The 70893-nt window shown below is 49.4% G+C and overlaps 3 protein-coding genes across 16 annotated transcripts in view; 1 reads left to right on the top strand and 2 right to left on the bottom strand.

Annotated features, from left to right (window-relative positions):
• Positions 1–11509: 11509 nt before the first annotated feature.
• MYOG (myogenin) lies at positions 11510–13647 on the top strand (the record flags this gene model as incomplete). The annotated part of the gene is made up of 3 exons (XM_082832607.1): positions 11510–12055; positions 12831–12912; positions 13526–13647. 3 exons carry the CDS (start codon positions 11510–11512, stop codon positions 13645–13647), a joined length of 750 nt encoding a protein of 249 aa, XP_082688733.1.
• A 7817-nt stretch (positions 13648–21464) lies between these two features.
• Positions 21465–55735, bottom strand: PPFIA4 (PTPRF interacting protein alpha 4; the record flags this gene model as incomplete). Of its 11 annotated transcripts, none has more annotated exons than XM_082834761.1 (29): positions 21465–21514; positions 22118–22295; positions 25800–25868; positions 28362–28537; positions 29289–29386; positions 32861–33036; positions 34764–34790; positions 35391–35453; positions 36143–36343; positions 36876–36957; positions 37445–37538; positions 39446–39612; positions 39910–40043; positions 40261–40296; positions 40755–40995; positions 42557–42765; positions 44322–44430; positions 46527–46618; positions 47307–47369; positions 47735–47866; positions 48163–48243; positions 50341–50475; positions 50745–50891; positions 51191–51382; positions 51958–52047; positions 52279–52353; positions 52653–52817; positions 53213–53314; positions 55357–55735. In XM_082834761.1, the coding sequence occupies 29 exons, from the start codon at positions 55588–55590 to the stop codon at positions 21465–21467; spliced, it is 3618 nt and encodes a 1205-aa protein (XP_082690887.1). The 11 variants fall into 11 exon arrangements, with proteins under 11 accessions (XP_082690887.1, XP_082690891.1, XP_082690894.1 ...); XM_082834765.1 differs by having other exon boundaries at positions 50341–50448; positions 55357–55590; XM_082834768.1 differs by lacking the exon at positions 25800–25868 and having other exon boundaries at positions 55357–55590.
• A 14349-nt stretch (positions 55736–70084) lies between these two features.
• TMEM183A (transmembrane protein 183A) overlaps positions 70085–70893 on the bottom strand; it is a 13842-nt gene continuing 13033 nt past the window's right edge. For all 4 annotated transcript variants that reach the window (XM_082833384.1, XM_082833386.1, XM_082833385.1 and 1 more), the window contains exon 8: positions 70085–70781. In XM_082833384.1, coding sequence (XP_082689510.1) covers positions 70596–70781 — 186 coding nt within the window. In that variant the 3' untranslated portion in view covers positions 70085–70595. The remainder of the gene's footprint in view (positions 70782–70893) is intronic.

Below are 70893 nucleotides of genomic sequence, written 5' to 3'. Positions count from 1 at the left end.
GAAAATACTCCAGGCACCAGGATCTGGAGAGTGGAATGCAGTGTTCCCACAGCTCGCTATGCAGGGAACGTAGCAGATGGAACTGCCCTGACTTGGGGAAACATTTGGGTCCTTGTCACACTGACTCACTGTAGAGGATTGTGAGGAGGGCCTGGAGACAGACTAACAAAAGAAAAGGTCAGGAAAGGGAAAGCCAGGAAGCTGCGCTGAAGTTTCCTAGGATCCTTCCAGAGGCCTTGAGCAGGTAGTGACAAAAGGTCAAACTGGATGGGACCTTCCAGAACACCGAATCTAATTCTTTCATTTTACAGATCGGGAAACTAAGGCCCCTAGAGAAGTCAGCATAGCACAATTGAAAGAGGCTGTGGAGTCAGGGAAACATGAACTAACCGCTTAAAAGCTATGTGATTTAGTACAAATTTCTTAACTTCTCTGAGCCTTAGATTTCTTCTTTGTAAAGGGACTGTGTCACTTGTAAGAAGTGAGTGAGGTAATGTATGTAGACCACTTAGCATAGTGGCCAACTCACAGTAGAGACTCAGTAAATATTAGCTTCTGTTTCTCAAGGTCACATTGGGGTTATCAGCAGACCTAGGACTAGAGTATAGATGTCCTGACTCTTGACCCAATGAGTTACACATTCTACCATCCAGCTACAGAAGAGTGTCGAAGACAAAACATGCCTGTGATGTGCCGTTAGAGATGGGGTAGGGAGGGGATAAAGCGATGTTAGAAGGGATTTTCTCATGACCAAAGAATGGGAATGTATTACCAAAGGTTCCATTTTGGGAACTTATTTAAGTGTGTGCTTGGAATGGATTAAAGGCTGCGAGTGAACTAAATGTCATCTTGATGACCTGTTTGGCTCACAGATGCAGGAATCAACTTACCAGAGGCAGGGCTGGTTATACTGTTCTCTAAACCCCCCAAAAGGAAGGAAATGAATATGCAATCATTAATTCAACAAACATTTATTGAGTACATGATATGCTCAGAGAAACAGGGTTTCTAGTTACCATTTTGCCTATGAGGAAATGAAAGTTCCAAGATATTAAATGAATAAAAGGCCATACAGCTAGCAAGTGTCAGGACTAGGATTCAATGCCAACTTGATCTGATCTTTGCCCTGCACCACATTGCATCTCCTGTCTTCTGACAGAGAGAAAGGAGTAAGATTGTGTCTGGGGCTGACATCCTCAGAATGGTGTGCATGGACAGAAGGTCTAGGGAGAACACTCGGCTTGCCCCTTCCTAAAAGCAGAAGTAGTCCTTGGAGGCTGCCTTGTGACCTTGTCCCTGGAGCTGTGAGCTTGCTGTGGGGGCCACCCTGCCCTGGGTAGGAATCTCTGTCTAGAATCCCATGGCTTTCTCAACCAGGATAAGACATCTCCCAGGACCACTCTCCAAGACAACCTCGCTGCCCAGGAGCTCCACTGGGACTGACATATTCACACCCAGAGTGATTAGGGGCAGGCAAAGAAGGAAATTCAGGCATAGACACAGTTCCTGTGTGAAGGGGGAGATATCAGGTAGCTCTCACTCTTTAGGGAGATTCAGCCCCTTTCCCCAGAGAGCTCCCAGGAATAGAATAAACACTACTTGTGCTCTTAGAGAGCTCCCAGTCTGATGGGGGACACACAGACAAAGGTACGTTTAATAATAATCATGGAGCTAAAGCTTACTGAGTACATACTACATGAAAAAGCATTCAAATAAATATGAACTCATTTAATCCAAACAGCAACTTTATGAGAGAGGTCTTATTTTTATCCTTGTTAAACAGATGAAGAAATGGAGGTACAGAGAGGTCAAGCCACTTACACAGCTAGAAAGTGATAATGCTAGGATTAAAACCCAGGCAGTCTGGCTCAAGGGTCTCTAAAATAAAAGAGAAAGAAAAAGCAAGCCCCTAGGCAGTGCTGGACAGTCTGGGGATACTCTAACTACTGGTGATTCCAGGTGACCAGCAACAGTGGTTCTGGTCCAAGAAGGCTGCCTCAGGAGCATGGGCAGTCTTAAGGCTTGTTTGGAGCTCAGGGCCCAGGGATAAGGGTCAGAAAGCAGGCCTGGGGCAGAAAGCAGGGCTGCTGAGATTAGCAAGCCAGAAGCGAGGGCAGTGAAGGTGAGACTCCTAGAGGAGGAAGACCAGGTAGTCTTGTGAAAAGTTTAGATAGAGCACCTGAGAAAGGCCCATGAGCCTGCCATGGAGAGAGCTGGCTAGGGACAGAGGAGCCCCAGAACAGAGAGGAATTAGGGTTGGGGAGAACACAAGGAAACATCCAATGGGAGATTTTCCATAGGGAAGGCTCTTGAGCACCAAGCCTGAAAGTAATATTGGGGATGGGGAGTTGATAAGGAGACGACAGCATGTCAACCGCTGAGCCACATGCTCCCCTAACCCCAAGCCCGACAAGCCCTCTCTCTGGGGCACCCATCTCAAATGCTCTAACTAGTTGACTGCTAAATAACATACTGATCATGAGCTGGGCATTGGCATTAGAGAGATATGAGTTTCTGGTCCTAGCTTTACGACTCACCAGCTGCCTACCCTCTCTGAATTCTGGGTTCTCATCTGCAAAATGGTGGTAATAGTAACTTTAAGGAATTATTGCGAGGATTAAATGAATTATAGGTTATCTAGCACTTAACATAGGGCCTGGAAGAAAGGGCTCAATAGGTAATGACCCCTGAGTTATTTAAAAGTTTAATTTCCAAATATTTTGGGGGTTTTCTAGAAATTTCTGTTGTTGATTTCTAATTTAATCACATTGTGGTCAGAGCACATGCTCTCCATTATCAATATTTTTAAATTTATTGAGACTTGTTTTGTGGTCCAGCATATCTCAACCTTGTGCAGCTATTGTTGGGTGGAATATCCTACTAATGTCAATTGGCAAAATTGATTGATAAAGTCGTTTAAGTCTTCTATTTCCATGTTGATTTTATCCACTTGTTCTATGAATTACTGAGAGAGGATTTTTGAAATCTCTAGCTAAAATTTTGGATTTGTCTCTTTCTCCCTTCAGTTTTGTCCTTATGTATTTTGCTTTATGCATTAATTTTTGCTTTATGTATTTTGAAGGTCTGTTATTAGGTACATATACATTTAAGACTAACATGTTTTACTGATAAATTGAGCCCTTTATCATTATATAATGTATCCCTTTATGCCAAGTAATATTTTGTTCTGAAACCTACTTTTTCTGATATTAATACAGCCACTCCAGGTTTCTTATGATTAGTGTTCTCATGGTATATTTTTTTCTATCATTTTACTCTCAACCTATCTGTGTATTTGTGTCATTAGTTTCTTCTAGACAGCCTATATTTGGATCTTATTTTTTTAATCTAGCTGATTTATATTTAATGCAATTATAGATATGGTTGGATATAAATCTACCATCTTGCTAATTGTTTTCAATTTATCCTATTACTCTTCGTTCCTTTTTGCCTCTTTTCCTGTTTTCTTCCAGATTAACTGAGTATTTAATATTCCAATTTATCTCCAGTATTGACTTATTAGCTATAGCGCTATTTTTTAGTAGTTGCTCTAGTTTTGACAATATTCTTCTTTAACTTATTACAGGCTACTTTCAGGTAATGTTACACCACTTCACATATAAGTAAGAACCCTACAACAATAGTATACTTCTTTTCCCACCTCCCATTCTCTGTGCTATTGTTGTCATATATTTTATTTTTATGTTATAAACCCTACAGTACATTGTTATTATTTTTGCTTTAAATAGACAACTATCTTTTAAAGAAATTTTTTAATGAGGGGGGAAAGTCTTTTTATATTTACCCACATGTTTACCACTTCTGATGCTCTTCATTCCTTTATGTAGATGCAAGTTTCAATTTTGTATCATTTTCCTTCTGCCTAAAGAACTTCCTTTAACGTTTATCATAGTATCTCCTGATGATAAATTCTGCCAGCTTATCTTTATTTGAAAAAAAGTCTTTATTTCACCTTCATTCTTGAAAGATATTTTTTGTTGGGTACAGAATTCTTGTTTGATAGATTTTCTTTTCTTTCAGCACTTTAAAGATATTGTTCTACTATCTTCTGTCCCTCATAGTATCTGAAGATAAATCAGCAGCTTTAAAAAATCTTTGTTCTTCTAGACATAATGTGCCTCTTTTTCTCTGACTGCTTTAAAAATTTTCTCTTTATCACTGATTTTCAGAAGTTTGATTATGATGTTCCTTGGTGTGGTTTTCTTTCTTTTTATCCTTTCTGGGGTTCATTAAGTGACTTTGATTTGTGAGTTCATAGTTTCCATTAAATCTGTAAAAATTTTAGTCATTATTTCTTCTAATATTTTTCTGTCCCTTTCTGGGACTTCAATTACGTGTCTGTTAGTCCACTTGATATTGTCCCACATGTCAGTGAAGCTCTTTTTTAAATAATTTTTCTCTGTGTTTCATTTTTGATTTTTCCTATTGCTTTGTATACAGATTCAATGAACTCTTTCCCTGCAATGTCTCATCTGCTATTAATCTGTTATGAACTGAATGTTTGTATTCACCCCCCTCCCAATTCATATGTTGAAACCCTAATCCCTCAATATAATCAACGTAATTGTATTGATATTTGAAGATGGGGCTTTGGAGAGTTAATTAGGTCATGAGGGTGGGGGCCTCATCTCATGGGATTATTACCTTTATAAGAAGAAACACCAGAGAGCTTGATCTCTCTTTCTGTGCACCAGGGAAAGGTCATGTGAGCACACAGCATGAAGGCAACCATCTGCAAATCAGGAAGAGAGCTCTCACCAGAACCCAACCATGCTGGTATCCTGATTACAGACTTCTAGCCTCCAGAGCTGTGAGAAAATAAAATTCTGTTTAAGCCATCCAGTCTACGGTATTTTGTTATGGCAGCCAAAGCAGACTAATACATAATCCTATCCAGTGAAATTTTGATTTCTTCTTATATCTTCTATTTCTCTCTTCATTATGCTCATGTTTTTCTTTAAATCCTTAAGCATATTGAGCATATTTATAATAGCTCTTTTAATGTCCCTATCTGCTAATTCTATCATCTCTATCATTTCTGGGTCAACTGACTATTTCAATTTACTAGTTTTTCTCCTGATTGTAAGTCACATTTTTTTCTGCTTCTTTGCTGCCTACTAACTTTTGACTGAATAACTGACATTGTGAATTTTATATAACTGAGTGTTGAATTTTATCATATTCCTTTGAAGAGTGTTGGACTTTGTTCTGGCAGGAAGTTAAGTTAGTTCGACCCTTTGCTTGAGGCTTATTTTTAAACTTTTTAAAAGCAGATCTAGAGTACCTTTTACTTCATTTTACTACTAAGGTGTGACTGTTTTGTGAGGTTCTTGCTAAAACTAGTGGAAGTTCAAACAATTCCTGGCTTTATGTGAAGCTAGGAATTGTTAAGATACAGAGGGGAACAGAGGTTGAGGGGCTTTTGACTAATTGGATTTGGAAGGATAAGAGATACAGAGGAACTACTGGGTGGTGGCATTAGTCATCTACAGTAAATAGGTGGCAAAACCACTATGGTTGACAAGGAAGACAGTACTCATCATCCCCATTTTAAAGATAGAAAAATGAATCCCAGAGGGGAAGAGATTTGCCTCAAACCATACAGCCTGGGACATGGCAGAAGAGATCTTATCCCCTACACCTGGCCACCTGACTTCCTATCCCACAAGGTTCCCTCCATTTCAGTCTAGAGCCTTGGCCACCCCTACAGGAACCTAGGAAAAGCTGGGTGCCTGAGTTCCAGAGAGAGGAATGCAGGGAGGGTCTTCTAGCACATTCTGGGAAGAGGTGGCTATTGGGAGAGGTATTGGGGAGGAGAAGACAGAGCTGGGAGAAAAGCAAAGGCACCTCCACCCAGTCAGCAGCTGCTCCCAAATATGTCACAACTTGTCAAAGAGGCAGAAATAGAAGCTGTCCAGGGAGTAGAAGGGGGGTGGGGTGGCATGCTAGGGCTCTCGGCCCACAAGGAGGGCAGAATTGAGAGGCTGGAAGGGAAGGGGGACAGGAGAGGGGCTGCGGTTCAGAGATGAGTATGACAAATACATGCCAGGCAGTTCTAGGTAGGCTGAAATGGGTCCAGAGAACATTCCAGTTGCCTTTCAGTGAGATTAAATATGGGAGCAGAAGTGGAGATGGGAAGGGACAAAATATCCAAGGAAACCTGCCCTCTCTGATCCTATGAGCTCACCTTCAGAGCTAGGTCTGATTCAAACAACACTCAAAACAGCCCTCCTACCCCCGACCCCAGGAGCACTTCCTCCAGCCCCACATGCTGAGTCAGAAAAAGAATGTCACCTCTCAAAGGGCCGTTTGAATCATTCAATCCAGTATCTGGATTTACAAACAGGGGAGTTGAGAACCAGAGAGGAGAAATGACAGTAATATGCCCTGACTCCTTATCCAGGGTTTCTTCTTCCTCTTTCCCCGAACTTTCTCACAGTATTTGTCTCAACCAGGAGCTGAAGTTCCAGCCCTTATAGGGATTTCATAAGAAATCCTCACCTATATTTCCAAAGGCCCTCAGGTTCACACTGCCACACACTCTCCTAAGCTCTGGTCCGGTTATTTAAAAAACTAGCTCTGTGCTTTGTGTCTACCAATCACCTCTCCATGACCCTAACTTCCCGAGGACCTATCCCCTTCCACCTCCAGACCTGCACTTCCCCACCCCAAGGCCAGAGATTCTTGATGAATGAGCCTGGCTCTGAGCTCCAGATTCCAGGCAGGGACGGATTTCCCAGCGGTTATTTGATGCGCAGTTCTCAATGGAAACAATGTGTGGCCTCTGGAGGCCTGGAGCCCTCCCCTCCCCCTCATCTCTCCACCCTGGCTCCCATCTGCCTCCAAACCTCTCCTCCTGTCTCAAGCCCTCAGGATTCCCCCTGGTCTCCCCAGCCTATTGTCTCTCACCCTTCTCTTGTGTCTTCTTTTCATCTCTCCATCACTACCTCTCCTGATGTCTCTCTCAACGCTCCATTTGAAACCTAGAGCACCTCCAGTTCCCTCACTGCCTCCCACCTGTGGCCTCAGGCTCACCTGGAAAGCATGTACTCACCTGAAGCACCCTTCTTCACCTGTCAGCCTCAGAGAGGGAGAGGAGGCACCTTCATTCAGCCCCGAGGCCTAAGAGGCAGTCCAAGAGCTTTAGGTAGTCCAAGAGCCAACACTCGTGTTCACACTTCTGACATTGGTGCTCTGTGCACCCAGTATGTAGAAGGAAGAAGGTGCACTAGCTGATCCTTAGACTACCGTACACCTCTGACATTCTATGATTCTGTGATCTGTTCTCACCCTGCTACAAAGCCCCACAAATAATGCTGATTTGCATGACCTGTTCTTGCATCTAGGTCCTATTGAAATTTACATGCATTCCCGCCACCCACCTCCCGCCTGGTCCTCATCCATGATACCAGAGAACTAGCCTAGGCAAACAAAATGTGGGGCCTGTTTGGAGAAGCCAGAGGCTCCCATTCTTCCAGAACCTTCTCCTTGATCCTCTATACCTAGGCACGTGAGACTCTGGGATGGGAAACTTGCTTTGATGTGAGTCAAGTAAACTAGCAGCCCAGGTCAGCCCCCCTGTGAGGTCAGTAGGGACCGGAAGATGCTGGGAGTCAGAAGGTTGGGACTGGGTATGCAGCAGATGTGGAAGGATAGAGTCAGGAGCAGGTGAAGGGGATCGCTGAGCATTTTGAAATCCAAGCACTACCATGCAAATGAGATCAGCCCAGCATGCAAATAGACAGAATCCAGTTGAGACAGTCAGGGTGGGGGCACAAACAACCTGGCCCCGGAGCCCCAGCCAGGGATAAGGGCTTCCTCTGGAGGGAGCAGGACTGCTGGAGGAGGAGGCTACAGTCAGAGCAGGGGGCCCTGAGTGCCCAAGCCAGCAGGGGTGAGGATTAAGGCCTGACGCCCTGCTGTCAAGTTAGAGCTGATGGATCACCACTGGTGGCAGAGCACAAAGGCTGTTCTGTGCTTGGCACCAATGTGTTCCCATCCATCAGAGGGCAGTTTTCATGGGGTGGAGGAATATGCAGGGGGAGCCTCTAGGGGCAGCTTTTCCTCAGCTCAGTTCTAAGAGAGGAACAAGGAGAGAAAAGGGTCAATCGCTCCATTAGGGTTCTGAGGTGAGAGACACCTGGGCCACCCTATCTTCTCAGTCCTGGAAGGGTCTATGCCTCCCAGCTGTGCCTGTCCCACAGCTGGGACTTAACATGGTCCCCAAGCCACTCACTTAGACAGACATACACAAACACATCCACAGACAGGGAGGGATTCGTTGAAACCTAGACACACAAGGTCACCCCTAACCTCCCCGTCCTGCCCTCACATTTGGTCAGAGGCAAAGGTCACACAGATCTAAGGCCAAACTCACACCCAGACTGAGGGCAGGGACTGATCTTATTTGCTGCTCTTGCCTATGTCCAGTCATGCCTGGGGAATAATAGAGAGTGGGCTCTCAGGAAATTGAGTTGAGCAGAGAAAGGAGTAAATGAATAAATTCCTTCTCTGGATTATAGTAGCATTTTTCTAGCCTACTCTATTATCACCTACTTTGTATAATCATCTTCCTCACTCAACTGTGAGTACCTGGCAGGCAGAAAGACCACATCTTATTCACATCAGTGACTCTCACACTCAGCACAAGGTGCACAATACCTGTTCCTTGAATGAAAGAGTGAATGAATAAATATATACACACGTGGGGTGGGGCCAGGTTTTCCCTGCTGTTTTGGTCCCCTAGAAGCAATGAAGACAGCTAGGGAAATAGCCTGAGGGAGAGGCCAGGAGTGGAGAAGAGGACAAAGCAAGTAAGGGGACTAATGTTTTGGAGGTGTTTCCATGTGCCAGGTGCCCTTTCATCAATACAACAACCACTCCCCTATAATACATATGTACCATCCCTTTACCAGCTGAAACATACATCCTCTCCCAGCTGAATCCATCCCCTTGCCTCTGAGTGCCTTGTTCAGGTCTTCAGCGCTTCACTCCGGGGTCATTGTCATGGTCTTCTGTGCCATCTCCTTGCCTCAGATTTTCAAGTCCCTCCATTCTGCCTAGGTGGGCCTCCTCTCGTCTTTTGCAGGCTTGTCCAATCATCCACTTACCTGAACCCTGAGCTCCATACAAACCCATCTACCCAATGCTCCCTTCACCCTCCTCTCCTCTTCTCATCCAAATCCTACCTTTTCTCCAAGACCCAGCCCAGGGCTCTCCTCCCCTTCCAGCCTTCGGTGATTTTGATTTTCTGTAAACTTCAACACTCATTTGATGAACCCACTCATTTACAATTGGTCGTGGCCCCCATGTTTACTGCTGAATTAAAATAGCTCTCTCTTGCATTGTAATTTAACATTCACACAGTGTCCACACTCATCAACTAGAGAGTAAGATCCTAGAAATAATCACAGAACAAGCCCAGTTCTCCTGCTTCCATTTTTAGAGGATGTGGGCACATTGCTTAGGGGCAAGGCAGACTGGATCCCAAAAGGACAAAATAATGCAATTTCTGGGTTTCTATAGTAACTTCAATATCACTTTTTTTCTCAGCGCTCAGAGGATTAGCGTGTAAACTGAGACAAGGGTTTTCTTTTATTTTTTCTTTTCTTGATGGGATGTATGTTAGAAATAGAGATTCTTCTTCAGCCTATCTGGTCTGAGTCAAAGCAAGGTTTACAACCCACAGCCCCCAGGCTGCCACGCTGTATCACAGTGGTAAGGCCAAAAACCAAATGAAGACCTTGCTGCTCCCCCTCAAAATGCTTGGGTTTTTAAAAAAAATTGTCTAGTTATGTCCCCTCCTCATCTCTGTTCCTTACCCCAAAAGGACATCGGCATTTTCCTGGCTCCTCACCACAGACAATGAGACGGAGGAAAGCTGGGTTTTTCAAGCTCCATTCAGATCTCACCTTCTCTGTGAAGTCTTCCCTGAGTCCCTAGCACAGTTCCTCTTCTTCTTGTTATCCTTGCCACTGCTTGGAACTTATAACATCAGCCTTACCTGTCTTAGGAAGAGGAATCAGACTTAGTCCAGAGTGTCCTAGGGAAAAAAACTGGGACCACAGGACAGAAGATAGTAGAGGGAGCAGATTGCAGTTCAAAACCCAGAAGGTCTCCCTGCACATCAGTGGAATGGGCTGCCTTGTGAGGACAACAGATGTCGGACAATGGACACCTGGGAAGGGGATTCGGACATCAGGGGTTGGGTAGAACCAGGTGACCAGCAGGGTCTACTAGATGGTAAGGTCCTCAAGGGTAGAGACCCTGCCTTGAGCATCCCTGTAATCCTTCAGTCCCAAGATTGAGCCTTGTTCACTGCTGATTTCTGAGGCCCCCCTACTATATTGGGACCACTGTCCTCTCAGACCCCAAATCTTCTGCTGAGAGATGTCCGTGGACGAAGAAGCCCGAAGATTAAGTAGTCCCTCCTCCACCTGATATTTGAGATCTGCATGATATATGTAAAGCTGATGGCTCAGAAGGGAAGACCAGAACAACCAAGCCAAGTGGTCAAGGAGGGCATATTTAAACTGAGTTTGAAGGTCTCTGCTTTCTCTCCTTTCTACCCCACCCACAGTGAGGAGCCAGGAAAATCCTGGTGTCTAAATGGGGCAGGAAACAGAGCTGAAGAGGTGCCATGGGAGGACAGATAAATGATTCAGAGTGAGAAAGGGAGGAGACAGAGGGCTCAGTAGATCTTGACCTTGCCTCTGTGGGGAAGGTGGAGATGTGTAGACTGCTAAATTCTAATCTCTGCTCTGACCCCGGCCAGCTGTATTAAAGAGAAAACTTCCACTGACACATACCAAAAAAGAAAAATAAGACCAAAAAATTCCTTTTGCCTCAATTTATCCCCAATCACATGAGACTTAAGTGACATATGATGTCAAAGCTTCTTTGAAAACCCAGAAGTTGAATCCATCTGCCAATCCTTGTTACCTCGGACACTGAGTATCAATACATGCCCCAAATTTAAAGCACTCTCACCCTCTGGGAGGGGAATCTTTCTAAGAGTTTCATCTGACTGATATAGTCTGGGTAAGGTGCTGTGAGGAAGCAGGGGGATGAATAAGTTGACTTCTTAAGGCCCCTTCCAGCCTAAACCTACCCCTTCCTTACTCCTCCCTCCACCCCCATCCCGCCTCTTTGGGACTAGAAGCAGGCAGGCCGCCCAGCTAGGAGTAATTGAAAGGAGCAGATGAGAGGAGAATGTGTGTCCTCCCCCACCTCCCCAGCCCCCATGGAGGCTGTTGAGAAATGAAAACTAGTCAAATTACACCCTATGGCCTCCCTACCCGTGCACAAGAGCCGGATGGGGGTAGGCTGGCTGGGGGCAGGGGTGGGGGCGCACAGGGGGAGAGGGAAGGGGAATCACATCTAATCCACTGTAAACGTCTTGATGTGCAGCAACAGCTTAGAGGGGGCTCAGGTTTCTGTGGCGTTGGCTATATTTATCTCTGGTTCCATGCCAGCGGGGAGGGTTTAAATGGCACCCAGCAGTTGGCGCGAGGGGCTGCAGGAGCTTGGGGGCTGGTGGCAGGAACAAGTCTTTTCTGACCCCATGGAGCTGTATGAGACATCCCCCTACTTCTACCAGGAACCCCACTTCTATGACGGGGAAAACTACCTGCCCGTCCACCTCCAGGGCTTCGAGCCACCGGGCTATGAGCGGACTGAGCTCAGCCTGAGCCCCGAGGCCCGAGTGCCCCTCGAAGACAAGGGGCTAGGGACCCCCGAGCACTGCCCAGGCCAGTGCCTGCCGTGGGCGTGTAAGGTGTGCAAGAGGAAGTCGGTGTCTGTGGACCGGCGGCGGGCGGCCACGCTGAGGGAGAAGCGCAGGCTCAAGAAGGTGAATGAGGCCTTTGAGGCCCTGAAGAGGAGCACCCTGCTCAACCCCAACCAGCGGCTGCCCAAGGTGGAGATCCTGCGCAGTGCCATCCAGTACATCGAGCGCCTGCAGGCCCTGCTCAGCTCCCTCAACCAGGAGGAGCGCGATCTCCGCTACCGAGGCGGGGGCGGACCCCAACCAGGGGTAAGTGGCCACCCCACCCACCTGCCCCAGGGGGGAGGGGGGGCAGCAGGCACCTGGATAACCTTGGAGGACCCCGCGGTGGGGCTCAGTCAGATGGCTAGAGCAGGAGCCAGACAGGGTCTTAGGAGGCTGCAGCATGCCTTCCTTTGTTAGAGCTAGGCTGCCCAGCTGACCTCCTGTGTCTCTGTGTCCTTTCCAGACAAGATAAAGGCAGTGGGGAGAAGAAGCATGTGGAGGGGGGTGGAACGGGACTGACGGAGGGATCCAGGAGCAAGTCCAAAGTCAGCTGGATGAGGGGGAAGACAGGGCCTAAAAGTCAAGGCCAAGTCTACCTGAGAAGACTGCTTTGCCCCTCACCCGACCCCCTCCTGGGTATGGCTGAGCAGAGAGCAAACCCACTCAGTCTCTCTCATGGAACCCCAACAGGCCTGCACAAAAGCGGCCCTGGTTGGGCCAGACATTCTGCCTCCTTCACCCTTATCCCAAGGTCAAGAAAACCACAGACCCCCTTAGGCTGGGTGTCCTATGAGGGCAGAATCACCACGCAGAATGGATGCTAGGAATGGCCCTGAAGCAGGGGCTCTGTGGCCAGAGAAAGGCATGAAGGGAGGTGATTTTGAAGATTCTGGAACAGGGGGTGGGCCAGGCTGGAGGGCTGCAGCTTGTGGCCCACCCTCCAACCCCACCACAGGTACTTCTGCCCATTGGGACTGGACGAAGAGACACCACCAGGAATGGCAGTGCCCTGATCTTGGGCCTTTGCCCTGTCTTGCAGGTGCCCAGTGAATGCAGCTCCCATAGTGCCTCCTGCAGTCCAGAGTGGGGCAGTGCACTGGAGTTTGGTCCCAACCCAGGGGGTAAGTGAGACCAGGACCCTGGTTACTTTGACTCAAACCCCACAGGCTATCTCTAAGCCCAGTTCTCCCCTCTTATCTTACTCCCTGCTCTAGTCCTCGTCCCTTGGCCTCTCTAGGGACCTTTTGAACCCAGGGCCCCAAATGGTGGGCTAGAAGGCCATGTGTCTCCATGAAGCCTTGACCAGCTAAGGAGTTGTCTAGGCCTCCTGCAACTCCCCAGCTGGTGCCTGGTAGATGACCTTCCCCACGGAGAGGACAATGTCCCTACCCCAAGGGTCCCTGGGAATTGCTGAGTCAGTGCTGCAAAACTGGGCCATCAAAGGGCAGTTCTAGTCTCCCAGGATACACCATTCTGGCTCCACTTCAGAATAACTGCTTCCGAATTCTAACCCCACCAGGGGATATCAGAGAGGACACACTGACGTTCACACACACATCTGCACACACACGTGCACATAGCACTAGGAAAGGCATGGGCTGGGGAGTAGGACCCTGAGCTTTTCTCACCCATCTTTCCAGGAAAACCTGTGCCACTCCAAAGGGCTCAGCCCCTGTCTTGGGTCTTAACACACTTTTATCACCCAGGTAATATCTTCCTACCTTCTGCTTACAGATCATCTGCTCACAGCTGACCCTACGGATGTCCACAATCTGCACTCCCTCACCTCCATCGTGGACAGCATCACCGTGGAGGATGTCGCCGTGGCCTTCCCAGATGAAACCATGCCCAACTGAGATTGTCTGCCAAAATGGGCAACCATGAGAGCCCCCCAAGCTGGCCACAGATGCCACCACTTCTGCAGCAGGGCTCTCCTAAGCCAGGCTGTCCTGATGCCAGGAAGCCAGCCTTGGGGCTGCCAAATGCCAGACTATCCCCCTCCTCATCCATGTAAGGTTAACCCACCACCCAGAGAGGGAACGGATGCTCTCATTTACTAACTCCTTAGAGCAGAGAGCAGTTCTGTTTCCAGGGAGATAAAGCAGGGGACCAGAGTGCCCCCTTGTGTAAGCCCCCTGGCTCAGGGGGCAACTCAGGAGCTTCCCTTTGATCATAATGCAGCCTCCAATTCCACCCCCTGAAAAGATACACTTTGAGAGACGAAGACAGTGTCCTGACCTGGACAGACTATGTACATCTCCTGTTGTTGTCTCTTCCTATGCCAGGGTTAGGCTGGGCCTGCCCTGAATTGAGAGAAGGGAGAGGAACAATCCTCTGTTCCCAAGTCACTGGGGGGGCCAAGCTTTTGCAGTGAATGCTGGGAACCTTCCAATGGTTTTATGTTTTGTTTTGTTTTGTGTGTTGTTTGTAAAGCTGCCATCTGACCAAGGTCTCTGTGCTGACGTTGCCAGGGACAGGTGGGGGTGGGGGGTGGGCAGGGACTCCTGGGGTGATTTATTTTGTTAACTAAGCATCGTGTGGTTTTGCCATTGTTTTGTATATTTTTTTTCTTTTTTTTTTTTGCTAACTTATTTGGATTTCTTTTTTAAAAAATGAATAAAGACTGGGTGCTAGAAGAGTGTCTGTGATGATATAGAGGGAGGAGATGACTAATGCTATAGCCTCTCCCACCTCAGTGGTCCAGACACGTGGCAGGGCCAGGGCTTGTGGAGCAGATGGGGCTCCAAAAGCATCAGAGGCACCATGTTGCTGGTGGTCACTAGGCGCTGGGATCCCTGCTCTTTTTACCATTACAAAGGAAGCCAGGTCTGGTCCATTGGCCGGGCGAAGACAAGATTCTACAGAAATCCTTGTGGGACATGCAGGAAATTCTGTTGAGCATTCTGTTGCACTCTAATTCATAGACACTGTTCACAGTCTACTACACTCCATCTTATATCCCAATAGGTCCATTCCCTTCCAATTAACTGAGCATGCTCACATGCCTAGCACTCGGACCACAGCCAGCAGACAGGGGTGTAGAGCTGGAATTTGTGGGTTTCCCCTCTCTTATCCCTGCCTCTCCTCTGGTGCCACATTAGCAGGAGTCCTGTGAGGAAGTGGGAGGTAATTCAATCAGGGTGATTAGGGTCAGACACTATCACTTTCTTCCAGGCCAACTAGCATGTCCCCTTACCACACCCTTCCATTCCTCCAGGCTGCAAGAGATTCTGGTCCCTGTCTACAGCTCAGAGAATGAAGGCAATTCTGCTGGGGGTAGGGGAACGGGCTTACAAAGGAAACAAAGCTGGGGCTCTCTTCATGTGGGATGCTATCTTCCAAAGACTGGCTTCCTGAGGGGGAGAAGGTGGGTGACGAATTGGGGAGAAAGAATTTGGATAGAGATCGCATAATATTAACTGAGAAGGCATCAGGAGCTAGAATTTGAATGGACTAAAACCTTCATTAATTCCAACTGCTTCACGCTAAGTGTGTCTGATTTATTGCAACTTATAAGTTTCAGAATCATTACAGAAGTCAGGGGATTCAGAGTGTGGTACATTCCATCCTGCATTCAATTCCTCAGGGCCCTTTATAAAACACTTAACCTAGTTTTATCAACCAGGCCCTCATGCCCATTCTGCACTTGCTCTGGGCTCAGCTGGGCCGTCTCTACCACACCTGTCCTCTTGATTTGTTCCTGGAGAGGGAAGTCAACACACTGCTCCCAGAGGTTTCTCCAGAAACTCCATTTAAGCAAAAGGTGAAGTAGGCTCACAGAACTCAGGTGAGGGTGCAGAAGGGAGGGTCCCCCCCGGGGCATGCTCATCCCAAACCACCAGTCAGGGCTGGGCCTGTTGGGAATCATAAACTGGCCTAATCTGTCCCCGTTTGTGGGATTTTCTTCTTGGGTTTATGTCATTGCGTTTACAGCTGTGGACAGGGAATGTTGCCTGCCATCCCAGGAAACAACAAACGTTGCCTGCCATCAAACTATCATCCACTGTAGTGGCAAGGTACTCCCTGAGGGGAATCCAGGATGGAGAAGAAACAGGAAGCATTATGTGCTTCGGATACTGGCCCTAGATTGTTAAGATGCACACCTAAGGAATAATTTCAGTGAGCCTGGACTCTTGCATCTTCCCATACATAGAAAAGCACTAAAATCATTAATTTGATATGCCTGTTTTTTGTGATTAGCAGTAATCTTTGACATCTGACTACATTTTTTTTTTCAGCAAAAACTCCCATATATCCTGGCTCCTCCCTTAACTCTTCAGAACAGTTCCTCAGAGCTATCTGAGAGGCTGTCTCCTGGGCTATAGTCCTCAGTAAGTTCCCTAAGTAAAACATATCTTGCAACTTTTAGGTTGTGTGTTTTTCTTCAGTTGGCACAGTTCTACCTTCTTGGAAAGGCTGGAGTGGAATACCTAGGTCACTGCCACAACTCTTAGCTCTCCCTGGCTCCCTGCCCTTGGAGATGAGGAGAGTAACATGTGTGGATGGCAACACCTTGGCTCTCCAATCTATACTCACTCCCTTATTATGCACCAATAATACTGAACTACCCATTCAAGGGGGATCTTCTCCCCTCGGGTTCATTTCCTCTGCCCCTGGTACCTCCCAAGCTCCTAGGGTAGATACAAGCCTGCTGCCTTCAGTTGCCCTCCTTCTTACTGTGGGCTCGGTCTGGCCAAGAGAAAGGCACTCATCTCTCCTAAGGAACTGATAGGCTCTCGGGTTGCTGGATATATTTTTTAAGTTTATTCCTCTTCAGTTATCATGTCAATTGGAATCTGAGGTTCATATTCATAATCTGTTACGAATGAACAGTTCTAAGCAATGGCTATTAAGGTCGATTGTTCCTGACCATTGTCAGGTGTAGTCATTGTCTGCTTATTTCTTTTCCAGTCTTTAAGTCCTTAAGCCTCCCACCAGGAAGAAACAATCTGCTGGAACTTCACATGTGTGAATGGCAAACTTTGCCAAACTGGAGCCCAGCCTCACTCATTATTTTCACAGAAGAAACATTTGTCATCAAAGCACAGGGACTTTCTTAAATTAACAAATGCTTGACCTGCCCAACTGAATTACAGATAAGACTCCAATTAACGAGTAATGAGTGATAGTTCTTTGGGGAAATTAGCTTACATCTGGTCTCCCGTGGAAGCACATGCAATAAATCAAAGTTAAACAAATGTTGCCTAATAACGGACTTTAGGGAATCTGCTAGAATAAAAAGATAAGATTTGAAATTGACATACCAATTGTCAGTGTGTAGAGAGGAACTTCTTGGAGTGTTTAGATAGTGTCAATTGCAGAATGCTTAAAGTACTATTTGCTACACTCCAATAAACATCCTTAGGTATCTAACTTCTCAAAGTAACCTATTTGGCAGACTGAAAAACCTTTTTAAGTGCTGCAGGTATAGTAGTAGGAGGTTGGACCAACTGGAGAGGGAGGTAAAGGGGGTAAAATGGAGGGTGAGAGAAGAGGAGCCCCCTCAGCTCAGGTATCTGTTTCTTGGATAAGACCCACCATGTCACGTCCCCTGGACTTGTCTGAATTCCTGGTTTCCGGGCTCCAGGCTAGGGCAGAGATGCCTGGAGGTGAGCTAAAGCTCAGGAAGAACTGAAGGCTGTGAATTGGGCTAGGATCTTGGCTAAGGAGGCACCACCTAGGCCCAAATGGGATCCCCAAACCCCACAGTGATTCTAGCTGTCCCTCACTGCTCAGCCACAGGCAACCACCTGATCCAGATTCTCTGCCTCTCACTCTGCTGGGACCATTCCTAAGGAAGGCAAAGGAAGGTGTTCTAGGAAAGAAACCTAGAGTCTTCTTTCTTTTTTACAAATGCTGACAGAAACATGATGTTGGGGTCTCATCTCAAATGCAGCATGTCCAATATCAAGCTCACATTTTCACATGAGCCTGTTCCCTCTACATTCCCCAGCCCAGTAGATGGCAACTCTGGGAAACTGTAGTTTTCCTGGATTCCTTCAGATCTCACTCCTGTAGCCAGCTGGTCACCAAGGCTGGTCAACTCTACCTTTGATCATTGAGAGGGTGGGAGGGGACCCCCAGAGGCTTGTAGGCACTAGGCCAGCATCTTCCCTTGCCTGTTTGGCCTCCCTGAGTCACAAGTTGCCTTGTCTTACTCCCATCCTGCCATCTGTGCCCATGGACTCTGCCATCCTGTATCATCAGCGGGTCAGTTAGCCTTGGAGAGGATACAAGGCTGGATGGTGGATTATGCTGCCCTCAGGGAGTTCACCATTCAGATGAACAGAAGAAACAAGGCTCCATGAAAATCACAGGAGCCAAGTACCGCATGAGTGGTACAGATGTAAGAGTTTGAGAAAGGGAGCTGCGAGAGGCTTAACTTCAGTGTAAGGTCTTGGGCTCACTTAAAAGAGAAGCAAGTAATATCTGTTAAGCACTCCTGGTACCAGGCCAGAAGTTTTAACAAACATCTGCACATCTATCTCACCAGCTGCACGGTCTCAGCTTTAGAATTTCCTGTTCTGCAAAATGGTGATGAGGATACATCACAGGGTTGGGAGGATTTAATGGGCCAATACATTTAGCATGCTTAGAACAGTGCCTGGCACACAATAGTTCTCAATAATTTTTAGCTTTATTTAATAATAATCCTTATAAAAACCCTCTGAGATAAGGTTGGTTCATTTATTCATTCAAGTATATACCTAACCCTAAAGGAGCTTCCCCACAGCCCAGTGGGAAACAGACAAAGAGAGGACAATGGCTGGGCAGCATCACAGTGTGCACAGAGTGCCAGGGGCACAAAAGGTTGCTGGTTATCTGATTCTTCTGAGGAGAGGCAGGCAATGCCTCCCAGGTGATACTTGAAGTGGGTCTGGAAGGTTCACAGCTGCAAAGGCAAGGGCAGAAGTATTCTGTGCTGCCTTCTGGTGATGGGCCTGGGTAGACGCAACATTTCTGAGTTAGGTGGACTCAAGACTGTTGGGAGGAGAGGGCACTGGAAGAAGTCATGATGGCCTCTTGTCCTACACTGAGGAGTTGGACCTCAGTGTTGGGGAGCTGCTACAAAAGCGAACAGCAGCGTGATATGACTAATGGGTGTTTAGCTTCAGTAACTCTTGCATCAGTAGGAAAGTCTATGAGGATAGTGAAGCAGGTGTGTACAGAGGAAGAAAAAGAAATAAATCAATCCCAGCAGTCAGGACTCCTCACTCCTTTTCCTATACTCCCTTGGCACAAGTAGCTCAAACACTAATCTATCAACCCATGGTTATGTAAGTAAACAGAAGGTTACTGACTACAAGTTTAAAAAACTCTGATATTTACTTTCCAGATTACAGCAGCCCTTAGGACTGTGGAATAAGCTAGATGTATCAGGTAAGCTCAAAGTTAAAAAAAAAAAAAAAGACCAAAGCCATATGTATGTTGTCTCAAAACCAGGTTATTTATTGGTATGTATACACACACACACTCACACTCATACAGACCCATACACCCATTCCTGATGCACTGTGTCGGTAGTACGGTACTGAGAAGGGACCTGAAAAGATACAGGAAGCTGGTGAGGGGGTATGGGTCACAAGTGACTCCCCAAATAAAAAGTATATTGACTGTGAGGCAAGGGATACACCAAGACAAGAGCCTTCCATCACTGTATGCATCACCTCCCTGCAATAATCCCAAGATGCCCCGAACAGACCTGGGTCCTGCCAGCTGCTGCCTTATGACATGACTAATTAAGATAGGGTTGAGTTGTAGAGGAGAGGCTGGGGCTGAATTTCCCACTATGCTAGCCTATCAGAGTTCCCTGAAGGAGTCAGATGGCCTTGTGGTCTCCAACTTCACCAATCTTAGGAATCTGTGGTTTCTCCATAATCTTAACATCCATTACCCAGGGATAGGAGCTCTTTCTCTCCATCCAACTTATTTTCTGCTCAAGAACTCCTCCAGCTCCATTCCCAGTGGCCTGACAGACAGGAAGTGCAGGGAACAATGAGGGAGAGCAAGGGAAGTTGGATGCCTTGCCCATACCCATGGGAGCCCACCCAGCCCCACCACTGGTGGACCTCTCCTCTACTGAAAAGCAGCAGAAACCTGTAAGCCTGGTACTGCCCCAGGCTCCAGCACTCCTTCTGGACAGGGTGCTCTGACCCATCATCCCACCTGCTAGCCTAGCCGCCACTCAGAATCCAAGTCATCAGCTTGCAAACCAGCTGCTCAGCCACCTGCAGGGTGGCGCTTCACTGGCTCCTCTCCAGGAAACATGCTTCAGGCACTTTTCCTCTCCTTTCATTTGGATGAAACCTTAGGTTCCATCAGCTCACCCTGAACTTGGGTCCCAAACACTTCCAGGCACCTTGGCAGGATGAGTACATGGGTTAAGAAGAGGGATTTCTTGGAAATAACATTCCTACCAAAGCGGGACCTGTATCCCTCAGCCCTGGATGCTGCCGTGCTACTGGGGAAAGCAACTGAAACTGGGCAGGTCTCAGGAATTTCTGGACGAAGCAGTCCCTGCACACCAAAAGAGCCCTGAACAAGGGGGTAGTGGTGTGGGGACAAGCAAGAGAATGACAGTCTTCACCAACACTGGATTTCCTGGACCTAGGACATGATTCACTACAGGGGAATCTTTATTTTCTTCCTGGGAGATCAGAGGAAGGAAGCCTCAGATTACCTTTTTCCCAAACCAGACTTTAAGGTCAATGTATATACTCAATCCACCCATTAGGTATATTCTTACGGGGCTGGAATTATCAAAGAAGTGGGGCAGAGGGGGACAGAAAGGGAAGGAATCCTGGGAGCATAGCTGGCAGTGCAAGGTTAGCTTGATCCACAGCCAAGATCCACACAGTTCCCTCTCCCCCCAGCCCAGCAGCAGCTCTACCCTACAGCTGGGGCAGGAGGCATTCCCGCTGCCATCTGGGCTTAAGGCTGCCACAGGCCATTGGCTCTCCCTCTAGCTGACCTGCCTGCACCTCTCACTGGGCAGGAGGGCTGAGTTTCCCCATCCTTATGCTTGGTGTTTGGGATTCAACTTAAACCAGGGCCTAGAATCTCCACCTTAGCCTTCCCTCTTCCCAGGTTCATCATCCTGAGGAAGAATGGGGCCTTCTACAGCCCTTCCCAGCCCCCAAGGAGGTCCTGGAGGTGAGGCAGGAGCTGCAGCTATGCAGATGAGTTGGGGGAGGGATAATGGTGAAGGTGCCAAGAGCAGCTGTAGACCATCTAGTACAACCAAGAGGCGGACAGAAACCAGAAAGCCCAATAACCCAAGCAAGGCAGTCTGGAGTGCCGTTTTCTCGGAAGGGCCATCCCCAGCCCTTGACGCTGTGTCCTGGTCTCTGGTGGAGTTTGCAGTCCAGACCAGCTAGATGCAGAAGAGGGAAGGTGGAGTCCATCCATCTTGGGCTGCCTTCCTCTCCCTCCCGCAGACCCACAAGCACGGACAACCTGGTTGCCTCCACAACACCAGGAAACCCAGCCACATCCCGGAGAGCCTTACAAGGGACACACGTTGGACCTGGGGTAGAGGGATGGCTAGGGGGTAGACAGTATATTCTGAGATATGAGACTAGGAGCCGTGGGAGTAAGGGGACCGAGCAGGAGGGTTAAGGGCTCTCCGAGCCTGTGAAACCAAGCAGAAGGAAGCTGGCCTTGGGGGCTGTAGCTAGTCCCGGAAGGCGGAGAGCATGTGTCCGTAGAGATAGTGAGAGTGTGCTAAAAGAGAGAGAAAGAGACAGGCGTTGCGCGGTAAGCTGGCAGTGAGTCCCTGAGAGACGGGTTACAAGGTATCTGCGGCGTGCTCGCAAGCTCCAAGTGCCCAAGGCCAAAGAAAGCAGAAGGGGTAAGCCGGGCACTGGGCGCGAGCAGGGCGGGAGCGGCACTGCCGGCAGGAGGCCAGGGACAGGTGCGGGGAGGCCTTGTGCGGGCGGAGGGCGGGCCGAAGAGCGCCCGTGCCCAGGGCCTGGCCCACTTACCCCGAGCCACGGGCACAGCCCCGTCAGACCCGGGGCGGGAGGCGGGGTCAGCAGGAGTAGGTCCGAACCGTGGAGGTCTCCAGTCTCTGCGCCCCCGCCGTCCCGGCTGGGAGGAGTCGGCAGCCGCGGGAGAACACAGAGCGGCGGGTTAGTGCGCGCACAGCTCGCCCGTGAGGCCTTCCCGGCCGCGCCTGCCCGCGGCGGCCGTTAGTTAGTGCAGCGCCGGCGCGGGAGCTGTGCACCCGCCTCGGCCTCGCCTGAGCGCCAGCGCCCGTCCCACTCCGCCGCCCGGGCACCTAGGTCCTGCTGGGCCGCGGCCATGCCCAGCCAGCCTGCCACTCACCTTCAGGCATGATCTTCTTTGGCGAGGCCGGTGGAGGCTGCAGTGGCCCCAGGGTGGACACGCGGAAGCCTACCGGGAGCGCTACGGCAGAGGCACTGAGCATGGCGCTGCCATGGTGGTCCCGCGGCCGGAAGCGTTTCCTCCAGGAGGGTGCGCGGCGGAACACCTTGTCCTCCCCCTGCACCGTGGGGACACGCAAAGGACCAGGGCTACCTTAGAACTGCCACCCTCACTCCCTGCCTGGGGTAGGACAGTCAATGGCTGGTTCTAGGGGTACCTTTCCCTTCGGAAAGAAGGAAGCAAGGTCACGTCCGCTTTTAGGCCCTCAGCTTTTCCTTGTGTAAAGTGAATGGGGCAAGTGGATGACTCCGGGGAGCCCTTGCGACTCTGAAGTTCCCTGTCTCTTGGCTCGCGGGGTGGGGTCCCCCTGTTCGGATGTGGCATCCTGCAGTTGAACTCTGTTTCTCTGCCCACCCCAATCATCTCAAACTGGGCTTGGGGTGCCCATTGACCTTTAAAGTATTCCTCCTCTCAGGCTCATCCATGGGAAGTAGTCACCAGCCAGCCTCCCTCCATTCACTCCTCCCTGCCTTTCTGGGGCCTCAGTATGGCTGCAGCACCGGTGTGCTGAAAGAGCGCTGGGTCAGGAGTCAGGAGACCTGGCTTCCATTTTATCAATACTAGCTCTGTGACCCTGAGCAAGTAACCTCTCTGAGCTTCAGTTTCCTTATCTGTAAATGTGAAATAGGAATAACAGCATCTGCCCTACCTATTTCTCAGGCTGCCTATCGCTGAGGGGATCAGGGGAGAACATTGACCCATTGATAGTGATGGGTCAGGCAGATGGCCAATCAGAGGCAGGTTCCTCCAAAGGCTCCTGCTGTCTGCCCTCTCACCCATGCCAGCCAAGTCTCCAAAATAACTATCTCTGCCAGAGGGCACCCAGAGCCATAACTCTACAGGATGTCCCTCTGCACAAGCATCCACCCCATCCTTCAGAGCCCACATCCATCCTGCTTGGCAGCCATGCCTAATCCCCCTCAATGCTTATGTTCTTGGAACTGGTGCATGTAGACTGCTAGCAGCAGGAATAAGAGACACTAACCCACCAGTTCTCACCTAAACAACCTCTCCCAACCCCATTAGGGCCTGAGTAGGCCAAATGCCCCCATCAGTTCTTAGCACCGTGTATCTCTGTCATAGCATTCATCATAGCATTTTTAAATGTACTTATGAGATTATTTCATTAATTCCTTTCTCTCCCTCTCTTCCTCCCCCCACCCCACCCCTTTCAAATTCTATGCTTCATGGGACAGAGATTATGATCTTTTTTGTTCCAACCAATATATCCGCAGACCTGAGTAGTGCCTGGGAACACCATAGGCCCTCGATAAATATTTGCTAAATGGCAGCTGGCTCCCTAGGCAGGCATCCCATCCCTGAGTTTATCAGGAACTTTCCTCATCATTTCTGTTTTCGCCATGATCCTATCTTTAACCTAATCTAGAGACCCTTCTCTTCTGCACGCTCTCTCTCTCTCCATTTCTATCTTCAACCAACCCTAAGGACTAGTTTCTGTTTTTCTCCCCTGTCCCCTAATAGTCAGATGTTCTTTGTGTTCCTCATCTCCTCATTTCCCTTGAGTCCTGACATCCATGCATGGGAGAACTGGATATAGCCCTCCAGGGCCTTGAAGCTTGAGAGGGGAGACTGAGAACCAGAATTGTCAAAGGAAACAGTTGAAAGAGACAGCTCAAGGTTGCTGATGGTGTGCTGGATGGCTGGACAGGAGGCAGTCTCTTGGATCTCCACCCTCCCACCTGCCACTCCCCCCACCCCCAAATCTCACCTTATTCCTAGGACCTGGCCTTCTACTTAAGCTTCCTTTTAAAGAATCAGTTCCCTCCAGCCCCACACCTAGCTGCATCCCAGAAAGCCCACTACATTGCCAAGATGATGTCACCTACTCAGTAACCACCCCAATGCCTGAAGCCTGATAGGACAGCTGTCTCCACTTTTAGGAGGCAGCAGGAGGTAGGAAAAAGAACACAGGAATCGGATACACTTTTGCTCCAGTCTGGCTCTGCCACATGTCAGCCTGTGACTGCAGGTAAGTTATCTGTGACAGCAAGTAAGTTACCTCTTTGAGCTTCAATTCCTCATCTGTAAGATGGCATAATAACCTGTCTCACATGATGATTGTTAGCATAAAATAAGATGTCTGTCATCACTGCACCACCATGCCTTGCCCAATGCCTGGCCCAGAGTAGGCATTCCGAGAATATTTTTGTTAGGATTGAAGGAATAAAGAGTTTTCTAAATTAGAAAGCACCATTCGAAGATATATGGGAAAGCTGTATCAAAGAAAGCTTAGAACCTAGTGGGTGGGGAATAAGTAGGAGGGTCCACCTTGCAGGGGCATTGGGAAGATTCAGATCTCAGAGTGGGGACATCTGGTGGGGTCTGGCAGTTTCTCTCCTTGAGTGGCATACACACACATACATATGTAATATGTATGTAATATATGTATGTGTATAAATAACACACTCCAAATTTCAAGGCACCTCTGTGAAGAAAACACCCCTCCACAAATTCTGTATGTTTCTGAGTGTGTCCTATCTACCGAGGTGCAGTAGTCATTCCACAAAGGTGGGGTTTAGCCCTGTTAAACCCAACTAAGAAGAGACTAACTGATAAGCAGATAACACTAATGGTGTCCCACAAGGAGGCCCAGAAGTCTAAACAGAGGCATTGGTAGAGGTAGGGGTGCTGCAGAGAAAATGGGGATCAGAAACAGTTCTGATTGAAGATGGAGAAGCTAAAAATAAACAGTCTGGGCTCTTTTTTAACTTGTTTGGAACCAAGGCAGCTAAGGCAGACCTGACAGCGAAGGCAGGCAAGGTTAATGGTAAGAAAGGGAGGAGGGAGGAGGGAGGGGAGAGGAGGCAAGGGCTGGGGAGGGGGCTGTGCCCTCAGGAAACACGTATGTTTTAGGAGGAGCATTGTGCTAGGAGCATCAATCTAGCATCCTAAAGCTAGATTAGGAGCATCTCTAATAGGAGCATTATGGCTAGAACTTCGGAGTCTTCCAAGACATAGTCCAACCTGAACTCAAGGAGAAGGCCTGATGAAACTCAGTTGGAAGGGACTGTTGCTTCAGTGACCTGGGGCATAAGAGTAAAACTAGAAAGGAAGCTGGGATGATAGAAGACTGAGCCATGTGTTTAGCTGTGTCAAACTGCACTGAGGAACATGTGAGCAAACCTGTCATTTAATGACCTCAGAATAATGTCTACCTCCAAACAACCACACTATTGGATGGGTGGGAAACTTAGCAGGCTGGAGATATGCTGTGCTCACAGCACTGAAGAGAGGGGCTCTAAAAGATAAAGAAAAAGGTATGATCCCAAAGAGATGACCTTTGGGGAAAACCTCTGATCCTGTGTGGTTAGGAGGTTTAGGGCACAGAGTTGGAAGAGGCTAGAGGTACCCAGAAGGAGTTTCATAGAGACTTCTCCAGGCCTATTGCTAGGCCTGTCCCTGCCTCCCCAACCCCCTGATATCATGCCCATCCTCTATGACTCTCCTCCCTTAGGCCACCCCACCAGTCATTAGCCCGAGGAAAGCAGAACTCATGAACTCCAACAAACCAACAGTGACCAGTTCACAGCCAGGTACTCACATCATCCAGTTTCCGGTCTGTGCCTAAGGCCAACAGGTTGTTGAACTCTCTCTCCATCACCTGGCGTGCCTGGAGTCCACAGGGTCAAAGGGGGAGAGAAGGGAGGGGCTATAGTTAGTGACCTCTAATGCCATCTTTCACCTGTTTCCTAGGGGGTCCAAGGGCAGAGATGGGGTTTTCAGTGCATTTAACCCATTAGCCCTTGATGCCGCTCCTTTGAGCTAACCTCGGTGTCCTCTGAGAAGTCAAAATGTTAACCTTACAATTTTTTTCATATGGAGCAAATTAGAAAACTATAATTTTTTTAAAAAGTAGGATCATAGAACACGTGGATGGACAGACTTCACCTACTGGGGAAAAAACCCCCACAGTTTGTCTCTGTAAGGGAATATCATGCCATACTATCTTTCTGGAGGGGTAAATTAAGCATGTAGACCATGGATAATGAAGATTTAACTTATTTAGATTATATAAATGTATTTTATAAAGTTCCACATCAAAAATTAAACTTAGGAAAACTGCTCAGTCATGGATATTGGTGGCCCTTGGGCTGAGTGGGGCATAAAGGCCTTCTCTATAGGCCTCCCAGCAATTTCTCGCTAGGAGATTTGAGAAATGCCAGAAACAAGAAAATTTTCAAAATTACCACCAGATATTCTGAACCATTTTTAATGAAGGATTCCATATTGGGTCAGATCCTACTTCCCCTAATAGCTAAGCTAAATGAACGGGTCAGAATAATAAGAACGGTTAGAGAGCAACAGAGAGTAGCCCTGCTACTCTTTACAGATGTACTGCTGTCCACAAAAACTGGATGTATTTAGAGATAGGAAATGAGAGAAAAACAAGCCCATTTCTGGGTAGATAATATTAACCATAGAATTCTGTGGGGACAGTCTTTGTTGGTATTGGGAACATAATATTTTTTTAAGTGATCAGAAAGGAGAAGCATAGTTAATTTTCAAGTATCCAGGTGACACTGTTCCTCTGGGTAATGAAAGGTGACTATGACATTTACAAACTTCAGAAACGTTTCACAAAGTTGTATGAGTGGGCAAGAAAGCAGCTGATGGGGTTGGAAATGGGCAAGCATAGAAAAAGTGCATTGGGATTTCCCTGGTGGCGCAGTGGTTAAGAATCTGCCTGCCAACTCAGGGGATATGGGTTCAATCCCTGGTCCGGGAAGATCTCACATGCCGTGGAGCAACTAAGCCCATGTGCCACAACTACTGAGCCTGCACTCTGGAGCCCACGAGCCACAACTACTGTGCCCGCGTGCCATGCAGCCATAAATAAATAAATAAATAAAATTTAAAATGACTCCTTGATTAAAATAAGAAAAATTGCAGCTTGGGGGAAATCTCAGCTCTTCCTAGAGAGCGAAGGGAATCTGTGCTATCCATTCTGACTGGTTGGGATGGGTCATTGCAGAGAGACTGTAGGATGCCCTGGCCCAGTGTGCTGCCATCACCCCTAAAAGGCCAACACTCCACCCAAAATTACAAGACAACTCAGCCCTATCCTCACACAAGCGAAAACTCGTCTACTCCCAGAATAGCTTGTGCAGCTCTGGTGGCTGAATTTCAAGAGATCTGACAGCTGCAAACAGTCCAGACAAGGGCAGCTAAAATGATCAGGGCATGGAGACAAGTCTATATGAGGAAAGGCTAAAAGAATTAAGACCACTCTGTCTGAAGAAACAAAAGCTTGGACCCAGAGGCAACACAATCAGAGTTTATGAAATCACAGAAGGTGAGAGCTAGTCAAATACAAATACCCGTACTAAATCGTAGACAATTAGGATGAGGCAATTCTCTTCCCCGGGGGAGCCGACTGTGGGTACATTTAGGACAAATAAAATTAGATAGTACTTTACACAACAGGTAGTAATTCTAGAGTCCATTACCCACAGGAAGTTAAAAAAGCCAAACATATAAATAGGTTCAAGAGAATTTAGGTATATTCTTAGATGACAGCTCCATAATAATTATCAAATGTAATGGAAGGAGATGTCTAATCTTTTGAGCTGTTGACAGGGAGACAAAGCCCTGGCATGGAGAAGCTCTGGGCTGTGTTATTTGGTATATTTAACTTTCTAAAGCCTAGGGACCCAGGAACAGACCCCTGGGGCGGGGTGAGGGGGGGGGCGGGAAACAAAGGGGATATGGGTTCTCTGGTCCTTGTGGGCCCCAGCGCTAGTTTTCTTCTATGAATAGGTCACAGAAGCAAGTAGAGGAAAAGTCTCAGCTGTAAAGATGGGGCTGGGAGGAGATGGGGGTGCTCACTTCAGTGTGGGGATTAACACAGTATTCCAGGCCTGTGCTGAACGTGCTCTGTATGTGAAGGGCACTTGTTTCCTAGGGGGGCTTGGTTATGCACAGGGACCACTTGGAGGTTTGAGGACATTTGTGATCCCCTCTAGAACAGGCCTCCAGAAAGCCCTCCCACCAATCCATAAACTTGCGCATATCAGAGGGAGAGAGAGCAAGAGAGTGGAGGAAAGGGAGAGACCAAGATGGAGACTGATGACCAAGATCAGACTGATTGAGACTTACAGCCTACCTGGGTATTCTGCGTGGGTATCTGGAGGACCAGGGCCAACGTGTTGTGGTCGAAGTTCTCGTCCAGGGCCAGCAGAGCACCATGTACACCACTCTCATGCAGGTTTCCTGCATAGTCCCGGAGCCCAATAGACTGGACCCAATGAACGACCTGGTCATTGGTCCAGACCAGCACATCTGGAGGGCAGGGGAAGAAAAGGAGCAGAAAGAGACAGGTTTGGCCAAGGCCCCTCCAGGGACAGAAATAGCGGTTCCTAGACCCAGAGCCCCAGTCCACCCTGTTCTCTTGGCTCCTAGCCACCCCTACCCCCCTCAACTTTCCACATCTTCTTTCTGTCCTCCTTGGCACCTGGGCTCTTGGAGAACCAGCCCCATACCACTCCATTCTTGCCAGCCTGCAAGACTCAGGGTCAGGCTAATAGGCTTTCTCCCCAGAGCCCCTGTACCAGTCATCCACTGCCCCCAGGCGGGAATGGCCCTCTTCTTATTCTTTCTACCTTCAAGGTCTCTTCTAAGACTTGCCTTTCTTTCCTGTCCAGCCCCACCCAGATCACCAAGTTCCACGAGCACTTTCTCACACCAGTCTGTAGCACTAACCCAAGGGGATCACTGCATTTGTCTCGTTGGTGGCCATCGTCTAATGTGTTGGGGAGGGGGATGTTGCAGCTGATTGGGCAGGGGCTATTTTTCCTCCACCAGATGGCAGCATCCTTTGGGCATGGATTGCGTCTCCCTCATCAGACTGGGAGCTCCCTGCTCCCTAAGGGCTGTGTCTTCCCTCTTAGATTTGGAGCTTCCCTGTGGCACAGAATGCCTCTTCTCCCTTCACTCAGCCCAAGGCAGGGATCAGTGAGGCAGGTCCCTGCTCCCCCAAGGCCGCTCCCACCACAACTTTCAGAGGAGGCTCTATTGAGCCTGACAAGCTTACCCTTGATCTCATGCTGGCTTTCTTCCCGCCTCTTCTCCAGCTCCTTCCGGTCATAGTTCAGCCTCTTCAGACACATGATGCCATACTGAAGACTGGTTCTGCAGGCACACAGTCCCCCTGAGCCAGAGCCTCAGTGGGGCCACGTTTCTACCACATCTGCCCCATATCCAGCACCAACCACAGCCCATCAAGACCTATATGCTCCAGCACAAAGAGCATCACAGCCCACTCCTTCTCCTCCTTCCCCCAGGGCTTAGACATAATCCATCACAAGGCCACTTCCCTCTCTCTGCCTACCCCAAGCCCTCCCTCTCAGCCAGGGTGTGGGCCTGCTTGACAAAGGAAAGTTCTTTGAATGATAGCAACATATCCCTCCCTCTCCAGGCACTGGAATGACAAAGAACCCTACGGATATTCTTTTGTGTCCCATTTCACTGAGTCCTTACAATGGCCTACAATGTGATACATGATCTGCCCCTATACTGAGAGCCCTGCTGTTCCTCAAACATGGCAGGAACGCTTGGCCTATGTGCTTTGGGGCCTTTGCAGTGGCTGCTCCTTCTGCCTGGAACACACCCCCTCCCTGCCCCCGAGTCTGCTACATGGATTACCCCCTTGTCTCCTTTAAGTTTTTGCTCAAATGTTATATTTTAAATTCAGTAGTTACCTTGTCCACCTGATTTAAAACTGCAACATCACCAGCACCACCAATCCCCCTTACTCTGGTCTAATTTTTTTTTCTACCACCTTTTATCTATTAACATTCTATATATTTATAATTCCTTGTCTGTCTCTCCCAGTTACAATGTAAGCTCCATGAGGGCAAGGAGGTTTGTTTTGTTCACTGATGTATCTCAAACACCTGGGATGGTGCCTGACACATTCCACAAATGTAAACACCATAAATGCTAAATGAATGATGTGAAATAATTCACATAAAGTACTAAAAGTACTTTAAACTGTACCAGGTGCATAGTAAGCACTCAATAAATAATTTCTAAGCCAGGCCACGAATCAAAGAATCCGTAGGTTAGAAGGGACCCCACACACTATCAGTCCAAGCTCCCCACCTAATGCAGGAGTTACCTCTGTAACAGCCTTCTGAGTATTATGAACACCTGTGCCTAAATACCGCTGGTGACAGGGAACTCACTACCTCTTGATGCAGCTCATTCCATCTTGGGCAGCTTTCCCTGTAGTGTTCTTCTTTAAACTTGAACACTACTCTGTCATTCAGCCTCTCTGGGTTTTGTCATCTACAAAGTGGAGGAATAAAATAGGTCTCTCCCAATTCCAAATACTTTTGACTCTATCATTGAGGCCATTGCTTTGTGAGATTAAATTATGCTTGATTTCTCCCTACTTCTCTCCCCTCAGTTCTACCCAGGTAGCCCATCTGCCTAGAACAAACCCTTATAGCTCAGAGACACCACTTCTAAGGAATCCTGCTCAAGGCCACTGGTTTAAGCCTTGGTCCCCTGGAGGGGGCAGATGCACACATACCTCCTAACTGGAAATGCCTCTAATTTCAATCTCACTTACTATAATTTTCAGTTCAGTTCCTATGACTTTCAAAGCTGTTGCACATCTTAGCAAAAATATAAAGGCCTTAAAGTCAGATCAACCTGGATCTGAATGCCAGCTGTGCCACTTCCCAGTTGAGTGGCACTCAGCATATGTGAGATGGGGGTCATAACTCTCCTGCAGAGTTACTGTGAGCATTAAAGGTGATCCTGTATGAAAGGGCTTAGACCAGCCCCTGAACATCAGAGGCATTCAGTAATGGTACCACTTTTGGGAGGACATTACTAATTATTGTGTGTGCTTTTTCTCCTATCAAAATAGGAGATTCTCATGGAAACCTGCTCAATAGAACACTATGGTCTAAGGAAAAGAGCTCTGAGTTGGGTGTCAAGAAAGAAGGATGCCGGCCCCATTCTGTAACCACTTGGCTGAGTGACCTGGTGACACTCAATCTCTATTGGACTTGTTTTCCCCATCTGTGAACGGAGAGTTTTTAAATAACTCTTTCTCATCGTTAAACAAGTATGATTTAAAAGAATTTTTAAAGATATAAGAACATGCTTATGAAATATTAAGTGGAAAAAAAGCAGTTATATACCTAATTGAGGTAAGAAATGTGGAAATGTTTTAGAAACTGTGAAGTACCCAAGATTTAGAGCTAAATCTGGAACCGTGTATATAGGCTGAGAGTCTCTCATGGGCAAAGGGTCGGGGAAGGACTTCCATAATGCTGTATAGGGTTGGGCTGCCTGATCCTCTAGCAGCCGAGCCACATCTCAGCTTGGTGGGGAATGGCCCTTCTCTCCCCAGCCCTATCAATCACTGAGGAGGGAACAGGTGCAGCTAGGCCTGGCAGCCTCCCAGATTGACAGAAACAAAAGATTCTCTTTCAGCCCCGGTGGTGAGGGAGGGGTGGTGCTCAGGGCAGACACAGATGGGGGTTCCAGCATAGGTGGCTCTGCAATGTGGTGGCAAGAGAACTGGGTTTCAGTCAGGAGACTTGCATTTTGGTAGCATCCCTGCGTGACCTCGGGCCGCTGCTCCTTCCCATGCCTCAGTTTCCTCACCCATAAAATATGGAGGCTAACTAGATCCCTTCCAAATATATCTTTCTGTTGTTTGTGAGTTGGAGAGACCAAGGGACACCTGCAGAGCCCTAAAAGAACCTTGAAAAGCCACACACTCCCAGCTCCACCCTTTGTCACATTAACTACTCAAGATAAAAGACCTGGCTCAAATAGCAGCCTGTGTGATTTGAAGTTGGATGTTAAAAAGGACTTCCTAAAACCTATCAACTCCTGGAACCATTACCGAAAACCTATGTCTTAGGAGGGCTGCCTCCCTAGCTCCAGCTGGTTGTTTCCATGCTGGGATGTGCCCATAGAGCTTTCTCTTTTTCAAGAGAAGCCAGACATCCAGAATTTTGTTTAACATTTCCTAGTGTTTAAATATTGGCAGCTAAGGTCACAGTTTTAAAAATACAACGTAGGCCAAACAAATTACATGTGTGAGCCAAATTCTGCCCTCAGGCTACCAGTTTGTGACCTCCACTGCAGATACTTTTGCACAGAAGACCTTTTCAACAAAGAGGAGGAGAACACTGGATGACTTCCTGTACAAAAGGATGTGTGTTTAAAACTGAGAGGCTCAGATCTGGGATGTTGGCAGGGCAAGCATCCAGAAAGAACTTTCCTCTCATCTTGTAAGGAATTAGACACCTAAAATAGATGCTGGGTTCAGTGTGAGTCTTCTCAGGGTAAATGTAGAGAATTCAGCAAGCTCAATGACAAGAAATAAAATTCATATCTAGGGGGAAAATTTTCCAAGTGAAGCTAAAGAGAAATGACTGTGTCTTAAGGGTTGGAGGTGAGAGGACTAAACCCTCAAACTGCAGGGGAGACAAAGATTTGGCTTTCCCCAAAGGGAGACCTGTTACCACCCAGAACAGGCGAAGAAAGAGATGGAAGCACCTCTATTCCTGGAGACAGACCCCCAGAGTTGGGGGAGACCTGTGTAGGGAGGTGGCCCCGGGTTCCAGCCTGGCTCACCGGTGGAAGCTGTCCACCATCTTCAGGTGGACCCGCAGGTCCTTCTTGGTGAGGTGATCCAGCATGCGAGCGTCCACAAGGCACTCCATGAAGTAGCTGCGGTACTGGGGGAGCCCCAGGCTGGGCAGCCACTGGTTCCCAATCCACTCGTGGTTCATGTCCCCATAGGCCAGGGTCTGGAGAACAAGATGGAGGAGGCTGGGGGCAAAGGCAGCGCAGGCAGGTTGCAGCTAGCAGTTCAAAAAAAATTCAGCTTACTTTCACTGAGGGGCTGGTAGAGGTGGGAGGTGAGGATTTTAAATGGAGCTTTTTAAGATCCTGGAATGATATATTCCCACTCACTTATCAATTATCTACACTAATGAACAGAAGCAGCCACCTAGGCAGCAAGTCATAGGAAATCCTTCCCATCGACTCTGAAATGCATCTGTGGTGCTGTAAGGCAGACTCGCCTTCCTGATTTTCAGTCAGCCTCAAGCCTGCTGAGCCCAGCGGATAGGCTGCATTACAGAGGGCCTGCAGAGTGACAAAGAAAGCCAGTCTCACTTGGGAAACTGGCCTCACACAGTCCACAGGGAGTTACGTTTGGCTAAAGATATACAAAAATGAAGTAAGGTGAACTGCGCCTGCCAGCGCTCTTCTCTAAGGCTTGGTTGTCTCTTCAGAGATTCTCTAGGTCCTTCGTGTGCCGCCTCCCCACCCCACCATACACTGTGCGCCCCACCGCCCACCCAGTCTGGTTCTGAGAGGCCTGCTCCACTTAGTCGTTGCCTCCTGCCTTGAGGGCAGGGACCTCCTTAACCATCTATCCTTAGAACGAATTTTAATGGTAACCCTCCATCAGTCTCTTTCCTTACCCACCTTGATTTTTTTAGAATTGAACATTTTATTTTGTTATCTTTTAAAATAAAACGATTGATACATATAAAACATACGTAGCGTATGTTCATTACTAAGCATAAAAACGAAGTTGACATCCTTGGACACCATCCATGTTATCCACACTGTTGCATCCATCCTTATGCTCTTTTTCCCCATCTTATGCCCTACTGCCCCCCTAGAGGTAACCACCATGCTGAGTTTTCTGTCCATGATGCCCCTGCTTGAAAAAATGTTCTTATAGTCACCAAGGTATATTTCGCTAAATAATATGTTTAAATTTGCTTGTTTTTGAGTTTTAATAGAAAATCTTTGGGGACTTACACTTTTCACTTTACACTATATGTCTGAGTCATCCATTCCCTTTGCTAAATAGTGTTTTACTGTGAGAACATACTGTAGCTGATCTGTCCAGTCTCCTGTTGATGGGGTTGCCCAACAAGTATGAACAGTGCAACGTGCTTCATTTTTATTCATGGCACTTACATCTATCTGATATATTATCCATTTATTTGTTTGTTTACTGTCTGTTTCTCCCCTAGAATATAAGCCCCATGAGGACTAAGTTTGCTCACTTCTGTATCCAGAGGGCATAGAAAGGCCTAACACCTAGTAGCTGCTCAATAAATCCTTGCTCACCAAGTGAATGAATGAAAGCCCTTTGCTCAGCTCACCAGGGGTACCCCTGAGAGGGACAGGAAGAGGAAGAGGATTCGTACTAATCTAAGTCTCATTACTCCTGGAAAGAGGGTCGAACTGAGGGGAAGAGGCAGGCATGCTGGGGGCACAGCCCTCCAAGGCCCCTCACCTGCCATGGTGAAAAACCAGAAGTAGCTAAAGGGGAATGAGGAAGGATGGAGGTGGGTGGCTTCAGCGGAGGAGAGAACCTGTGCCCAGGACTCTTTGTGTGAAGAGGGACCTAAAAGACTGGGGCTCAGAGAGTCCTGCAGGGGAGCGAACCTGCTGGGAGAACACTACCCCAAACTGCTGAGAGTTGGTTCTGGACAAGAGGAGGGGGTCTTACCTGAGCCCAGCTGCCCTCCTCACTGTCCTAGGAATGAGTGCAGCATGTCAGGGGAAACAGGCAAAGTCAAGAAACCTGGCAGCCTCCACCCAAGGTCCCATCAAGAAGGAGGAGCAGACACCCCAGTAGCTGAATGGGTGACTAGGGAAAGCTTGTTGGGAAGGTTAAGAGAGCACAGAAGGCTGGTGCACGCGCCTGTGTTTGCAGTGAGAGGGGATCAAATGTGTGTGTGGCAGAAACACAGTCAGGCGAGGTGCCAGGTCCTCCCAACCCTCCCTGTTCCTCCACCAAGGTTCAAGCACAAGGGTTAAGGACTCTGTGGCTTCATGACAATAGCAGGGCAAAACGCTCCCAAGCCCTGCTCTTCTTCACTGGAGTATACCAGTAGCCCAGGGTGAACTTGTGACCCGCTGGAATAGACCACCCCCCCAACACACACAAACTGTTTCCATTCTCACTTCTTTCCCACCCACCCACCACCCTGAGAACAGAACTCCATCACACATCAGGGATACCAATCTCGTATTAGATCAGCTACAAGCCCCTTTGACTTCCCACAACCTTTCCCTCATCCTCATGCAAGTCAGCAGCCCTAACCCCAGGCCCAGGGCCCAGGGCCAGACTCACTGTTTTAGTGGATGTTGCCAGAGTTTCCATCTCTTCATGGGTGACCCAGACATTCCCAGAAGACTGTAAGCAGAGAGGAAACCTAGCTGGTCCTGCGTGTGAACTCCTAGGCTCCCCATCAGGCTGGGAGCCCTAAGGACAAGACATAGCTCCCTTCCCCTGAGTCCTCCCACAGGCCCAGCCCAGAATTCTGCACATCGTCTAGCTCTGAGCAACTCTCTTTTATTACCGTATCTGCACTGCTTAGCACAGTGCCTGGCACATAGAAGTACCCAACAAATGTTTCCTGAATGAATATGAATAAATGGTGTGAATCTGGAATAAGGGCTGACCCCAATCACAGAGATGGACTACAGTGAAAGATTTTACCCTGGGGGTCCATGGAGAGGTTTACATTCTTGTGGAGAGGTTAGAGGACCAGAATTTACAAATGCCCTACTCCCTCTGGCAAAAACACAGAACCCAGAAGTCCTGTCTTTGGAAACTCTGCCCAAAGATCTAAAATTACCGGCAGGGTAGGTATGGGGAGATGGAGCTCATGAGTGGTACGTGGGAAGCAGGGAACTAGGCCTGCTGGGATTCTGCTAGCAACAGTGTTACCTCCTCTTGGAGACCTGGTGGAACCCTTTGTGGGGATGGGAAGTAAGGGGCAGGACTCAAATGCTACCATCTTCCCAATGACCAATATGAAACTTTGTAAACACTATTTTGGGGCTTCTGAAAATGTCCTGGGTGAGGGAGAGGCCACTCACAGTCCTGGAGGTGGGCGGGGCAGAGGGGCTGGTCAGCGACACCATCTCCTGGATAGCCAGCCGGAGCTTGAGCCGGTGCAGGGCATTGCTGATGCCAATTTCCCGCTGGATCTCTGTGTCCGAGAGGGCTGACATGATGGCCCCACTCTTGACGTTGGCCCGGCAGGCTGCCACATACCAAGCAGGCATCCCCACCCAGAGCTGCAGATATGGGGCACAGAGGGTAAATTCAGCCCCTTTCCCGAGATCTGGGCTCCACTGCAAAAGTCTGGCAATACTGAGAGGCAAGGGCCAGGCCTCATCCATGGCCTCAGAACAGCAAATGAAGAGCAGAGGAATTTAGAAATGTGGAGATGACCATCATCAAATGCCTCTTTTTCCCATTTTACAGATGAAAAATCTGAGGCCTGGGAAGGTGAAGGGACTTTACCAACATTGCATGGGTGATTAGCTCCTGGGGGCACCTATAGGAAGAATGAAACCACCTGTGAAAGTCTTAATGGCTCAGTGAAGATTAATTGCCCTTATCCAGACTTAGCTACTTGAGAGGCATGAGTATATAGCATCGATTCTGGCTAAGTGCTAGGTATGGCACTGTGCACTTGGCACGGGAGAAACATGCTGGGAAAATTCTAGAAATACCACCCCTTTGCCCAAGGAGTCCTTGTCCCAGTCCACACATCCTTCCCACCAGACCCCTGAGTAGACTTAGACTCCCTTTGCCCAGGTTTACCTCTAGCCAGGAGACCACAGTAGGGCCGTCCCACTGGGCAAAGGGCATTCCTTTTCTGCGGGCATCTTCAAGCAGCTGGTGTCTTTCAGGAAGAGGAACAACAGACTCACTAGTCCTTCCTTCTTTCTCAAACAAGCTTACTCCCAGGGACCATGGGCTGTGCCAAGAGTTGGACTCCCACTACCCCTTCTCCCCACCATTGGACTGCCACCCCTGCTCTATTTCTGAAGCAGTGTGACACCAAGACATGAAGCAGCAACACCTCTCCATTGCCAGAGGTGAGGGCTCTCGCTTTGTTTGCACATGGCCTGAAACACATTCTACTCTGCTCTGCCAGAGATCCCCAGATGCTGGGTCACTCTCCCACAGCACCCTTGTCTCCTTCTCACTCAGGTCATCCTAAGAACAACCTCCCAAACCCTGCTGTGCCCACTTAGACCAGACCAACTCAGTCCAGAAAGGGCCTTGCTGGGCTCTGGCTGCCTGAGCTCAGTCCCATGGCAGTCCAGGGAAAAGAGTGTGTGAGGGGTTGGACCCCACCCTGGCAGAGACTGGCCAGTGGCTCTTACTTCTTCTTCAGCCGCCGGTCCTTTTCTGCCTGGGTCCCCAGCTTGGTAGGTACCATGGGCTCCTGCAGACCGAGCTCAGAGCCTATTAGCAGAACTAGAAGGGAAGAGATGGCATATCAGCGAGGCCCTCTCCGCTTCTCCTCCCTTGGCCTGGGCCAGGACCGGGGAGCAGACCAGCAAGACCTCAACATGTGACAACCCGAGGGTCTGATGGGACAACCCATTATTCCTGGAGCCTCCACATGACATCCCTACAACCAGGCAGTCTCACAGTGGCATCGAGTGGGTCACCACAAGCCCAGAGAGCCTTCCCCTGGGAGCCTCAGCCCTGGAGGTGTTTTTCAGCCAGACGGATGGAAGTCGTTCCACCCTAACGGCAGCAGAATCCTAGACAGAACTTGTCCCTCCTCCAAACCAAGGGGAAAAGGAAACCCAGAGAGCCAGAGTGGGCTTCGAGGCTCAGACAGAATTATCCTGACCTGGGTTGAGGGTGGGGAAAGAGGCACGTTCAGAGATGTGTGTCTGGGCCTCTTTCTCAGGGCCACTCACTTGCACAAATCTCAAAAGGGAACATGCATAGCTCTGTCCTCTTCTGTTAAGGATCTCCTGAACTGATGCTACAGTTCATGGCAGGGGCAGCATTTTACAATTCATTTAAGCCCTGGTCACTCCTCACAAGTGCACAAAGGACCGAGGGTGTTGGTAATCCAGAAGCCAATCTGGGATGCTGTCTTAGGTTTAGGTGCCAATGTGGTGTGGGGAACATAGGAAATCATAAGGCTTCAACACGAGATCCCTCGTCCACTGACCAGACCTTCTCAGTCCTGCCCCCTCCCATGTGTGGCTGGCTCCACAATATATTTTGCAAGGCCCTTATGAGCTGGCCCCAGCCTAGGGTCTAAACTCACCTCTTCTGCTCCCCCCACCCTCTTCCCTCCCCACTCTGAATAGACTCAACTGCTTACAAAACTCTCACACCCATGAATCTTTGCCTTTCTCAGACCCCCCCTACCCCCCCGCCTCTTCCCCTCACACACACACACACACACACACACACACACACACACACACACACACACACACACCCCTCTTCTTGGCTTGGCTAATTCCCACTCAGCCTTCAAGCTTCTGCCCAGGTGTTGCCCAGCAGAGAAAGCTTCTCCTGTCGCCCCCACCACTCCATGGCTGACCTCTGAGTTCCAGAAGCACCCAGAGCCTATTGCTATCTTAATATTGTTTTAGAATCATCTCTTTATTTTTTCCTTTTCATTAGAAACTGAGCTCCTTGAAGGAATGCACTATTGCTCCGATACCTAATACTAAGCCTTGTTTACAGTAGTTACTCAATACGTGTCTATTGAACAAATAACTGAATAGATGAGGGAAAGAGAAGAAGGAAGGGAGGGAAAGGAAGAAAGGAAAGAAGGAATAGGGGAAGGGAGAGGAAGACAGCTAACATTTATTGTGTACCTACCACACACCAAGCACACACTGGAACTTTATATCGTCCTAGAGGTGTTAATAATGCTACCCTTGCCCAAGCACTTACTTGACTATAATGTCTACAAAGTCATGATTAGGCATTGTGATATTTTGAGTCCTGAAGGCAAGATATACTAGGAATTAAGAACTGACTCTCTTAGAGAAAGAACTAAGAAATTTCTCCTGAAGGTCCTGAGCACAGTACCTCAGAAAACCTCCAGATTGGAAGAAACCTCAGAGGTCCAACCTCACACTGAATACAGGAACCCCTTCTACAGCATATCAAATAAACAGCCTGACACTGATGCCTGACACTTCTCGTGGCAGGAGCTACCACCTCATGAGGTAGCCCTTCCCGCTGTGAAATAGCCCTAACAGAAAACTTCTTCTCCGGAGCTGAATCTCTGTGTCTGTGGCTTCTGCCCACTGGTCCCTGGGAGGCAGGCAGAGAAGACTGGATCCAAGGATACCCTCCTGCTTCTGCCCTCTACTCGCACCCATTTACTAGGAGACAGAGACCATGGCCGGTGGCTCCGTCCTGGCTCAGCTGGATCAGCCTGCCTTTCTCCTTCTTCCCAAACAGGCGGCCGATGGATGATTTGATGCCCTTGCGCTTGGTGCCCTTGTGCAAGGAGTCCTGGCTGCTGTTGCTGCTGCTGGGGTTGCTGCCTGGATCCTCCAAAGCACTACAGGATGACAGCCAGGAGGGGGTGGAATGAGAAGAAACATACTTAAATTACAGCATGAGAGATGGAAGTTAGACTTCAGGAAGAACTTACAGTAAGTGTCAGAGTTGGGAGGGTTAAGGGGGTATGATCAGAGCATGTGACCAAAGGAGACATGGAACTGTCCTTCCCCGATGGTGTGACAAGTGAGATGTTCAGACACCTGGGACAAGTGAGATGCAGCCTGTTCAGAGGCAGAGAGAGGGACGAGATAAACTTGGGAATGGAGAGGCTCGATATGGGGTCTGCTCCATTTACCTCTTGCCTTCTTCCTGGCTCAGGGCTGGGTGGCCAAGCTTCTCTAGCTGCAGCGTCCTGGGTGAGGAAGGAGGAGAAGTCTCACATTTTATGGTGGCTTTATCCTCTCGGTTCTCTTCCCGAGACACTGGTGACTGAACAGACAGTGAAGCCGTCAGGGGATAAAGGGAGAGACCTGGGGCCTGCCTACCCAGCCCAGACAGGCAGAGGAGCATGGAGAAAAGCAGAGGGGAGGCCCTAGGGGCCTCTCAGAGTTCAGACTCAGATTCAAGGGCCCAGTGGGGAGAAGCCAAAAGGGAAAGGCCTGGGAGAATTAACCTATTAGTACCTGCGTCATCAGGCAGCACTCACCAGCAGCTTCCTCCTATGCTTTCTTAAGTCACTGGGCTGGAAGAGAGAGTGAAGGGTGAGCTTGGACTCACCCTTTGGTTGCTTGAAAGTCTACCCCAAGGGGAGCCCAGTGGTCTTAGGATGAGAAGATAGGATTCAGTGCCTCACACAGGCCTGAAGAGAATATCACAGCAAAACAAAACAAAGCAACAACAACAAAAAAAACTGGCTTGAAAAAATAAATCAGGGCTACCTCTGGAAGAAAGAAAGAGGTATGGGCATTGGGTGAGTTTCTTAAGCATTACCCAAGGGAGAGGGTAAGGAAGATACTACATAGCCCTTTCCAGACCCAGAAGGACATGCTGGTGACCTGGTATGCCAGGGTCTGCACACATCATGAGAAGAAGATGCTGGGGCCCAAATGAGAGAGAGTGAGCCCTGCTGTGCCTTCTCAACTCCCCTCGGCCAAGCCCAGTGATGACAAGGTTGTTCATCAACTGCCCCAAGACTCTCACCAAGGTCATGACCCCCATTCGGTCCAGGTCCTGGGTAGCACTGCGGGAAGTAAGCTTAGGTGTGGAGCGGCCGCTGAACAGAGGGGATGCGCTGGCCAGGGACAGGGCAGTCAGAGAGGTGGGGATGGAACCACGTTTGCGCAGCTGGGTCAGATTTAGGGCCTCCATGCTGCCACTAGTCACTCGTGTCTCAATCTCCTCAGCACGGAGCTCTGTGGACTCCTTCTCTTCCTGGATCATCCTGGGAGGCAGGCAAAACCGGATCTCATGATTAGCCCCAGAGAGGACGAGCAGGAGGCAGATGTGGGCACTGCCTGCAGTCACCACCCAGTGACCCCAGGTAGAAGGCAATGGCCAGGTGTGCCCCATTGTTTTCGGCATTGCAGGGACATACAAGGCCCTGTGGGCAGAGTTGGTTCTATACCACTGCAGCTTAGACAATTTTCTCTCTTTCTTGTTAACTGGCCTAATGTAACAAAACTCCCTAATTTAACAAAAGCAGTTGCTGGGAAAGAAGGCAATTTAGTCAGTGGAATATAAACCTTCATGGAAGTCAGAATTCTTGACCTACCACTATCTATAGGGCCTCAGTTTCCCAATATACCCAATGTCAGGAATGGTCTAGGCCAGTATTTCTCAAACACAGGACCTTTAATTGATACTGATCCCTGATGGAGCCTTTCCTGTTCCAGGGAAAAATTAGAATAATAGTGATAATGTTATGTGTATGAAGGGGGCACTCAGAGAGGAATGTGTGTGTGCACACTCACACACACACACACACTCTCTCTCTCTCTCTCTCTCACACACACACACACACACACACACACACACACACACACACACACACAACTAATGTAAACATGCCAACTATCCTTTAGGAACAGGACCTATCTTTATTCTCAGAGCATGTCTTTCCAACTTTAGGGATGTTAAAATATCCTTTCTTTTGTAGAATGGTTGTGATAGGAAATGGTAATTATCTTTAATGTTTCATTCTGCAGAATGAAAGTTGGCAGTCCTGTGTTAGTACCCTTCTCTTTGTGTGTGTGTGTGTGTGTGTGTGTGTGTGTGTGTGTGTGTGTGTGTGTGTGTGTCTAGTGTTTTCTTCTTAGCTGGTCTGTGAAATCCAAAAGTGTGGGAACCATTGAACCAGATGACCCCTACAGCCCTGTAAAGCTCTGACATTCTCTGGTTTGGATTTTCTCTTGCTGTTTGTCACAAACATTAATAAACTCTCTACAAAGGCAGGGTGAAGTGCAGGTCTTCATAACATTCCCTGCCAATGGTTTCTGTTTGATGCCTCATTAGAGACCAGAGGCATGACACAGTGTGCTGAGTTTAGACCCGAGTTTGAATCCTGGCTCTGCCACTTACTGCATCGCTTTGGGCAAATCACTTAATCTCTCTGGTTTGTTTCCTTGTCTATAAAATGGAGATAATGCTGTCTCCTCCAGTGACTGTGATTAGACTGACCAAAGCTCTCACCCTGAGTTGGCCTCAGTATGTGGGAACTACACTCATAATGGTTATGTTTAGCTTCAGGAGCTTCAGGAACACAGTCTCCATAGACCTGGGAGAGAAAATGAAGCCTAAGAAGTCCATCTGAGGTCCTACCCCTCTCTGTCCAGCACTGGGCCAGAACCTTGCCTGATGCTCCACACAGGGTCCCTAAACTGTGGCACTCTAAGGTCCAGCTGTAAGAGACAAGCAAACACATGTAGAATCTCTCCTGCAGTGACCAAACACAAAGAGCCTCTGTCCTTCAAGGAACTTCCCAGGCCCTCCACCCCTGCCCTAACCTGATCTCCTCGTTGATAGCATCCAGCTGCTCCTGCAGCATCATGGCCAGGGTCTGGGCGTCTGAGTGGCTGCTGGGGGAGACAATGTCCACGGAGCCCACCAGACCCCCTGGCTCATCCTCATCCACATCAGAGATCTCAGGGTCACTGTCAAAGGCAGGGGTGGCTGTGGGGACCAGCACCCCAGGCAGTGGAGATGGCTCCCAGTCCTTAGCAGAGAAGGAGGGTAGAGGAGTAGTAATAAGACACACCAGATGACTAAGGAGCAGGACCCTCCCAACCTATACCAGCAGCATTGGCATCTCCTAGGAGCTTGTTAGATAAGCTAAATCTCTGGCCCCATCCCAGACCTACTAATTCAGAATCTGCATTTTAACAAAATCCCGGGTAACTTACTTGTATGTTAAAGTCTAAGAAATACTACGCAAACTCAAGGAGCCAGATAGCAGAATGGTTAGGAACAGATTCCAGAGACTGCCTTGCTTTGAATCCTGGCTCCACCCAATACAAGCTACAAGAGAGTTGTTTCACCTCTCTGTGCCTCAGTTTCTTCATCTGTAAAGTGGGAATGGTAATAGTACCTACTTCATAGGTAGCTCTGAGGATTAAATTAGGAAATGCATGTAAGGCACTTAGCACAGGGTCTGGCACCAAGTCAGCATTATGTAAAGGCAATCTGTTTCTACTCACACAAAAGGTGACTAGATATAGGGAACGAGAAAAAGCCAAGCAGGCATGACTGTCTTGTGTCTCAGAGTTTCAGCACATTACAGGACCCTCCGATCAACCCTCAGAGGAGGTAGCTTCTCAGAAATCATTCTACAAACCCCTTCGGTAGACAAAGGTCCAGAAGCAGAAAGAGCACAGAACTGGGCTGGGAGTGTGAGAAGAGCAGCGGAAGAAAAGGAAAGAGGTAATCTCTAACCCCATCCTGTATGACCCAGACCCCCAAGATCCCCTTAGGGCTCTTTTCCCACTCCTGCAGCCTTTAGACTGAGGTCCTGGGTAGCTGCTGTGCTCTTATAAACAGAGGAAAGGGAGAGAGGGGAGAGAGAAAAGAGATGACTTCCGACTTCAACTCCCCCCTCACACTAGGGGTTTCCTAATGGCAGAGATGAATCTTCCGCCATCAGACTAGGAGTTCCCTCCTTCTCCACCTATATCTTCTAGTGCCCTAGAGCATGTAGAGGATCTGGGCTCGAGACAGAGCACGGTTAACAATTATGGGGCTAGGAAGGAATCAGACTTCCCCAAAAGATCGAAGTCAGTCCTTTTCTGCCCCTAATCTTTCCTGTTCCCTCTAAATCTCCCTAGGCAGACTCCACATGAGCTACATGCTTCTCAGAAAACTTCAGGTGCCGTCCCATGGCCAGTTAACCTGTCATCCTCTCTCACCTACCCATAAACCACAGCTTTTGTTCCAGAAAGCTTGCCAATTCCATCTTGCCCCTGCATCCCCCAGCCCAACCACTAGAAATACGTGCCTGCACACCCAGGTACACATGCACAGGCTTCAGTGGGGCCTCAGGGACTAGCTGACCACCCACCAGCCTCTACCTCTTGCCCACCAGGAGGTCGAGGCGAGACACAGCTGTTGCAGTGATGGCCCCAACCCCAAGGCTGCAGCTGTCGTTGACACGGGGGAGGGTAGGGGGAGGATTTGCATCACACCAGCCGTCTGTGAAACTGGAGCAAGGCGCGTGGCTGAACTGACCCCAAACTCCCCAGGGTAGACCCATCCACGCTCACCCCTCCACCCCCTCACCTTGGCAGACTCTTCCCGCAGTGCTGAGTAGGAACGATGCAGACCTTGAGGTGCGTGGGCGGTTGCGCTCAGGGAGAACTGCACATCTGCTGCACTGCCTATGTGCGCCCTTGAGTGGCGGATGGGGGAGAGAAGACGAGCCCTGAGGACTGACAGCCCCAGGTTACACCCACTGGGCCCAAAGAGTTAAGGGATCTTCAGCTGGGAAAAGAGAAGTCTTAGCAGGACATGAGCTTCTGTTAATGCCTTAAGGGCTGCCACGTAAGCAAGAGATTAAGTTTATTCTCTGGTGCTCCAGGGATCAGTATGATCCAGGGGAGAAAGTTCTAGGGAGGCAGCTTTTCACTTAACACAAGAGGCACCTTCAAATAGCAAGAGCTGGCTTATGATGCAACTGGTAGCTTTAAAAAAGCTGCACTCCCCTCAGAGAGGTATTCAGGTGGAGACCCTCTGGCCACCTGACAAGAATGTGTGGGAGGGATCATGGCACCAAGAGAAGTTGGAAGGAATGAGCTCTAAAAGTCCTTTGAATTCTGAGCGTCTTTGTTTCTTGGTCTTCTCCCTAGCAACTACCTCTGGTCTTCCTCTGGACTAAATCCCTGGCCAAAATTCAAGCCAGGCATACTCCCTGTCCCCAGGAAGCTTCAGGAGGCCCTGACACTGTATCAGAGACATGGGCTAGAGAAAGCATTTTGACTGCCCCAAGGGTCTATCCCAACCCTGAAATTTTAGGATCACAGTAATGATCCTCTGGAATATCTGGAGCCTCCCCTACTGACATCTCTTCCCTATGCCTTCCCATTTTAGAACTTGAGGGAGCCCAGAGCAAAGGGACAGGGTGAGCCTACAACAGGTTACACAAGCTATCTGGAGGGATGGGGGAGTTTCTGCTTATTCCCCCCTTTTCCCTGCAACTCAGTCCCAATTCCATGATGGGGCCAGTGCTTCTACAGTCAAAGCCAAGAACTCCAACCACTAAGGAAAGCAAGCAGTGCTAAATAGCTTGGTGTGCTCTGGGCTGTGCCTTCTTAGTTGGCGTAGGGGGTTGGTCTCTTCTGAGCAACCTACAGGAAGGGAGAAGTAGGAGGAATTCCAACTACCATTTTCTGTCTCTATTCCCTGCTTCTCTCCACACTCCTATACAAATATTCCTAACAAACTTGAAATTGATACCCAAGTCTCTAACACCCCAGAAACCCACAGGCTTCTCTTCTTCACGTTCAACATCTCTTTCCCTAATTTAAGCCCTACCCCTCTGCACATATACATGTACAATTTTCCTTTAACCTCTCTTCAAAGAAGCTGATCCCTATTTCCCTGATATAACGAGAGCATGACCATAGGGAACCTTATGTGTTCTGATCTAAGAGACTTTGGTTTGGACAGAAAATATCCAGGAGCCATGAACCTTGAGTGGCATCATCTACTTCAGTTTCCTCGATCGTCAGCCTGCCTCTCTGGGCAAAGAACTGAGCGCAGGTTTGAGGTCTGAGTTCACTGCCAAATGCTTCACAAAATATGAAGAAAAATCCAGAAGTTCCCTAAAACATGGGCCTAATTTAAGCATTAGGTTCAGAGCCGTAAATAAGGTGTCTCAAAGTAACTAGAGTGGGACTTCCCTCGTGGCGCAGTGGTTGAGAGACCGCCTGCCGATGCAGGGGACATGGGTTCGTGCCCCGGTCCGGGAGGATCCCACATGCCACGGAGCGGCTGGGCCCGTGAGCCATGGCCGCTGAGCCTGCATGTCCGGAGCCTGTGCTCCCCAACGGGAGAGGCCACAACAGTGAGAGGCCCACGTAATGCAAAAAAAAAAAAAAAAAAGTAACTAGAGTGAACCAGATACTCCCTGTGAGCAGGCCTTGTGGGACATAGGTGAGCATGTAACTCAGCAGACCCCTCTCAAGGGCGTGCCCTCTGTCGAGGAAGCAGGAATCATGCCCTGTGTCTCATGGCAGTGGCGAAGGATCATCCTGTGCTTTAGTTGCCTCTCAGCATCCCTCAGAGGACAGGTGCTCCCTTCTAAACTGCCCAAGTGAGCTGGGTGACTTTACAAAGTTCTCTAAGCCTCAGTGTCCCACCCTGAATGTGAGCAGGACCCTGAGATCCTGGGCGGTGTTTTGGTGGGAGGAAGTCTCCTCCCCCAGGGCCCATCTAGGTCTGTCCAGGACTCCATCACAGCACACAGAGCCTCCTGAGCTCCAGTACCTGGAGTGGATGCCATCCACAAATGGCCCTCCTCGACCCTTCAGCTGGTCCACCTCTTGGCGCAGCTTCTCAATCTCTTCAGACAGGCGGCCCTGTGCCAGGCAGAGCCATGGTGGGGGTAGGGGCGAGGGAGGGGAAGAGCGAGGAGAGAAGGACCAAGAGAACAGCAGAGTTGGGGAGAAGCAGAAGAAAGCACTGCAAAGTCCAAAGCCAGGGACCCAAGGCCAAGCCCACAGATGACACCAAAAGAGAAGAGGTCCAACTGGAGAGTGAGTAGAAGGGTTGGCAGGGGCAGGGCCAGAAGGAAGGTCTGTCTGGAAGGACTCTACCAGAACAGGCCTGCTGAGCCCTCACTAACAAGCAAATGCATGACAAATAAGGCTGGGCAGCAGAGGGGCCCTCAGTGAACTCCCAGACCTCACAGACATTGCTAGCATAGGGATAGTGGCTAATCCGCCCCAGATCACCAGAAAGCAAGAGCTTCACCAGGTTTGAGGCCCCACCAAATCCTTCTGTTGAGTCCTTCACAGCGTCCTGCCTCTCTGCTACCCACTCTCTGCCCTATGCTTACGGCTAAGTTTCTTCTTTACAGGTGGGTGGGTGATGCATCTACTACGATAGGCTTTAGGGAGGATTAGTGAAATAATGTGTGTACATGGACTAACAAACTGGCTAGCACAGTGCTGGGTTTTAGGGCAGCTGCTTGAAACACAGGCGTGTTCCTTCCTCACAGCAAGCTCAGCCCTCCCGGGCTGGCAGGGCTGGCCAGCAGCTGGGTACCTTGTCATGCTGCCGCTCTTCAATCTGCCGCTGGGAGCTCTCCAGCTCTTGGATCAGTGTGTTCTGGGGGAGAACAGCTGTGAGCCAAGATGCCCCCCTTCCCCTCCACCCCGGCTCCTCTACTCTGGCTCAGGCCTTCCCCTTCCAGCAAGATCTGCCTTCCGGTCTGCTCTCCCAGCCCTACCTCTCCTTGCCAGACCGCCCCACCCCCAGCCCAGGCTGCTCCTCTTCAGCCTAACTCCACTCCACAGCCCTCCGCACTCCCCGCCTCGCCCAGCGCCCCAACCCCGCCCGCTCCCGACTAAGCTCTCACATCCCAACCATTCCCGCTCGCCCGGCTCCACCCACACCTTTACCCACACCGCCCCTTTCCGCCAGCGCCGTCCTTCCGGGCAGCACTGCCCATCCAGGCCCGCCACCCACAGCACCTTCTCCTCCAGGGCCGCCATGCGCTCCTTGAGGTGGAGCTGCAGGCGCTCATTCGACTCGCTAAGCAGTCGGTCCACGGTGTCTGACAGTCGCTTGCCGTGGTCCTCGTTCATCTTCTCCCGCTGGCGCACCTGCATAACCAGACCACCTTGCACCAAGCCACCCCAGGGCCATCTCACTGCAATCCCAGGGAGCCACTCATTCCTGCTGTGGTTCCAGCCCTCTCACCTGTCCCCTTCTTATCCTCCGGGGGCCCCTGTCTGCAGCTTTCCTGACCACCTCCTCCCACCCCTCTGTGGCTCTGTCTCTGTCCCTAGCCAGGTCCTTCCCTAGCTCTCACTCTTCCTCCTTTCCCTACCCACAGACCATCCTGGGATGCCGCCCTGGGGTTGAGAGGAGGCTCGAGAGTCTGGCCCAGTAAGCTCACCCTTGCCAGCTCTTGGTTCTTTTCCTGCAGCTGTCCCTCCAGCTGCCACAGGTGCTCCTCAGTGCTGCCATGCTCTTCAGCCTGGAGGGAGGAATGGATCAGTGCAGCCCGAAGATCATCTGCCTTCCTGCTCAGACCTTGTATCCCATGCACCCAGGTGCCAGAGCGGCCCTTGGGAATCAGGGCCTCAGGGACCAAGGAAGCCAAGCTCTCCACTTACCATCTTGGAGCATAATTGCCACCACTGTTGCCTTTCTTCCCAAGTACCCCAACCCTGCCGCTTTCCCCCACCCCATACCCTCTCCTTCCTGCTCAGGGCTATAGCCTTGAAACATCCCAGAGCTGGCAGCTCAAGAGGCTAAATTCTCCCTATGCTTCCAGAAAGAAACCCCACTTGAAAGTATGAGCGACCATAAATCTCTATGCCTCCAGATAGATGGAACTGCCCTTAAGAGCATGGACTCAAACCAGACTGGTTCAAATCCTGGCTCCCTCCCTTCCCAGCTGTGTGACCTTGGGCAAGTTACTGAACCTCTATTGAGCCTTTATCTCCTCAGTTGTAATAACAGCACCTATGCCCATGGCAAGGACTAAAGGTGATAATCCATGGCAAACACTTAGGACACAATGAGCACTCAACAAATGGTAGCCATGGTGATTACCTTTGTTATTAAAGCAGCCTGGGTGGAGTGGTCTCCCCTTCGTTCATGCATCTTCAGAGATGGAGACCCCACTGCCTCTTCTGACAAGGTATTCCAGACTATCACACATCTTACAGTCAGGAAATCCCTCCTTAAGGCCCTTCTACTCTGACTCCCTTGAACATATTAATCACTTCAGTCCATCCCTTCTTGTCAGTTTTGAGAGTTACTAAAACTGACTGCTCAGCATCCCACACATAATGTCTTCTGCTGCACTTTAAACTCTGCCCTTCATTCCTAGGGGCCTGAAAGGCCTTAGAGACGACCAAATTCAACCCCATCATTATAGAGATGATGACATCATCACAGAGATAATGACACAGACGCCCAATTAGGGAGGGAGTGACTTTTCCCACGTCACAGAGCAAGTCAGTGGCAGAAGCAAACGTGGTCCTGAGTCTACCGAGGTACAGCCAGGCTGCAGGTTCCATCCCCAGAGCCCCCAAGCTGCCACACTGGCACAATGGCCAGCCTCCATCCTCCAGAGGCTCTGGGGTCTGATGCTTATTAAATATTGGTTTTCTGGGGCTTCCCTGGTGGCGCAGTGGTTGAGGGTCCGCCTGCCGGTGCAGGGGATGCGGGTTCGTGCCCCGGTCCGGGAGGATCCCACATGCCGCGGAGCGGCTGGGCCCGTGGGCCATGGCCGCTGGGCCTGCGCGTCCGGAGCCTGTGCTCCGCAGCGGGAGAGGCCGCAGCGGTGAGAGGCCCGCATACCGCAAAAAAAAAAAAAAAAAAAAATATTGGTTTTCTTCTCTCCATTGCTTGGGTGGGTAGCTATGGTGATCCCACATGAGGCACCCTCCAACCCGCTGTAAACACTCCTAAATTCTCTTGATTAAGCCACCACATGTAGATGTCCATGCATTTACATAGCTCTTCGAGACCTAGGATGTTTTCAGCCTACATACCTCCATAAAGTTAGCTATCCATTGGGTAAAATTATATTCCCTTTTATTTGTCCAAAAGCTGAAGCCTTCAGACAGCTAGGGATGGTCCCTAGATCTAGAATGCTTCAATTTGACAAAAAAAAAAAAAAAAAAAAAGATATGCTCAGCCTAAACTCCCACCCCATTCAGAGATGTATAAACTTTGATCATATTTCCTCTCAGATTTCACCTTTCCAGAAATGAAAGTCCTATTTTTTCCACTTCAGACCCCCCCCAAAGGAAGTATTAACTACAATGGTGTAAATGATAATAAAAATATTTTGCATCAGCACAGTTTCTTCTACTTATTAAAGTACTCTTACATCCCTTCTTATGGGACTGTCACATCCCTGTGGGGTGATGAGGGCAGGGATTACTCTTCCATGTGACAGACACAACAACAAAGTGTGTTTCCTGGAGTCATGCAATGAGAAGCAGTTTCCTGGCCCCCAGCCCAACGTGCCTCCCACTCTCTCCATTCACTGCCTGGCTACATAAGAGCTCAGGAAGCAGGGAACAGAGGAAGATTCCCAGGCCCTTGGCCCGCTTGCCTTGGTGAGGGCTGCAATTCTCTGGGCCAGCTCAGCCTCCACCTCTGGCAGCGTCTCAGCCTTGCGCATCGTCTGCTGCAGTTTCTGCTCTGCTACCTCCAGTAGCTCCTGCAGATGCTGGGCTTTCTCCTCACACTAGCAAAGTAGGGGGTGGGGAGAAGAGTCAAGAGGGAGTACTGAAGCTTCCCCCACCCCCTGGCCCATCCTCAGTAGAGAGCAAGTGATAGGTCAGAAGCCGCAGGGAGCAATCTTGGTTCTTGGCTACCCAGAGATACCTGACTTTCCCTTTCCCAAGGCGGCCAGCACCTCAGGGTCTCCTGGGCCACCAAGGGGAGGTTCCAGCATGATCATTAGGACCTCCAGGGTCAAGTACAGTGTCCCCCAACCCCATCTGCAGGAGTTACCTGGCGGTGCAGGGACTCCTTATTGGCCAGCTCATTCTCCAGTTTGTCGTTGAGGTCATGAATCGATGTGGCCTCACGCTGAGCAGCCAGGTAGCGCTTCTCCAGTGTGGTTATTCGCTTCTCCACGTCCTCCTTCTGGGCTAGAGCCTGAGCGGTACAGGAGAGGATGAGATGAAGGTCATCAGCTTTTTCCTGCCCTCATCGTGTCCGCACCTCCCCACCAAATCTGGCTGGCTATATCTCATCCACATTACCCTATCAGTTTCTGACCTTGACCCATCCCTCCTACCACTCGTCCCCACATTGGACCCTACCAAGTGTTCAGTCCTACACACCTCAGCCCTTGCCTGGCTCTCCCTCTACACCCAGGACATCCAGCAGCTACCTTCCTGAGTGCCAAATACCTGCACCCAGAAAGATAGGGTCGGGCCCAGGCCCTTGCTCACTTCCCGGAGGTCCCGCTGATGTTTGCTGCTCAGCTCCTCCGACTTGATAAGGTCCCGGCGGGCCGTGCCCAGGTCCTCCTCAAGTTCGGCCACGGTTGCTGTCAGGGTGACCAGTCGCTCCCGGGCCTGGCTCAACTCAAAGTTCTGCTTCTCCAGGAGCTCCTGCAGCTCTTCTACCTGGCCCGCGTCATGCTCCAGAGACAGTGAACTATCAGTCAGTCATCAGAGCCTTGGGCATCCCATTCCCCTGCCCTGCCCTGGGGAGGTGGGAAGAGGGACAGCACAACCAGAGCAGATCACAGCTCTGCCCCCAATTTTAGAGCACACCTCCAGGTACACCCTTCTTCCTCTGGCCTCCAGAAGCTCATTCCAGACAATGACCAAACACTCTCACTCTCCTGTGTATCTCTTGAAAAATAATCATGCCTAGTTTTACCTGCTATTTCAGCCTCTTGTAACCTAGGAAGGGGCATGACTAGGGGAACAGAGGCTCAGAAAGAGAAGTGATCTCTTAGGTACATGGCACCTAACAATGCAAGTGAACAAACACATTATATGCTTAGCAGTGTGTGTACTGGGCACTAAAACAAAAATCTGTAGAGTTCTTTGCAGATGGGGTAGGGGGAAGAAGGAAAGAGAGATGGTACGATTGGAGAAAGCTCCAAATTTAATTCAAGCAGTTGCTCTACTGCACTAAGGCAGGGCCGGGGCCCCACCTCCTGTCTGGGGTAAGACATGTCCCCTCTATGCAGCTCCCCATGACCCACCTTCCACAGGCATTTCGGTCCCAGTTCCACAGTCCCCTCCTCTTCTGCCACTCCATCCTGAACCCCTGCCTCCTGCTGTAGGGCAGACACCTGTAGGGCACAGTCCCCAGGGCAGTGAGTCAAAGAGAAGAGAACCTCCTATATATTCCAGACCCTTCCAAGTCTCCCACCTCCTAGAGAGAGATGTCTCTTGTTGGCTAACAGTCTCCAGTTGAGACAGACGGGAGAAATCTGATGAGGAACAGAGTGGGGAAAAGGGGTAAACCAGCCTTGGCTTCCAGGAGCTGTAGTCTACAGATGGAGGGAGGGCAAGCAGCTTACCTGCTGGTGGGCACCTGCCAACTGCTCTTCCAAGGTGGTCACTCTCTCCAGGGCCACCCGGAGCCGCTCTCGCACCTGTCCAAGATAAAAGGGGAGATGAAGAAAGAAACAGGGACCCCACTGGACTCAAGTTGGAGAAGCCTGGGCTTGGTCTACCACCACTGAGCATAAGGCAAAGAGAAGGACCTGCCAAGGGGCAAATTTCTGAGAGGGAACCTAATAGGATGACATGGAAATTGGATTAATGGTAGGAGGGAGCCAGTTATGAAGCTAGAAGGCAGTTTTCCCTAAACACAGGATTCAGAAATCTCAGAGAAGGGATGCACGGAGGCTCTGGGGAAGGCTGGCTGGATTGGGTGGGCCAGCCTAGGTACCTTCTCATCCAGGGCCTTGTGGTGCACAAACAGTGACTTGAGAGCCTTCAGCACCTCCACCTCACTGGAAACCCCTGAAGGTGACTGAGCCTGACGCTTCACCACAGTCATCCTCAGTGAGCGCTCATGACGGGACACTAGGCACTCCAGATGTTCCAGAAGCAACTGGCAGAGAGAAGGGGAGGGCAAGAGGAAGGGCTGTGAGCCTGTGCCCCAGGGGCTATAAGCAGGGTCCACACGAACACCCAGCAGACACGAGTACTGCCATGTGTACCGTTGTCAGAATGGTGAAATACTTCTATGTGGGTAAACAGCTGCTGCCCCAACTGAATACCTGCCCTAGCCTCTCTCCCAAGACCCTGACCTTTCCCTTGACCCCGAACTAGAGGTGAAAAGCCTCTAGCACTGATGGTTGAACAAACTGACTATCACCCCAGGGTGATATAAGGCAGGAGGAGGTTAGGATAGGGCTGGGGATGTGCTGGCCCTGGCCATGCCTGCTCCCTTGGTCATACCCCCCACCCCCAAAGCACAAACACACGCCAGGTCACCCCACTTACCCTCGTGTTATTCCGCTCTGCTTTCAGCTCTGATATCTCTTCCTCCCTCTCTAGAAGCTGCTCCCGACACATACTCAGCTCCCGGGTTAAGGTGGCAAATTCCTGAAAACCCCCAAGGCCCCTCAGTGCTTGGGGATCCACCACCTAAGCAGTATCCTGCACGCCCGAGTCAGTGGTGGGATCCTCTCACTCGTCCCTTACTTCCACCAACTGTCCCCAGAAATATCCCTATCCATCCATACTACTAGCATGTGCTTCTCCAGAGGGGAAGCATTCCAAGGGTGTGGTAGGGTGCAATGGAATACAGTTGCATAGAAGAGTGAGAAAGTCACCAGGTCTGCTCTGCGCCCCTTCCCCCTCCAGCCACCAATATAACCTGATTATGTCCTCCCTCCCATTTTGTACTTCTGTTTCTCCAACAATCCAGTGACATTTCCCTTTAGAAGTGGATGGAGGGGAGTTTCACTTCTGGTTTGGCATTAGTAACGTCCCTCCCCAACTCTAACCCCTCTGACACACTGCTGCCAGGGTAATCTCCCAAAGCACAGTGTTGTTTACACCATTAAATACAAACTTATTATCCTGGTTTCCAGCTTCTCTCGCACAGTTCCTTTCCATACACCCTAAGACCTGGTCAACCTGGGTAACCGCTGTTTACAGTCACTAGTAAACTTCTTAATTCCACACCTTTGCTCAGTGGGCTCCCCCAACCCCTGAAAGCCCAATCTTCTGTCAACACCTGATCTTTCAAAGTCCATCTCAAAGGACACACCTCCTTGGGACCTTTCCAGACTTCCCAGTGGAAGGCTTTCTCCCTCCTCTGAAAACTGTTACGAACACAGGCACTCTGAGCACCTACCATGTACCAGCTCCTGTGCTGGTCACTGGAAACACAGTAACAGAAAAGACATAATCCCTGCCCTCATGAAGCTCCCAGTGAGGGGTTGAGATCAAATCTCAGGTCTGCCCGTTGGTGACCTTGGACAAGATACCTAACCCCTTTGAACCTCTAATCCGAAAGACAATCCTCCCTCAAGTGTTGCTCTGAGGATCAATTATCTGGAAGCTATTTTAGGTGTTGACACTGTTTTAACAATCCTTTGGGGGCCCCTCTTCTCTTCCTCCACATTTTCTTCCTATCATTTGGGCTCTTGTCTATCTCCTTTCTAGTGTTCGAGCTCCCTGGGGGCAGGGACTGGCTCCTTCATCCTGGGGGGGCTTGTTCAGGGCTCCAAACACAGTGGGATAGGATGGGCCCATCTCCCACCCCAATTCCTCACCAGGGCTCCATATTCCTATCTACAGAGCATCACAAGACTCTGCCCCCCGAACGCTTCTGGACCCTGGGTAGGAAACTCAGCCACTCTGGTTCTTCTCCCCACACGTGGGGAGAGGGCCTGGAGCTGAGTCCTGAGCTGTGTGGCCCCTCAGGGCTGCCTCCCTAACCCTTGCAGCACCCCCACAGGCAGGGTGGCCATGAGCAGTTTACCAATCTCCTCAAGTTTCAGCTTCATCATTTGTAAAATAGAGATGATGGCGATAACAGCACTAACTTCAGCACTGTGGAATTTAGTGAAGGAAATTCCAGTCAAAGTGCTTAGCACACAGAAAACACAATAAATGGTGACCATTATTGCTAGTAGTCATGTTGATTGAGGAGAATAAGAGGGGTATCACAGCTCTGCCTATAATATTCCATGTGATGCCTCTTGTTTTTTTCATCTGTGCAATGAGAGGTGGACTAGATAACCTCTAAGGCTTCTCCCATCTCCATTCTCTGTGGTTCGCCACCCACCACTTCCAAGAATAGGACCCTGGTGAGGAGCCTCCAAGGTGGAGGTGTCTTTCCAGTATAGCCTGCCACCTTCTGGCTGCATGGGTTCACTGCAGTTGGCAACTAAGGCTGGGTTTTCTTCCTGCATCAAAGTCCATCCTTTTCTCCAGGTGGAGCCAATTTCAGCCTGAGGCGCTTGGGAGTAACAGGGAAAAGTATTATGAAGCAAGGCGAAGGAGAGTAAATGCTCTGTGAATTCCATTTGTTGAGATGCTAATAGACGAAGAGAGCTGAGGGCCCAGAAGCCGAGGGCTCTGAAAGGCTGGGTGAGGGGAAGGGGATGAGGGAGATGCAGACTACCGGGCCTTACCTGGGGAAGGACAGAGTTAAGGTGGCACTGGAGCTGGTCTCGCTCATGCAGGGCATCCTGGAGCCGGCTCTGTGTCGCCGCCAAAGTCTCCTGATTCTCCCGAAGGGACTCTAGCAACTTCTCCCGCTCATCCAGCATGTTCACCATCAGCTGCTCAAAGTTGGCATCAGCATCCGTTCCATGGGGAGACCCCAGGGGGTCCCCCTCGTTGATTGTGGGCATCACTTCACACATGGTGGGGGTGGGCAGGGCCTTCTCAGTGTCAGGGCACAGGGGAGGGTTTCACAGGGTTGGCACCTCCAGGGCGACCCGTGTAGGGGTCTCAGAGCAGGCAGTACCAGGTGAGTGAACAGATGGGCAGGGGCTTCTCCCATGGCATCAGTTGCTCTCGGTCTGAAAGGGGACTGGTGCCCAGAGTGCCCCTGTGAAATGGAGTGAGAGGGCCTGGTTTAACCTCTCAGCGCTGGGGCTGGGTGCCCTATGTCCCCAGGCAAGCAGGCAGCAGCTGAGTGTGGCCATGACAGGCAGGGAGAGCAGGGCTGGAAGAGGGCCCTTTCCTTAGACTGAGCACTGGAGCCTGGCAGAGTCCCAGCTGGGTCCAGCAACAACCATCGTTTCCGGAGGGCAGTGGTCTGTTGGAGAAGAGACTGCTGTGAGAAACAGCTGAGCAGAGAAGGGCATCCAGGAGGTGGGTGAGGGGAGAGGAGGCAGGAACGTGGACCAGAACGTGGGGAAAGAGGGTGAAGAGTTGGCGCATGCCCCTTCTCCGGGCTTACTCACTCAGATGGTGCCTTCCTTAGTTCTCCCAAGAAATGCACATGCCCACTGCTGTAGCCTCTGTCACCAGCTTCCCCCACCCACAGCTGTCAGAAGTGCAGCCGCAGTGGAGTGGTTCCCCCTCCCACGTGGCTTGCTGGCCAAATATAGAAATAATTCAGTAAGCGGCAAGGGAGCAGCCGGAAGGCTGCCCAGAGTCCTCCCGAGACCTGGGGCTGTGAGAGTGGGAGGAGAGGAAATAGGGTCCCTGCCCCACCCCATAGGTTTCTCCCCCACATTCAGGCCAAGGCAAGCACAGAAGGGGTTAAAGGGCTCTTAGTGGGTGTGAGTCCCATACAGGATGGACTACTGGGCTCATAGGAAACAGGGACAGAGTACCTCCTACCCTGACCACTGGCACAACATGGCTCCTTGAAAAGGCACAGGCTGGACACTGGGGCAGGCAGACAGCCCTGACCTGCTCCATGCCCATCATTCAGGGAGGAGGCTCTGGCTCAAGTCATCCCCTACTCCTGAAACCTGGCAGACAGCAGGCTTCCATTCTGAACTCATGGCCTACCACCTCTGGGTTGGAGCAGAGACAGAATGATGTAAAGGATTCATGTTGGTAGGTGGGGGAGATGTTACTCTCCTAGGGCAGGGCTTCCATGTGGGGCCCCTGCTCGTGTCTGGGAATCTTCTCCCTCCATGTAACTTCCCAATGCTGGCACTGTCAGAAAGTCACCAGCTAGGGTGGTTAGCATGTTGACAGCCTGGCAGTAACGCCTTGAGCCTGGCACAGGGAAGCCCAGTGGTCAGAGCAAAGGAAGGTGAACCGAGGAAGGCAGCATGCAGCTAGGGATTTCTGCCTGCCATCAGCTTCCAACCTCCCTGCTCACTGCTGGAAGGCCACCACCTTAATCAGTTTTCAGAGGGAGCTGTCTTCATAGCTCCTGTTTTATGAGAGATGGGATGTGAGACACCCAGCACAGTAATGGGCACTCAGAGAAGCCCCGTAAATGCTGCTTTCCTTCCTTCCCTACCCTATCCCCATTCGGGAGACACAGCGACAGCTTCCTGTTCACCCCTCAGGTAGCAGACTGGGGAATAGGCAGACTGGGAGGGTCAGGGAGAGGACAGGCGGCATTTGGACCCAGTATGAGGTGAAAAGTCAGACACAGGGAACCTCTGGCCTGTGGCAGGATTGAACCTAGCAGGGGAACCAAAAACGGGCCATGTCTCTTCTACCTGAACCCCCCTGTCATCCCCTTATCTCCTCCCCCAGAAACGGGGGATAGCCAAGGTGAGGCTGGGGAGGAACTTGGGCATGGATAAGATAAAAGTTAGAGTGCCAGCTTGAGAACTCCCAAGCTCATACCCACAGCCATTCCCAGAGGGCCCAGTAGTTCAGGCAGCATGTGGGCGTGCCCACACAGGCACACAGGGAGACACAGGAACTTGGAGACTTAGGACATACACATGTTCCCAGACACAAAAACTGGATACACACTCTGATCCAGGGATCCATTCCCCAAGCCGGACAGCCACCATAAAGGGCAGGGTTCCAAGAGGTGAAAAGTAGCACCTTGGTCTGCACCCTACCTTACACCAATATCGCTGCCCCACAGAGCAGCTGGGAGCAGGTAGGAGGGGCTGCTACCCCAGTCTTGCCAGAGGTGCCATCTCACTAATGCTAATAACAGCAAGTCCTCTGATTCTCCAACCCACTTCACCCTAAAGCTCCAATCTGTGAGGTTTAAAGGCCACACTGGCCCCCCATACCTCTCCAAGCTCATCAACAGCCAGGCCCTCATCCCTTCCCACTCCCCTACCCCCATCCCAAGAAGAAATGAGAAGCAGAAAAGAAGGCCAGTCTGGGGAAGGGGCCCCCTATGGCAGAGGCTGTCTTTTGGAGAAGAGTATAGTGTGCTCAGGAGCTCAGGGACTCAGTCCAACAGATCTCCAGGCAGCCTGCAGTGTAATATAGAGGAAGGAGCCCAGAGCGGGGACTCTGGAGACCTGAGCTGCAGTTCTACCAGACCAGCTGAGTGATCTTGGGCTTGTCATGACCTACTAAGGCCTCTACTGTAAGAACCCACAGCCCTTATTTAGTCCACCTCAGAGGGATGAGATCATGGATAAAGAGTTTGGAGAAGCACCCCACAATTGTAGGGGAGTATGAATTACCTTAGTAGTGGGCAAAGGCGGGCCTGTGGGTGGGTTTTGCCTCTCACTGTTGTGGCCTCTCCCGTTGCAGAGCACAGGCTCTGGACGCGCAGACTCAGCGGCCATGGCTCACGGGCCCAGCTGCTCCGCAGCACGTGGGATCTTCCCGGACCGGGGCAAGAACCCATGTCCCCTGCATCGGCAGGCGGACTCTCAACCACTGCGCCACCAGGGAAGCCCTGTGGGTGGGTTTTTTATGACTCCTTATGGGAAAGGGGTTGGGAAGGTCTCAGGAAGGAAACATAGGACCTCAGGCTGCCCACAGTGATGTGCTGGCCATTTGGACTGACTTGGCCTCCTCAAATCCTCCTAGTCATTCTGGTAACTGAGAAGCTGGCTTCAGTGCCATCAGCCCTTTCCCAGCCTCCTTCCAAACCGAGAGCCAGGTAGCGACTCCACTTACCCTAGTGAACTGGCATCATGTAGAGCAGGTTGAAGATGAGCCCAGAGATGTATGCCAGACAGATGCCCCTGAGATGACTGTCCAGGACTTCCTCTCCCTGTCCCCACAAACTGCACAAGCATGGTGAGCAGAAGGGAGCTTGAAGACAGCCACATCAGGACGCCTGGCTCTTCCTGGTTCCATGGCCATCTTTAAATAGCACAATTATCATCTCAGCCTAACACAAGCCTCCTCAACTCCTGCATAATTTCTAAGTAACACTCACAAGTCCTGATTCAGAGACGAAAGCTACCAGCCCCCAAAGCAAACATATGTGAGGGGTTTTGCCAAGTGAGAAGTGTGGGCAGGCTGTGACACAACAGAGAAGGGCTCCAGACTGAGCTGATGTGTGTGTGAGGAGGGAGGGGTCCGATGAAAACCAGGCCTCTGGGCTTTTAAACACAGAAGAGGCAGACTCTGAGGCCTCTTTGGCTCCCCCCAAATCACCCCCATCTTTTCCTAACAAACAGGAGGGATGGGCACTTGGGTCTGATGCTCTAGCTGGCCACATGCACACACAGACAGGCTGGCTCCCCACTGCCCTGCCAGATGGCAGGCCCCACCATGGTGAGACAGCTCAGCAAAGGCAAAGCTACCAGCTCCCATAGAAGCTAAAGGGCCAGGGCAAAGCTTCCAGGAGCTGTGCTCAAGTCTAAGTGGGCCATGAGCCACACAAAGAGGGCGCTTCAAGGTAAAGAGGTAAGAGAGGAAGGTCAGATACCCACCCAAAAGGGTGAAGACCTGAGGAAATGGGGAGGGAAGGGGTCATCTAGGAAAATAATAACAATTATAATAGCAACTATGATTTATTCAATATTTACCATGTGCCAGACACTGTGTTGTCAGTGGACATATATTAACTTACTTTAATCCTCACAAATCCTTGCAAGGAACACACAATTCTTCTTCTCATTTCACAGATGTGAGAATTGGGACTTAAGTCATGTAATCAAGTCTATTACAGCTAGTAAGAGGAAGAGCTAGGATTCAAGTCCAGTCTGTCTGACTCCAAAGAGGGGTAGGGGATGGAGGAAGAGGGAGTGGACATGACTCCTTCTGGCATCGTGTTTCTTCCAAGAGGCCAAGGCACTTGGGACCTGGCCCTTGTCGCCTTCATCCAGGGAGATGGCAGCCTAGGGATAGCTCACCTCGGGCCTCCTCCACTGATCCTCCTCTAGCTTGACCGAAGGCCTCTGTGTAGCAGGCATCATGGTCATGAGGCAGTCACTTCCCCACTGGAAGTGACCTGTCTCCAAAGCCTCATCTACCACCTACCCAATTCTCTCCCTCTACCGCCTAGCTGGCTCCATACTGAGTTGTAAGGAGACTGCCTGAGTTCCCCATACCATACCACATTCCCACAGGAGCTACAGAAACACATTCTTCTGAGCCCTCAGCCCCACTCACCCTGTGGCGTTTTCAGATACCATCCTCCCAGTAGCATGAAGTCTCACTCCCCACCTCTCTTTTCCTCTAATCGAGAAGCTTCTCCTCCTCCCTTGTTCCTCTCCCTATCCAGCTCAACATCCCAAGAAGATTTGCCCTCACTCATCCTCTTCTCCAAAGCCCAGTCAAGCCCTTTCTCCCCTGCTACTCCCTAGCTCTGCCCACTGTCATGCTCCCAGAGCCCACCTATTGCTCATGAGCTTCTAGCACCTCACCTGGCCTGCCTCAGTCTTCCTTTCCATGTTAGTCTAAGGAACTCCTGATCACCCTTCTAAGCTCATCTTAAATACCACTTTCTCCAAGGAGCCTTTTCTGATTCCCCCCCATACATAAGATTGGCTCTTCCACTGACCCAGCACAGCCTTTCCCTCTGTTTGTGCAACATAGACTCATCTGAAGACTCTAAGGTAAGAACCATAACCTAATTATCTTTGGATGCTCCAACACTTACCACGGTCCTGACATACAAGGAGCTGAATGGATACATGTGACAGAGTCATTCTGCGAAGTACATCTCTGACCAACTTTAAAGAAGGGGAACTCTAAAATAGAAAAAACTGACTCAAGGCCTGGGAATAGGTTCATTTGTCTTCCCCTCTGAAAAATTAAAGCTTCTTTACAGCAAGATGGAGGCCACTCCTGCCTCGAAAGGAAGACTCTGGAGCAGGTTGATGGGCTGGCTCCTCCACTGACATGTGACTCTAGAAAGACACCTAATCTCTCTGAGCCTCCGTTCTTCATCTGTGAAATGGAGATGACAATAATATTCACCTCACATAGCTGATGTGAGGATTACTAGAGTTAACATATGCAAAGTGTTGACATCCATGTCCAGCAAACACTCAGTAAGTGCTAACTCTTAGCACCCCAGGCTCCTGAAGCACCTCAAGGCTGGGCCCACTCCAATTACAATAAGAAAACTAAAAATCTATATTAGCTACAGGAAGCCTTCCAAGAGAAAAACACTCTTGGAAAAGCTTTATTGACAGTTTCTCACTGCTGGCCACAAATCACTTCTAAATCATCCAGTTCCCTGGGCCCCTAAAAGGCCAGCAGTTAGACTTTCTCTGGGCATCAGGTTCCCAAATCTGGAAAATGAAGGTTGTAACACACAACACGATACAGTGATCTTACAGGGTGTCATGAGGGTCAAAGGAGTTAAGAGACATGAAACTGTTCTGAAAAGTATAAAATGCTACCCAAGCACAGGTTAGCACTGACTGCCAGCCCAGATACTCAACTTCCGAACATCGGTGCATTCTGTTGATTCAGGAAGAGGCCTCTCTATCTGACAGGTTCCTCTGGGCCCGTATCTGTGAAGCCCATCCCTCCAGCTGCTCCCCAGGAGTTAGTTATGAACCACCTCTTGCTAAGACATGGCCTATCATTTGGGTAAGCAAACAACTTTCTGTCCAAACCAGGATAGTGAATGGAAGCACTGTTAACAACCACACCAGGGCACAGATATAAACTGCAGCTGCCCCGGGCATGCCTAGCCGTATGGTTACTCGCATTCTCACCACCCCAGGAGGACTAATGTCAAAGGCTAGTGGGGAAAGGAGGACTGCAAGTCTCTGTGCACCTCCAAAATAGTTCCGCTTCAAAATTACAGCCATCACAACTACATCTTTAAATTAAGCCAGGGATTTGCAAACTGGGCTTTATGATAGAGTACCTTTGGGGCAGCCCGGGACGAAAAAAGGGGAAAGAGGTGAGACAGACACAAAGGGCTCTGAACTCTCTTTCCTTTCTTTAATCTCATCAACTCCAAGTCTGTCAATTTTACTGGACATGTGATTCAGGTTTCATTTGTATAAAAGGGTTCCAGGCCTAAAAGAGGTTAGAAGATCCCTGGTAAGTATTGTCTACAGAGACCTCTGCTAAAATAGATACATGTTCTCTCAGAGAGGCAGCACATCAATGCAACAGAGAAAAAAACCTGGGAAGGCTACACAGGTGACACTGGGGGCCCACATTCTAAATGTCTAGTAGAGATAATTTATTTACAAAAGCTAAGATAGGCAGGACCTGGCTTTCGCTGAACTTACATCATTAAGTACAGTAACCCTAACCATCTTCTGCTAATCAGAGCCATTGATTAACACTTATAGATGTCCTCAAATAATGTTTGCAAAAGAAGAAACAAAGTAATAAATGTCATTAATTTGGAGGATAAAAATCTTTCAAACTAGAGGTCTGTGTGGGACAAATCTGGGTCCTCTGGTGTTCACAAAAAACTGCTCAGAGGTTTCTGCGTTTGTAGGTCAGCCCATCAGATTAGAGAGCTGTCACGTAGCAGAAAACAGAACTGCTCAGGGGTAATCAGGAACACCAGAAGGGAGTGCTGCCAGGTGCTGGGGTGTGAAAGGTCTAGAGTACACAGAACTACCCAGAGACATATAGGCACCACAAAAAGTGTGTATGTGTATGTGGTCACAAAAGTATGGGGGCTATATGTGGTTATGACACAGAGAGAACGTGGGGGAAGGCATGTATATTCACACAACAGAATGTGTAAGTGCATAGTCATGAGCATTTGTGGCATAAATGTGTAATCATGAAAGAGAAGCATGTGTGTGTGTGTGTGTGTGTGTGTGTGTGTAAGAGTATGGTCATGAGAATGGGGTCCTGAGCGCATGTGTATGAGAGAGCATGAGTATGTATAACGGTGAGATTGTGTGTGGATGTGTGTGGTCATAAGTGTATGACAGGGCTCATGATGGTATACGACTGTGGTCGTGAGAATGCATGTGTGTGTGCAGTCATGAGAATGCATCTGAGAGTCATGAAATCATGTATGTTCATAAGAGCTCATGGGTGCCGTGAGAGCTTTGTGTGTGTGCATGATCATGAAAGCGTATCACTGGTCATGAAAGAGTGTAAGTGTATATGTGGTCTTGAATTTCTGTGGGAATGTATGAGAGGGAAAGGAGGGAAGGATGAGGATAATAATGAAGGAATGAAAATTCCACTTGTTCCATGTGCTCTGTCCCAAACAAGGGCCAAAATTTTGGGGTATTCCACAACTGGCCTAGTGTGAGCTGAGGTCAAGGAACTGGGCCCAGCCCACCCTTCTACTTACCACCATCCATCAGAGCTCTACTGCCCAATCTCCCGAGCCCAGGGCTCCGTGTGCATTAGAGATGGCAGTGGTCACCCCCTAAGTCTCCCAGAATGCTCACTCTTCATGGAACAGTCAACGTCAAGCTCCTGACCTGGCTGCACTTCCCAGGCCCTCCTCTCAGCAGCTATCCTCTAAGCCAGCGGTCCACAACCTTTTTGGCACCAGGGACTGGTTTCGTAGAAGACAATTTTTCCATGGACGGAGTTGGCGGGGGCATTGTTCAGGTGGTAATGTGAGAGATGGGGAGCGATGGGAAGCGGCAGATGAAGGTTCGCTCGCTGGCCCGCCACTCACCTCCTGCTGTGCTGCCTGGTTCCTAACAGGCCTTGGCCTGGTACCTGTCTGCGGCCTGGGGGTTGGGGACCCCTGCTCTAAGCCAAACACAGGAAAATCCTCTTTTGTAGTAGCTGTCAAGAACCTCTATCATCCAGTGCCGACCCCCACCCCTGCCCATACTTGGAACTGCAGATTCCGGCTTGAAAGGTTTTCTGAAGTCATGCAGGCCAACCTCCCACCCTGGGAGGGAGCTCCTTCCACAACATCCCTGACAGTTCAGTCTTTACTTGATTGTCCTTCAGGAATAAGGAGCTCACAGCTAAATGAGGAATCCCTCATTGTCCTAAGGAAGTTTTTCTTAAATTAAATGGAAACCTATCTCTCCTTTAAAATGACAGTTATCTATCTGAAGACAGTGGCCATGAAGTCACATCAGACATGCATTTAATTTATGAGAATAAATAAAATTCCACAGACTGGGCAAAGTGAGCAATAAAGGCCTCTAAATGCAAACCAGCTATTTCATCTGACACTTATCTACAAAATTATACTTGTACTTAAATACTCTTTTAAATCATTGTATACATTATGTATTTTTATAATTACTATATAATATATACTATATCTGTACATTAGGATTATTATTCAGAGTTATAAACCTAAACCACATACCATGGCTTTATGGGAGATTTAGGAATTTTCACTTCACTGCCTATAGAATCTAATTCCCCCACTGATGTAATACCACTGTATTGGGTCCCCAGAGGATCCTCTGCTCCTGGTTAAATATTTGTAGTTGCAAGGAGGTTTCATTGAACCCAGAGGATCTGAAGACAGATCTCTTTAATTCAATCCAACGATTACTGTCAGTAGACTTCCTATGCTGTAGTAGATTACTTACTTAGCTAGGAATTGTTATGGATACAAAAGGCAAGTAAGATACAATCTTTACCCTTAACAAGTTCACAGTCTACCTGAAAGAACTTAAGATATACAAGTAATCATTTGGGAGCAATACGGAGTAGCATGTGATCAAAGATTCAGTCTCTGGCACAGCCTGGGGGTCAGCACTGAGCACCACTTGGAGTATGACCAACTGAATTAACTGGTGATAGTTTCTCCTCCAGCTCTTTGAGAATGAAGCAACCCCAGCCAAGGCCTCTCAGCCCCTGACTGACAGGCAAGAAGCGGCTCTGGATTAGAACTGACTTCACCTGGGGGAACAGAAGATACTCGAGGGAGGCGGGGGGCTGCAGCTCCCAATGCTCTCCGAAAGCAGAGCAATGAGCTGGGCAGCAATCATGCTTCTTGTGTGACTGGTGAGCCAGCGGCCAGGAGATAAGAGGGGAGTCCTCAGGCTCTGCCAGCCCTGGAATTTCATACCATCCTGGCTTAGAGCTCCTTCCCCCACTGCTATTTCCCCATGACATTCTCAGGTCCTAACAGGCCACTCCCAATTCAGAAAAGGTCCCCTAGAAACACCCCCTCTCAGAGTTCGCCCAGCACCAGCACCTCTCTGAGTACTCTTTACTCTGCTGGCCATCCCAAGTGCCACACTCCTGTGAGCCAGCACCACACAGCCAGCTAATTATAGCTCAGTGAGCAAGCAGGCCGGGGGGGGGGGGGGGGCGGTGTATGGTGACTTCATGTGGCTGCAGTACACACTCACCCCTCCCTCTGACCCCACTCCCTCCCCTCCATTTCTCCCAATTCCCTACCTGGGACCTAGACTCTGAGGCAGCTTTCACTCAGTCCTCCGTGCTCCATACCAACTCCTCCTCTCCAGTACACACACACCACACACAACTCCATACCACTCAGAAACCGCACGTTGTTTCTATGTCAACCCATCCAAGGGCCTAAAGCCCCAGAGTAGAGTATCCCTGGCATAGAAAGACCTCAGCTATCTCCCCCATATCCTAAAGTCCCATTGGCCCCCACCTCCCTGGCCCTGCTCCTCTCCCTAGCTCTCACCCTGCTATCCTCAGAGGCTCTCTCTGAAAGGATCCACAAGCAATCCCTGACAGCTCTTTCAGCTCTAAGATTTCAGCATCTCCTAGAAAGGAGACCCAGCAGCCTGTCTGCCTGCCCTGCCCTGCCCCTCCAATCTCTCCTTAGCACCCAGCTGCCAGACCTTCCTTATACATGCCACAGTTCCGGCATCATGACGTGCTCAGCTGCACATGCCCAGATACCACTGGACGAGATTTCCCTTTCACATCCCCCCACCCCTACTCTTCTATCTTCCAGAGATGGTGTCTCCCATTGTGCTGGGTGTCTAGTGCATTCTTGGCCCCCGATAACCATTGTGCCATTCATTGCTTCATTTTTATCTTGAGATACCTTTTATCCCAGGCAGCCTCCTCACACCTCAGGACAAAGTCCTAGAAAATAGCCAAAGGAAATCATTCAAACTGTTCCTTTTGCTAAGGTAGTTTTCCTTGGGACTCCCTGCTAATTAATAGTGGTAGGGGGCGGATAGGTTGGAATCCAGTTCAGACAGTTATTTGAAAGGATGTGGACAGGGCTCTGGCTTTTTCTTATCCAATAGCAATGTAACAAAATTGGGGCTGGTGGAGGGCGGGGAGCGGGGGCTGGCGGTGTGCAGAGCTGTTAACAGTGTCTACTGTGTGTACCTTTCAGGTGCTCCATAGCCCTAAATTGCCTTCAGAAGACTTAGCACCTAGGATGGTGTCTGGCATTATAGTAGGTGCCCAATTAACATTTGTTGGATGTCAAACAAAGTACTAGGTACCAGTTCCAACGGGGAAGACTGGGGGAAGAACCTGAAACGTGACTACTGGAGGAGCCCCTTAAGCTCCCGCCAGGAGGGGATCTCCATGCTAAGCAGAGTCTCCTCCTTAACCACTTGCTCACCACATAGGACAGCAGCCCCAATTCCCCCACCCCTCTACCAGCATACCTCTCCTCAAAGGTGACTTTAGCACCTGGTGGCACCTTGTCCTCAATCCCTCCTCCTCAAAACAAAAAACCCAGCCACACCTCGTTTCCAAGTCTTTCAACCGGACCTCTCTCTTCCCACCCACCACCAAACTGTACGGGGAAAACATCCCTACTGCGTGGTCGAAAGTCAGTTCCCCACTCCCACCCTCCCAGCTCAGGAATCTGTATTCCAGCACTCTTTTATGGTTGCGCCCACACTCAACCCCACCTTCACCAGACCTCGGATTGGCCGCTCCTTCCACCCCACCGCCCTGGCACTGCAGAGATGGGGGCATCTCTGGCACAGCCTGAGACTGGCAGTTCGAGGAATGGAGAGCTAGCAATATTAAGAACGGGTGATATGAGCAACGTGGGAAGAGCGAAGACCTCAGTACCTCTCGTGCCAAAGGAGCGGAGATGGCCCAAGCTCTTCTTCTCTGACTCTCCCGGAGGGGAAATGGGGGCGCAGTCCATCCAGTTTCCACCGGGAGAGTTGCCAACTCAGCCCCCCCGCCCCAAGCTGATGGAGCTGAAGGCGAACTCCATGCCCTCCCCGCAAATCGGGCATCGTCCCCCCATTCTCACCTCCAAGGGCACAGGGCACTACAAAGGCTGGTGAGGGGCGGCAGAAGAAGCAGTAGCGAAGTCTAAAGGAGACGACACATTTGAGTAAAAAGGTGCTGTTTCCCCAGAACCGCTACACTGAGACGCCCTCCCCAAACTGTGAGGGGAGCTGAAAGTGGGAAAAAGAGGCATCCTTCCCCAACCCGGGCTCTGGACGCTCACCTGCCTGCAATCACTGAAGGCCGGGCAGCTCGTATCCGAGCAAGAAGCCACCCCGGACCCCGGGAGCCCGACGCGTCCTAGGGAGCCGAGCAGGCGCGAACGTAGCTGCAGCCTCCACCAGCGCCGTGGCGCCCCTCCTCAAGGTCCTACCCCCTCCTTCTGCTGACAGTTCCTGGCCCCACCTCAAGGGCGGGGCCTGACCGACTCCCTCGAGGCCACGCCTCCGCCCCGGCGCTCCCTCACACGTGACACAGGAGCCTCTTTGATGCTGCGCGCCATCTTGGTGCTGCCCGGAGAGTCCCTTACGAGGTGGCGGAGAGCTGAGGTTTTTACCCAACGCCAGTAAAGTTTCAGAGCCCAGCGGAGTCCTGCCTCCTTCCCAGTGAGGTGCAGCACATATCCCTTTGAACTTACCTTTGTCTCTAACCACCTGCTCTCTAAATTGGCCTCAGTACTGGCCTTCTGATTGTTTGCCAATGGTTCGTCACCTTTCTCTTGCGCCCATTTACTACTTTTACTCTGGTTGTACCCATTTTTTAAGTGGAGAAACCTAATCCAGATACATTTCCCTAGGGTGCACTTCAGTGAATTGTGTCGCTTGCCTGAATTCAGGTATTTGGCTGTGCTAACACTTACTATAAAATGAAATGTTTGTCTATTATATATACATAGTATGAAGACAGTCTCAATGCCAAAATTCCTGACAAATTTTGGTTAAATCTGTACATTTTCTTGAATTGCTCCTTACCCTGTCACCGGTGGCTATTAATGCATCTTTCCCATCTGGTTTGTGAAGTATCATCACAGTGCCTACTCAATCCTTTACAATACCCAGTACACACTGCTCCAAGTGTGAAAGATTTTTATATACATGCCATGTGTACAGACTTATACACACACATGTTCTATATCAGCAACAAATGCTGTAGTTGAGATCAGTGGCACATATAACCATTAATTAATTAATATTTTTCTTTCCCGCAATATATTCACCTTTTGGCTTAGTTTCCTTGTATCTTTGGTAGAAGGCAGGAAAATCTGAGTAATTCCGATTTATTTGAAGGGTAAGAAATGAAGCTAAGTATTTTGTTTGTCTGACCCTTAGAGCAAAATCAAGGTACATATTTAAGGAAGTGACAAGTACAAAGCAGTTTTTACAAAAGCAGTTCAGAAAGTTCCAACTCTTCTCCAGGTAGTTTCAGGTTCTCATCAAAAGGAAATCCCTGAGACACTTCATATCCTTTCACTAATGAATCAGGAATCATCCTAGAAAAGGCAACTCAGTCAGTGCAGAGGGAAGGCTGAAGCCATGACAACCTTTGATAACATACTTTACCAAGTGTTTGTCAATATTATACTAAGAGAACAGCTGAGGCAATATCATCATACCATGGAGTTTCATACAAAAACTAGGAAGATCAGTCAGAACACAATTATTAAGCCAAATTTATTTCACTCCCCTTCTAAAAGTTAACTCCTAAATGGGGGACACAAAATCCACCAGGACAACTCCCTTCTGCTCCATGGCATCTTTAATTCAGGGAACTAGGGACTGTGTGCTTCTCTCCTCTTGCCTCAAAGAGGCAACTTCTGGTTGTAGAGATGGTGCATATTGTTCAGGGGTTTTTTGTTTTTATCATTTAACTGCCCAAATTCTGGTTTTCACTGACCCAGGCTCACTTTCTGTGTGAACAGCTTTAGTACCACCCTCAGTGCAGGGTAAGGTTAGCTGTTAGCAGCTGTATTAAGCAGGGGCTTCCTAAGACTATTCTTTAAATAGCAGGGGGTAGGGAATGGTAAGGAAAAAACAACACACTAATTTAGCAGTCAAGCTCATGATAATAACTACCCCCATGAGATTTTCATGTTTAAAGAATATGGTCGTAATGCCACCTCTAGCTAATATCCAGCTCCCTATCTAATTTGGGTGGGGGGCAGGTGGGAGGAGACAAGCAGCAAACTTATCTTGTTAGCAGAAACAAAACAAAAACATGATCCTCTTCTCAGAGTACACAAGCTATACCAAGTCCTCTCACCAAGAGGACATGAGCATTTCTGCAGGGATAAAAGGCCAAGCTCTCATAGGCAGCACAGGGCAGAGCAGAGCAAAGGAGTCACTAAATTCTTATAGTGCAGGAGTCTGGTTTCAATATGAGAATGCAATTTTTTAATGAACCTTCATAATAAATGCCCTTCTAACAATTCAATGAAAATATCACTATACTTCCTGCAATAACTGTCTTGATTTGTTTTACATTTTACTTGGAAACACATATTTAAAAGATTCTTTCATCAATCTTATATAACTTTTAGGCTGATTAGGGATAAGGTATACCACAATCAACTTTTTACTCACCCTTTTACTCTTTCTATCTATGTACACTCTGCCTACTCCCCTGTGCCACCATCTACCACAAGAATAATGAGACTGACCTTTTTAATTGTGGCACAGCAAAAGGACCTGAGTCAGAATTCTGGCTCTGCCACTTATTGGATAGTATGGCCTTGTTTAAGTCACTGATTCAGCTTTTTCAGCCAGAGAATGGGAATAGTATCACCTACCTTGCAGGATTGTGAGAACTAGAGATACGAAAAGTTCCTAGTGTAGCACAAAATCATTATCATTACTATCAGCTTCATGCAAAAAAAAAAATACCTAAAATCCAAAACTGGCAAAAAAATATTTATGTGACAAATATTTTTAAAGAAAGATACACAAGTCAATCTCATAAGTTTATGAAAACCCTGTCACCTGCTTTATTTCTAGAGAGGGGTAAAGGGAGAAGAGGAAATATTCACTTGAATTTGAGGGGCAGCTAAATTGGAAGCAACAGTAGCAACAATTTTAAGCCTCTAAGGTTACTCTGATCCATAAGGGAATGCTGAAATTTCCTTGTTTGGAGATTTAAGAGTTTAATTTTCCCCTAAAGCGAGATCATCCACTCTGGCTGGGATAAAAGAATAAAGAACAAACTCAGTAGCACCAAATGGGGTTTAACACAGAAAATAGGGCCAGGTTTCACCTTTCAAATGCAAAATTTTACATTAAAATATGTTTATAAATCATAATGTTTTTACTCCTGATTCAATCCTTCTCCTTCCCCTAGAAGGAGCCCCAGAAACCTGAAGAGCATGTGCATTACTGACCAGATATACAATCAGCTGCCCGTTCCAAAATGGAATCTGATTACAAATGGACTGGCCTAGCTCAGGGCTGCCCTCAGTGATGGGAAGCAGTATCTATGCTCTCAGGGAGAATGGATACTGAGGATGCCACCAGTCAAAAAGTCGAATGCTGTGCACTGGGTCCAGGATGACTTGCACACCCTGTTCACTGCGCAGTTTCCGACCTCCACGGACAGGAGAATCTTGAAACACCAGTCTCACTCGATGATGCCGCATGTCCGTGCTCACATTGATAGTAAACTGGGAGGGAAAAATAAATTCAGTACTCAAATTAAACAACCTTGTTTTCCTATGACTCACTCTAAAATGAGACAATCTAGAAAACTGACATGAACTAGGCCACAAAATAATC

Source organism: Leucopleurus acutus (genome assembly GCF_964270905.1).
Source record: "Leucopleurus acutus genome assembly, chromosome: 2".
NCBI lineage: Eukaryota > Metazoa > Chordata > Mammalia > Artiodactyla > Delphinidae > Leucopleurus > Leucopleurus acutus.
The sequence above is the reverse complement of the archived record's forward strand: the minus strand, read 5'-3'. Positions and strand labels throughout refer to the sequence as shown.